Source organism: Piliocolobus tephrosceles, chromosome X (genome assembly GCF_002776525.5).
Source record: "Piliocolobus tephrosceles isolate RC106 chromosome X, ASM277652v3, whole genome shotgun sequence".
Taxonomy (NCBI): domain Eukaryota; kingdom Metazoa; phylum Chordata; class Mammalia; order Primates; family Cercopithecidae; genus Piliocolobus; species Piliocolobus tephrosceles.
This window is the reverse complement of record NC_045455.1, coordinates 36,813,922-36,886,010: the sequence shown is the minus strand read 5'-3', so window position 1 is coordinate 36,886,010 and position 72,089 is coordinate 36,813,922. Positions and strand designations below refer to the sequence as shown.

The 72,089-nt window shown below is 38.2% G+C and overlaps 1 protein-coding gene across 1 annotated transcript; it reads left to right on the top strand.

Moving 5' to 3' along the window:
• Window positions 1-42,755: 42,755 nt before the first annotated feature.
• Window positions 42,756-46,145, top strand: LOC111521837 (NACHT, LRR and PYD domains-containing protein 2-like). Its single transcript, XM_023185462.2, has one exon. The coding sequence runs from the start codon at window positions 42,799-42,801 to the stop codon at window positions 45,913-45,915; it is 3,117 nt and encodes a 1,038-aa protein (XP_023041230.1). The 5' UTR covers window positions 42,756-42,798; the 3' UTR covers window positions 45,916-46,145.
• Window positions 46,146-72,089: the final 25,944 nt, after the last annotated feature.

Sequence of the window (72,089 nt, the reverse complement as noted above, 5' to 3'; positions counted from 1 at the left end):
TGGTAGCCAAACAAGATAGTTTTAAGGTCTCGCTTTTGAGGAGTTTCTGGTCTAGTGTGGGCTACAGCAGATAAATAAACAAGCAGACAAATAACATAGTTTCAGAGAGTGATAAGCACTAGGGAAAAAGCAGAATAAAGGCATAGATAATAATGAAGGAGGAGGTTCATTTTTTACAGAGACAAACAGGTGACATTTGAGTTTGACCTGTGTAAGATGGAGAAGGTGTGTGGAATTCTGGGCAGACAAGAGCAAGTGTAACAGCCTCAAATAGGAATGAGCATGTCATTTTTAAGAAATGTCAGGAAGACCAGGAAAGAGGAGGAGATTGTTATGGCAAAGGTGGAAGGGATGGGCAGGGTCAAATCATGGGGGCCTGTGTAGGCCAGAGTCCTAATGGAAATGTCAAGCCTTTGAAGGTTTATAGCAAAGAAGTAATGCAAGCTGATTTGTGCTTTATAAAGCTCACTTTGTCTGATGTGTAGAGAATTGCCTCTAATAGGTATGAGTGATAGTCAAGTGTATAAGGCTAGTGGTGGTGATCCTGGTGAGGGAAGATGGTGGTATGAATAAGCTGCTGGGATAGAAGACGTGAGTAACAGCCCCAAACAGAAGGCATTTCAGCTGTGTTTAATGGTTTCAGTAGGAGAGTAGAGGTCAGAGGATTAGATTTATCTGAAGGTGGAAGGAAATTGTTTTTTTTTTTTTATTTTTATTTTTTATTATACTTTAAGTTCTAGGGTACATGTGCATAACGTGCAGGTTTGTTACATATGTATACTTGTGCCATGTTGGTGTGCTGCACCCATCAACTCGCCAGCACCCATCAATTCATCGTTTATATCATGTATAACTCCCCAATGCAATCCCTCCCCCCTCCATACCATCTCACACCAGTTAGAACGGCAATCATTAAAAAATCAGGAAACAACAGGTGCTGGAGAGGATGTGGAGAAATAGGAACACTTTTACACTGTTGGTGGGATTGTAAACTAGTTCAACCATTATGGAAAACAGTATGGCAATTCCTCAAGGATCTAGAACTAGATGTACCATATGACCCAGCCATCCCACTACTGGGTATATACCCAAAGGATTATAAATTATTCTACTACAAAGACACATGCACACGTATGTTTATTGCAGCACTATTCACAATAGCAAAGACTTGGAATCAACCCAAATGTCCATCTGTGACAGACTGGGAAATTGTTTTAAGGACAGATATAAGGAAGAAAATGGATTGAGAGATTTGTGAGTGCCCAGGAAGAAAGATTGAAATGAAAGACCAGTGTTCAGGATGGGAACAAAACAAAAGTTAAACCAGAATGGACTGATCAATTAGGAACAATTGATGGGAATAAAATTCATAGAATTCAAAGAATTGATGCAGATGAATAGCAAGCACAATAATAGCAAAGGACAGTAGATTACAGGAAGAGAATGGAATATTGTGATTGGCTTTTGCGGTGCAGCAATCCTGAGTTGCTCATTCCAATCTGTTATTTGTAAGCATCCATCCTCACTCTGTGAGTTGCACAGTAGCTGATGTAGAAAGAATGACCAGCTAGATGCCCATGGGTTCTCATTTTGTGCCTCCTCACTTGTCAGGCTTCCCTCCTCACTCCTCAGTTTTATACTCCTGATCTGATTTAGTTCAGTTGGTTAACTCATCATCGATTTGTGTTTCCAATCTAAACACCATCAGTTTGATGGCTGGTTAATTTCCTTCTAAGGAACCCAAGTCTCCTTATTAACTATTGCTTTCTTCTTTTCTCTATGACTCTCTGAATAAACTTGAGGATAGTATCTCCATGTTTTCATCCAACCTCTGTACCTCTCATCCTTAGGTTTTCCCCAATGGGCCTACCTCATCCTCTCCAACAGGACTCACAGCTGGATAACCACAGGGTGTAGGGTGTGGCTACAGTGGTGGGTTGTAGACGTGGGTTGAAATTGAAAGCCACTAGAGGACAAGAAGACAAGAAAGTATTGAGCTAGAAGATTGGATGAAATTGATTTTCAGGTTAGCACTACATAAAAGTGGCTCCCCCAACATTGCTTCTCAATCCTACAATCTTTCACTGGAATGTTAACTTTCTTTCTTATCAAGATACTTTTTGTACATTTCTCTTTTTGAGATTTCAACTCTTCCTCTTTTGATTCTCAGCTAATAATTCACATATTATGTCACAGGGAAAAATAGAAAATCAGAGAGAACTAGCTCATCTTACCACCAGCAAATCTACCAACTGACCTTTATCTTTGGGCACAAACTCTATCCTCTTTACTTTTAAATGTTTCTCAATCTTCATTCCCCCTGATTATTGCCCTTTTTCTAACTTTCCTCCACAACCAAACTTAACAGTCCACACCCATCTCCACTTTTCCACTCCCCGTTCACCCGTCATCCCACTGCAGTTTCTGGCCCTATGCTCCACTAAATATGCTCTCAGCCTCAAATAGTTTCCTCAGAGCCATGTCCAGTAAATAATTTTCAGGCTTTAAATTTCACTTGGGGCTTCTCCTAGTACCCCAAAACTTATTCCTTCTTGGAACCTGTGGTGCAGCCATGGTGAAGTACGTCCCTTACACTCTGTCTCTCCCACTATGACTAAAGTCTTTATTTGAAGTACAAAAAGCAACTACTTGAGGACTCTGAAAAATAAACAAAAGCAGGTAGATTGGGGAAGGATGTCAAGACATTTAAAAATGATCTATGTGTAAGTTAATTTCCCTTTTATTTTCTCTTTTTTCTATCATGGACTTGAGCCAAGACAGGCTTCCAGTGAATCTGACATGACATCACTATGGGCATCTAACATGTTGAGATAATTCTGTCTTTCTCTCTAGAAGGCTAAGATATAGGCCTCTGAGCAAGAGAACATGAGGGGAATCACCATTTATTTTTTTCTCTTGTGGCTTGATAAGAGTGGAAATGACACTTCCAGTGGTGACTATATCGTGGGCAGTGCTATAAAGCTTAAACTCCAGTAGAAACATACCCTTTTGGCTTGATGAATAGGTTATAGGGAACTCTTCAATCAGGAGAGTATTAGGATGAGTCCCATTTTCTTTCTGTCTTTATTCTTGCCTGAGATGGCCACAATCATTGGAGTTATTCAGTATGCAAAGGCAGCAAGGAATTTAACCCCAAGCTAAAATCCATATTTTTGGCCTGAAGATCAGGGAAAGAGGTCCCTTCCAACGGAAAAGTGTGGGGGAAAACCTGGAGATGAGAGATTTAGAGAAAGGAGTCCCCTAATTCTGCAAATAAACAAGTTTAGCTTCTGGGCTTACTCTTGAAATGTACTTATGCACGATAGATCCAAAAGTGCACAGCAAAAGTTTTGATAGTGGAACCTCAGTTTTAAAATATCACTCAGGTCTTATACTAACCCCTGAGTGGTACATGCTCACACTAGACCCCAAATGGCATATCAAAGGCTTTGCCAATTGAACTGACATTGGAATAATCATTTCCATAAAGTGAGACAGAAATTGCCATCTGAACCTAACTTGGTGATTGCCAAACAAACCACCACAAAAAAAAAAAAATGTACATTTTCCTGAGGATTTTAATATAACCTAGAATGTAAAGAACATATTTAAAATGCCTAGGTTATAATACAAAAGTATTCAATTTATAAAGTACTCAAAAAATGTGACAAATTCCAAAGGGAAAGATTATCAATAAGTGCCAATCTTGAGATAATCCAGATGTTAGAATTATCAAGACTTTAAAGCAGCTATTATAAGTACGTTCCATCAGATAAAGGCAAACACTCATGAATAGAAATATGAAAGTTCTCAATAGAGAAATAGAAATCATAAGTAAAAAGTATTGCAACTATCTGAAATAAATCTTATAACTTATTTTTTTAATTCTAACAATTTGCTTTCTACTGTGCAGGTCCTCTCACGTTTTCAATCTGAATCTGATAGATCCTTCTCTGTCTTCCTCACTGTTTTTTCTTCTTCCACCAAGATCTCATTTTTGTCACTGATTTCTTCTCATTTTACTGTATATTTTCATATGTAAGCTTACACACAACTTATCTACTCCTACTATCTTTTCTCTATACCTACCATTCATTCTTTGTACGATGGCTTTTATGCTTTTTGCTTTCAACAATCCACAGAAGTTGCTCTAATTCAGTTAGTCAGTGAAACTCCTTGTGGCTAAATGCAATGCACAATTTTTAGTTCATATTATCAATATTCTTTTCTGAATGTGTTTCTGGTGGCCACAGTACTGGGTAGAGTTAGACGTTCAATACATTTATTATTTAAATTAGTGAATGGCTACTCCCTTAGCTCCCACATAAACAAAATTTTTCTTTTTAAGAAATGAAAATCCTTTTGGCCATTTTTCTAGGTTTCCCTTATGGGTTCCTCTTGCTTTCCCCACCTATTTTTTGTTGGTGTTCACCAGAGTTTTATAATCAGCCTACTGGTCTTCCTTTTCAACAGAAACACCTGAATATTACTAACTCTCCTAATTTGGCTTAAAGGCTATATACTATTGACATTTAAATTATTTATCTGTAGGTCGAAAAATTTTCAAATCCTCATTTCCACTTAAAAGTCTTAACAGCACTAACACCCCTAAACTTGATTCTCTTTTTGCATTATAAAATGCACCCTTGGTGGTACTATCATGCTCCTGAGACCCTAGGAAAAAACTTGATAAAATCATCCCTCTTTCTTACCCTGGCCCTATCTTGTCACATAGATTTGCTGGTTTTACTTCCTAAGTATTTCTCAATTCACAGTTTCTGTCTGTTGCACTCTTACTGTTTAATTCAATCTTAATCCATTTCTGACCTACAAAATTGCAATATACTCCTACTATCAGCTTCCTTTCTTTTCCCCCTACAATTCCAAACAGTTCCTATGTAGAGTTCTTAGAAATAGAAATATGATTACTGTTCTTTTCTTAAAACTTATAATTACTGCTACTCTCTGTGAAATAATTCCCAGCTCTGTGTTATTTCCTCTCTGGCAGTCCTTCCAGGCTCCTTTCTTGCCACTCCCTGCCTCACATTTTAAACTCTAACAGTAGTAAACTACTTACAATTAGCCAAATAACCCTGTGGTTATGATTTCATAAACATTTGTTTTATATCTGTTGTCTGTAATAGCCTTCCCCCATCCTGCCTCTGCAAATAATAATTATAATAGTTGATACTTATTGAGCACTTACTATGTCTAGCAATAGCTTTGTCTTGATAGGGACCCTTTCATTTAATCCTCAGAACCACGTTGAGATAGGTATTGTAGAACTACTATAATCACCATTTTAGAGATTAGAAAACCAAGGAACAGAAAGGTTTAAGTGACTTACAAAAGAAAACAATAAGCCCAAAACCTACATCCATAAATTATAACTCCAGAAACTGCAAATTACTGTACTTCATAGTATCCAGAGATCTACTATCCAACTTTCCACACTCAGCTCAGAAATCACCTTTAAGAAAACATCCTTGAATAATAAACACAATCACCCTTCTAAGCTCAGTTTGAGGTCTCTCTACTGATCTCCCAGAGGATTCTGCACATCTTATAATAGAGGCCACCTTGCAGTATCATTACCTGATTGATATCTGTTGTACTTCCACTAAATGTAATTCCTCAGTGGCATGGGTTATGTTTTATCTAACTTTGTATCCAAAGCACCTTGCAAAGTATTTCATACAGTGGTCACTCAATAAATAGTTGTTCAACTAAATGTAAATAGCTCTTAGCCCAGACCTCTGTGCTTTTAGACATCTACTGGACACCACTGTTTAAATCCTCCCATCAGTACTTACGGACTTGGATAACATTAAATTCCTGTATTTTCCTTTCTGTTGCTCAAGATTGTCCTTGACTCTGCCATTCCTTTCTTGACTAATGTACTAATGTCTGTCTGATTAACCAAATCAGGAGTCTGGGAATCATCAAAGATTTGTGTCTGGTTTCCAGTAACTAATTGATCATCAAGTGCTTTAAGTTCTATACTCTCTATATCTCTTAAGTCTTTCATCTTTCCCATAATCCCATTGCTTCTGGTGCTTCCCTCCATCTCAGAAATTATTTTGAGACATTGCCCCTCCTTATATGCATATCATTACCTCTTTCCTCATCACTGGCCTGCAAGATTCTTAAGAAAAAGGATAATCTTTCCATCTTTGTACTTCTCCGTCATGCATATGTCCTCTTGAGTCATGAGTAGAGACACGAGTCAAGCAGCTCATCTCATTGGCTGGTAGCTATTAACTTATACTCTGCAATAACCTAAAGAGAAAATCTCTCTCTCGAAGGGTTATGCCTATAATAACCCCCAGAATTATTCATAAATATTGCAGGTATACTCTCTTTCCAAGTGTATTGTAAGATTGCACTTCCTTGCCCATTTCAAAGTTAGGTGGGCATGACTTGATTCAGTCAATGAAATAGAAAGGATTAGATGATCTCTGGACAGAAGCTTTAAAAAATATTTCGTAATTTGACACATCCCCTTCTTCTTGCTGCAGTGATTAAGGAAGGATGTGTGAATGAAAAATTTGTCACATAAAATGTGAGAAATAAACTTTTGTTATATTAAGGCACTGATGTCTTAGGATTATTTGTTACTGCAACATAACTTAGCCTATCCTAACCAGTATAATGTCCTTGGGTACTGGTATTATTTCTCTTCTAGAAGAGTGATGTTCAGGGCAAATCGTGCTGCATGTCCCTTTCTTGTCCCACAGACATTTTTATCTAAATGAATTCGGATTAAAATTAGCATCAAGGGAAGCCTTGAAATGGAATTCAAAGTCCCAATTTGGCAATATTCAACCTAAGAATTATGTGTGGAATGAAAAGGGTAATCGTATTTGCTTTGAAGGATAATTATGAGCTAATTGTGTGCGAGAATAATGTAACCACTTTTATTCATACCTCTTCTTTTCTCTCTGCTGAGTATGTAGCATACAGGCTGACCCAGTCAAGGATAATATACCTTCTGGAATACTGGTAGAGTGATCAAAATAATACATGCCACAGATATTTTATTGGGGTTTCATAAGTAGGACATTAAGTGAAAAGTTTATCCCCCAAATAACACGGGAAACATGATAGCATTATAATCATGCTTACTATGCATTTAGAGTTTGCAGTGAACCACTGATTATATATAGTCTATATCCTGGGAGAAAACTATCTAGGTATTTTTTATATATATGTGTGTGTGTGTATATATGTGTGTGTGTGTATGTATACACTTATGTATTGTGTGTGTGTGTATATATATCTACACACATGTATTTTTGACCATCAGTTCCTCCTTGCTAGAAGAAGTAGGAAGCTGAGTCTAAATCACCCTTCATTAACCACAATGCTCACCCTCTGCAAGGAATCAAATGTCAGATAATCCCAGAGATTTAAGGCATTTCTAAAAGTCATTATGAGCCCACTTGTCATTTTCTAAATTTCCTCTGTTCAGTGTCCTGGAGCTTCTTGTTCTTTTATATTTTCTAATATTAGTATTCTCTGTCATATCAACACTGTCCATTTCTTGTTTTTTTTTTTTTTTTTTTTTTTTTTTTTGGTCTACTATTCCTTAATTCCTGTTTTTACTTAGATGATTGAACTATTTTTCTCCCCTAAGAAAACTGCCATCTGCCATTGATCAGAAAACAGTTGGCTTTTGGCTTCAGTTCACATGAACTGAAAGCAAACCAAACTTTCCCTCAGAAAGCAAACCAAACTTTGTAGGGTCCTTTATGTTTGGGAATCACAGAACACACCAGCTCTAGGGACACCTCCGTCATTAGGCGTCTCTTTATTCCCTGGGACAAAACTACCTCCTTACATTAGACAGTACTTTGTTCTGTTTTCTATAATAATACCACACTGCTGTACCGTGACCTGCCTTCTTAAAGGTCTTTCTCCTACACGAGACATGAAACTCCCTAAGGGCAGAAAATGTGTTTTTTCCATCTTTCCACCTCTGGTTGTTCACTCTTGTACATTATTTTTAGAATAGAGCCCGTTAAGTCACACTCAACATTATAGAACAGAAGTCTCAAATTGCAGTCTTTGGGACCAGCAGGCATATTCTGTTCAACTCAAAAAATTGCCCAGCACAGGGCTTTAATATTTTCAAATAATTGCCAACTTTAAGAATTGACAGATTTATCATTTTTCAAAATCCAGAATCCCAGCTCAATATTTAACAAACAAACAGAACAACAATTAGGAGATTAGGCAACACCGAGTTCACGTTTCAACATGGAAGCAGCTACTGAAGTTCAGTGATGGCCGCTATCTTTGAAATGTACACCATGGGTCCAGTTCTCCTTAGTTCACCACAGTTTGCCACAAATGTCATGTACAGCTCATAAGCCATCAGAATAGCACCTAAACATTATAGCCCCTTGAGAACAATTTTCAGGTGAGCGGTTTCAGAATGGCAGACTAAATATGAGGAATGAATGTTGACATACCTGGACCCTCTGACCAGGGAAGCCCTGAACTGGCTTCTTCTGGCCTCCAGAGTGAGGTAGCTTTGGTAATGGCTGCTTCAAACCAGAGCATACTTTGCACACTTTCTGCTACTCTGAAAACTCTACTCAGAGTTCAGCTTAACTGTAAGGATTTAAATAACAAGAGAGCAAAGTAGTAACCTAGTCACTTTTTAATGCAGATGCCTTGGGAAGTCCAGGATCTTGGTAAATTTTGGGGTATGACTCTGGAAAATTACTTACAAAGCCTTCAGTATCAGTCTGCCTCTGTGTCTTTTTCTCTTTTGTTCCTAACTCTTCTCTTTTCCCTCCTATGTTTCATAATTAAATGTATTTCTGCCCTATTCATGCAAATGATCTCCAGTAATTTTCTCATCATCCTAATATTCAATTTTATTCTTTTTATTTTTATCTTTTTTTTTTAATCTCTGCATATTTCTTGTGTCTTAAGTGTGTGGAGTTAGAAAAAGTAAGACCACAACAACAACAAAAAAAAATCAATGACTTTTTAAAGTATGGAGGTAAAAGAAATTTCTTATAGAATTTTCAAAAAATAAAGTAACAGAAAATCAAAATGATTCTGTCCTCTCTCTAGCTTTTCTTTGTGATTATATGTTTCATAACGGAAATCACGTTGCACATGGTTCTATTAACCTTATGATCATTTTTCAAAATTATTTGAAAACATTATTTTTAATGTTTTCATAGATGGAAATATGATATTCCACCTATTAATGTATTTATTCCATGTATAAACATTGAAATTACATCTAGCTTATTTTTCATTTTATAAAAAAGTCTTTGCCCCAAAATGTAAGTAATTCTCTGGAGTTTGTTTCTCAAAGTGAAATTACTGGCTCAAAAATTAAGAATATTAAAAATACGTCCGACAACATGTATTGCCAAACAGCTTTTAGAAAGTCCATTTCTGACCTGGGGCGGTGGCTCACACCTGTAATCCCAACACTTTGGGAGGCCCAGGCAGGAGGATCATCTGAGGTCAGGAGTTCAAGACCAGTCAGGCCAACGTGGTGAAACCCCATTTCTACTAAAAATACAAAAAACAAAACAAAAAAAATTAGCCAGGCATGATGGTGCACACCTGTAGTCCCAGCTACTCAGGAGGCTGAGCCAAAAGAATCACTTGAACCTAGGAGGCAGAGGTTGCAGTGAGCCAAGATCACTCCACTGCACTCCAGCCTGGGAGACAGAGCAAGACTCCATCTCAAAACAAAAAACAACCACCACCACAAAAATGAAAGTCTATTTCTGTTGCATTCTTATCTGCTGAACATTAGAATACAGGGCTGTCTCACGTACATTATGAAATTGAAAAATCTTTAATAACCGTAATAGAAAAAATCATTTTAACTTGTATTTATTTGATTACTACTAATTTTTATATCTTTATTGTCCATTGTATTAACTGTTTTTTTTCTTAATTGTTAATAGTTGTTGCCTACTTTTCTATTGGCACACTGAGGATTTTCTAACTAGCCTCAAATATTCCTTATTCATTTAGGATGGTGGTTCTGTGTCTGTTACATTCACTACAAATATTTCTCCCAATTTGACAATGATCTTTTTATTTTTTATGACTCTTTTACATACAAGAGTTAATTTTTTTCACTTAAAATATCCATTTTCCTTTCTTTCCTTTTGTGCTTAAAAGTGCTTTATATAATTGAGATCAATTAAATAGTTACTGTATTTTCTCAGCTTGTTTTGGTTTCAGGTTTTACATTTAAATCACCAATTTATTTTATACTTATTGTGGCTCATAGTGCCAGTTGAGTATTAACTAAAATGATTTCATCTGTAAAAGGAAAGGCTAATTGAAAGTAAAATCAGGAGGGACCTCAAACAGTAGAGGGAGTATCACACCAGTGAAGTTGCATCTCCTCACCTGCAAATCAAAAGATATGACTACCTGACAGTGGGGAAGAAATAAAACTTCATGTAATGCTTCATATAATAGTGAGTGACATAAAAGGACACCGAGGTCTTTCCAAACAATTGTTTTTAAACACCATTTGGTATTTGATACTTTCTTATTACTAAAGGAAGTTATACTAGGTCTGTTGAAAGATTATATATTCAATTTGCTGATTTTTCTTGTAATCTTCTTCCACTGCTCCTGTTTTATTAGTCTGTTTTATAACAAGTAAAAGAAGTCCCCTGAAGACCAGCCTGGCCAACATGGCACAACCCCATCTCTACTAAAAATACAAAAATTAGCTGGGCCTGGTGGTGCACACCTGTAATCCCAGCTACTCAGGAGCCTGAGGCAGGAGAATCTCTTGAACCTGGGAGGCGGAGGTTGCAGTGAGCCAAGATCCCACCACTGCACTCCAGCCTGAATGACAGAGCGAGACATTTTTGTGTCAAAAAACAAACAAAAAAACACCTGAATCCTTTTTATTTTTTGAAGTGTTCTTAATTATTGGTTTTACTCTTTTGAATGAATTTAATACTTGTATTAATTTATCTCCCTCCACTCCAAATCCCACTGGGATCTTTGTTGTAATTTCATTAAATCTAAAAATTAAATTGTAAAGATATGTCATCCTTATCATATTGATTTACCCATAAGGAAAGAAAAATAATGGCTAAGTTTTGTGAGGGCTTGCCGTATGCCATGTGCCAGTACCAGGTATTTTCACTACCAAACTCATATTATCTCCATGACAGTTTTCAGAAGAAAGTACACACTTACAAATGAGGGCACTCAAGCACAATGTGGAAAGCAATCCTTAAAAAAATCACTAGCCTAACTAATTGTGTGTTTGTTTTTCTTTGGTACACATTATCACAGCCTACTCTCTCTCTACCTCTGTCCCACTTTCTTACCCTCACATTTTTTTCTATTTCCCATTCCTTTCCAAATTCTCCTTTTTTTATGAGACAGTCTCACTTTGTCACCCAGGTTGGAGTGCAGTGGTGCGATCTCAGTTCACTGCAACCTCTGGCTCCAGGGTTCAAGCAATTCTCCTGCCTCAGTCTCCTGAATAGCTGGGATTACAGGTACAGGCCACCACACCCAGCTAACTTTTGTATTTTTTAGAAGAGACGGGGTTTCACCATGTTGGCCAGGCTGGTCTTGAACTCCGGACCTCAAGTGATCCTGCCACCTTGGCCTCCCAAAGTGCTGGGATTACAGGTGTGAGCTGCTGCACCTGGCCCCAAATTCTCCTTTCTGTATCTACTTTGTCTTCCTCATTTTTCGCCTACATAATTGATTATATTATACTACTAAGAAGTTTAAATTTAATTGATTTGAATTATTATGCTTTATTAAGGAAACAGCATAAGGCCTCTCCTGACTTTTGTTGCAGGCCAGCCTTCTTTATCACACCCTCAACAACATCTCCACAAAGGGAAATCTACAACTTCTGATGTAGACTCTGGAGCTAAATAGAAAATCAGAATCTGTAAGACACAGGGAAGAGGGAGCAGAAGGAAAGTTTCAGGATGAATTTTTACCACCTATATTTAACTTCATGGAACCTGAGACCTTATTTGTTCACTTTAACATTATTTAGTACCTACTGTATACTGGTATGAGACTCCTGAGGCTTTATTGTTTATCTGTTAGACTTACTATGATGTTATTCAGTTGGAGAGGAGGAAAACCTCCTGGTTCCTAAAACACCCAGACTATGTCAGGGAGGAGTGGAGCACTGTCTCCACTTGGCCCCTACGGAAGTAAATCGTCTTCACTTCACCATTTATCCTTGAGCAGAAGAGGGCTGTAGTTGATTCACATGAGAGGATGACAATTCAATCTCAATTAGCCTAGATTCATAGATTCTTGAAATATTTCCAGGTTGAAGTAGCTATTCTCAGCCCTCCATAGGCTGGACTGTCTTCCCCAGAGGACTTCTTAGAATTCACTTCTGGTCCACATAGACCAATACCAGATCTAAGCCTAACTGGGAGTACCTGAAGCCTCAGCACACCCCAGTGTAACATGCAGGCGCTTGGCCATATGGTGTCCCCTGAGCTTGCTGTTCTCTGATTTATGCCAGAATGGGCATATGCTGGGATATTTCAGGACCCTGAGGGGAGAGTCAAAATGTCACAGAGCCAGTATGAGGTTAAGCTTCCATTTCTCTGGTTTATGGCATAAGTAGAAATGGAACCGGAGGGGACAGGAAATGCCATTATTGATTCTAAAGCCTAGAAGGTTGAGGTTAGGGCATATAAGATAAAACGTTTAGGTTCTCTGAGGTATGACCTATTTATACCTGTAAAATAGCCTTTAAAAAGGTCCAACAATGAAAAACATCGTATATTTGTAAATTTTACCCACTTGGCTTCACTTAAGCCTACTTTCTTCCTATTCTGAAAAGAGAAATATCTAGAATCTGGTTTTTAGGTGGTGCCTTTGTTTTTTTTTTTTTTTTTTAAAGGAGGATTTAGTAGGGAAGGATGCTCATAGGCATGAGGATGCTTATTAAATAAAGGATGCTTATTAAAGCCATCACTTTAATAAGGATTTGTGCTTATTAAAAAGTAAATGTAGACTTTTCTCTGTGTTGCTATTTGAACTCCCCATGACTAAGTGATGGTTTAGTTCAATCAGTGTTAGATGCTGCCTGTATGTAGGGGCTAAGTATGCTTCCCAGTTGGAGAGGGTTGCCCTCCCAATAAGCTTTCTGACAGGCATATTGAACTAAGGACAGAGGATATCATGTCATGGCAGGAAGGCTGCCAGGTGGCAGAGGCAGAAGGAGGGAATGCGTAGAAGACCAAATGAAAGGAACGATTTACAGGGAAATACCCCATTTGTGGAGCAATGTGAGCATGGAGGCATGGAGGGATACTATGGAAGGGAGCTGCCCAAATATTGGAAAACAGGAGGTCCGTTTTCAATCTAGACCTTCCACCTAAATGACCCAGAAAGAAATGATAAATACAATAATTCACATCAGGGAAATTGGTTTTATTCACAATTGAAGGGTAACTAAGTTTAAAGAGTTTACTTGGTGGCCATGAGAAGTGTACTTTTTGAGTATAAAAATGATGCCAATTGCGAGCACTCACAGGTTGTGATGAAATGTTGCCAGCTTGTCTACACATTGTTCACTTTTGTCATTGAGGTCTCTCATGAATCTTCATATAGCCAGTTTCATAAAAGACAAAGGAATGCTCTCTTTTCTCTTAAAGAAAGAAAAATACTAGTGAATTCATGGTCTTTTCTTTATAATGGAACCTGCACTATAAATCTAATGTGTAACACATCAGAAATTTATAATGTCCTTTTGAATTATATGCATGCACACCACTCAATACTAGTAATTCATTTTGTTAAGTTTGACCAGAGTTAACTACTATTTGAATGAAACTCTATTAATGAATGAATATAAAATTATGGTCGTCTTCTCATGATGCAAGTGGTTACAAATAAGACATAAGAAAGATGCAAATCATGAGGCTTCATTTAGGTTTCATTAACCAAATGCTTCTAACAGGAAGATAAATACAGAGCTGTATTCAAGTCCCCTGAAGCTTAACCAAAACAATATTAATTGTATAGGTGAGGAGGGGAGAGGGGATAAAAAGAAAATAGAAACAAGCAAAGAGTTCTCAGTTTTCAGGCTTAGGAAGAGGTTTGTTTCTATGTAGTTGAGGAAAGACACAAATGCATAAATGCATGTATGTAGTGCAACCAGCAGTTACCTTCACAAATAAATCTGCTTGGATTCAAGAGTAGAGCTGACAGACCTCCGTCAATGTTAAGACCATGCCACCTTCTGGTTGCCATGTGTATGACAGGTGCTCATACTGTTTCCAGACTAGCATTTCTGTTTTATGCAAAACTTTTATTGAAGGGAAACAGCAGATCCGTTCCTGGTGCTGTTCACTTTCTCCCCTGGCGACTGTATTGGAATGAGAACACGATCCATAAATGTACTCCAGTGACTGCTGTGCTTGAAAATCTGAGTTTGCTTTTTAAGCTTGATCAACTGTAATGGTATATGATAGTCCAGACACAAGCTCAGACAGCACTGCAGTTGTGAAAACAGGAGATTTGGTTGCCTGTCTTTTCCCTGGTTGCCACTTTCTGAATTTCTTAGAGCCAGAGAAATGGAGCTCCAGCAACCGAAACAAGGCCTCTGTCAGTCAAAGAAATCAGATGGGGGAATATAGTGTTGTGTCTGCAAAGCTGCAAAATAACAAATACACGTGTAAGCTAATTTCTGTGCAACTGTTAATATGCAATTGTGGCCAAAAGATGATTTGAGGAATTATGTTCTGCTTAAACTCCTCCACAGTCTCAGTTGGAGCAATTATGGGATCATGGCTTTTGGAGCCCTGGCTAGATGCTAACATACCTTTGTCACGAAGCTGACTATCCTAGCTGAAGGACTTCTAGAGGACCATGGCCACTCATTTCATAAATGTACCTGCTATAAGTGCATTGCTTAGGGGTTTGTGTCTTAAAATTAGCCCTGGAAACCTTAAAATCCTGTAACATTTTAAATGTGTCTAGAGAGGCAAATAGATTTACAGAGACAGAGTAATCTGAATTGAGTAATTGTTCTTTACACTTTATCAATGTAGCTTGCTAAGGTTCTTGGGTAGGGTAGGTGGCCCTCTCCCACACTACCTTATCCGTCTTCCCCATGCCATCTGATGCCCACATGCCCACCCTCTGTACCCACACATACACTCTCAGCCCTGAAAACAAACAGAAAACCAAGAATACTTTTACCCACAGAAAGAAGTGGTACTTTACTGTAATGATCGACATGATTTCTTCGACTTTCTATTTCACCTTGCCTATGATGATCGAAACTCAAATGTTTTGCAAATTCAGGCATTTCTGAATCTACAAATAGTGATCAAGAATGAAATAATCAGAAAAAAAATCAAAATGCAGGTTTGCTTTCAAACACGAAATTCAGCTGCTGTTACTGTCCTACATTATCATCCTAAATTGATATTGGGATTGGCTTTATGTAAAATTTGATTATGAGGAATAAAATCTTCAAAGATAAGTTTTTAAGACTATTCCAATTTTTGATTACTTATCCTTCTTCATTGAAGGGTACACATGGCTGCTTTGCAGTGTTTACAAAACTAAAAGAACAACAAGATCAAAGTGTGAGGTTGGTAGGGATGTGAATATAAGATGCAAAGAAAACCACTTGAAAATGGATTAAAAATCGGTGAAATTTGTCCGGGTATGGTGGTTCACACCTGTAATCCCAGCACTTTGGGAGGCCAAGGCAAGCGGATCACCTGAAGACAGGAGTTTGAGACCAGCCTGGCCAACATGGTGAAACCCCATCTCTACTAAAAATACAAACATTATCTGGGCATGGTGGCAGGCTCCTGTAATCCTAGCTACTTGGGAGGCTGAGGCAGGAGAATTGCTTGAACCTGGAAGGCAGAGATTGCAGTGAGCTGAGATCATGCCACTGCACTACAGCCTGGGTGACACAGTCACGCTCTGTCTCAAAATAAAATGAAATAAATGAAATTTAGGAGCCAGCCTGAGGGGCCCTCACTGGACAAGTCTGGGACTGTTTGGAATCAAAATAAATAATAACAGTAAAAGTTTGTAACCCACTGGATAGGGTAAAACTCCATGAGTTCATGTTAATATAAACACATAAATGAATGAGAAGGAAGAGAGTTTTCTAACAATAGGAAGGCAGTATTTGTAATAAATGTGAAAGAAATTATGAAATTAGAAAAATCACCATTTGGCAGCCTTAATAATAATAATTGATTCAGGAAAGTATCATTAATGGACTACAACCCGTGGATAAAAGTTTGAGAAGAATTATTGATATCATATCATAGTATTTCTCCACTTTTAAAGACTTGAAAGTAGAGGAGGGTGGTAAATCTCCCTTTAACCAAGTGCTCAAAGTTAACATCAACAACAAATGCACAAATCCAGTTTATGCCTCCTGAGAGAAAGCACTGAGAATTAAGTATTGCTTCTGTGTTATTCCTACCAAAAGCCCAAATCCTAAATCTAACTTCATGAAGAAACATTCAACCAACCCTATAATTGACTTATACTAATAAAATGTCACTGTCATGAGCCACAAAGAAATAGTAAATACTGTTCTAGATTTTAAAAGACTGAAGACCCAATGGTTGAGTGTAGCACGTGACCTTGTGTTTTCTTTCTTAGAAAAGACATCAAGTCAATTAGCAAAATCTGAATAAAGATTGGTTCTTTAGGTAATTGTATTGTCTCAATGTTAGTCTCTTGACTTTATTTATTGTATTGTGGTTACATAAGAGAATTTTTTGCTTTTAAGAATTACAAACTGAAGTATTTAAAGGGAATGCATTTTCATCCCTACAATTCTTACATTATTTAGTAAAAAAAATGATAAATGTTAATGTTAGGATATAAGTATTATTTGTATTATTTTTGCAACTTTTCTACAAGTCTAACATTTGCAAAAAGTAAAAGAAAATAATCAGTAAAAACAGGATGACACTGCCACATCTTTTGGCTTATAATGAGTAAATGTTACTTTGCCAAATAACAGGTAACTAATTTTTTATTTAAAAAGCAAGTTGTTTTAGTCTTATGCAGACTCGACTTGAAGCATTGAAGACAGAATTTGGAAATCATGTCTCTTCAGAGTACCCTCTTTGCATAGCCAGCTGTACATCAGTTCCTTTCCTGTTTGAGTCTCACATTTTCTCTTTTCTTTCCCACACTTTCTTCTTTTATTCAAAAATCTTTTTATTGTGCCCCATTTGCAACCAGACCCTGTGAATTTCTGGGAATTCAAAGATAAGTCAGACTCAGCTCCCAGGTGAAAACACACATAGCTAATTCTAGAGAGTATGTATGTTTCATAGGTGTAACAAAGGTAGAAAAACCAAGGGGGAACATTGTAAGGGATGACATTAAGGAGGAGTCTTGGCAAGGGAACAAGAGTATATCATGCAGGCAGAAGTTGGTGGGGAGCAGTGGGGAGATGGAAAACACTGAGGGGTAGCAGGTGGGCAGTTTATGGAGGGCTCTCCCAGTGACCCACTATTGCTGGAGCACTGGGTCCGTGGCCAGGGATGCAGCTGCACAGGAGGTAGACTCTATGTCAGAAACTGTTTGCCCAACTACAGAATTTGAATTCTATTGCTTGGTGATGGGAAACCATGAGGGTTTTAAACAAGACTGTGATGTGCTTAGATTTATTAGAAGGTTCTATGCTGCTCAGTCTCCCTGTCTAGTTGTTTTATTTATCTACTGTTTCCTCACTAAATGACCATTTTAGGTCAGATGCTGCACAAGTTTGATGTACATATGACCAAAAATATATGGTTTCCATCTTTATAGAATATCTTCATCCTGGAGTCTCTGTGACTTTTTTGGTTTGTTTCCCAGTTGTTTCTACCACACAAAATTGGGCCACATTTAAAGACCACTGTAAGCTGTAGTTGGTCTGCCCTTTTATTTATTTGTGCTTCTTAACCTCTCCCTAGAAATCCTAAACCTGCTGTCTTTATTAAGCTAGAGGAAGAACGTACTTGATATAAACTACCGTGTAGTATAAGGCAAACTTTGCCTTTCCCTAGCCAACCCTAAAGTAGCCAATTTAAACCATCCTCAAAGCTTTATGCTCAATTCTAGCAAGTATTGAAATTATAGAATTCCCTAAAATTCATCTTTTTAATTCATTTACTTAATAATATTCCTATCACCTTAACATTTATAAGATAAAATAATTGTATCTTTTGTATAATTCTGAAATGTGGCTAACCATTATTTTCAATTATTTTTTCACAATATAGTATAACCATTTATATTTCCTGCTTAGTATACTAATTAGGTTAGTAGCCTCTGGTTCTAAGTTCTGTAGTATTTTATTTTATAATGTTTGACAGCTATCTTGTATGGAATATAATTTTCACAGTATAAATGTACATATTAGCATTATTTTTAAGGTTTTGTTTTTATTATAAGTCAGCAAGGAGGAAATACTCATACTCAGGTGCAGTCATAGACCACATAATGATGTTTTGGCCAACGAAGGACTATCTGATAGTAGTACCATAAGATTATAACAGAGCAGGAGAATTCCTATCACTTAGTGACAGAAATATGAGTTGTCATAATGTTGTAGTGCAATGCATTACCTTTTCTGTGTTTAGATATGTTTAAATTCATACATACAGTATTCAGTACAGTAACATGCTGTATAGGTTTGTAGCCCAGGAGCAATAGGCTATACCCTATAGCTTGGGGTGTAGGAAGCTATACCATTTAGGTTTGTTTAAGTCCACTCTATGATATTAGAACAATGAAATCACCTAACAATGCATTTCTCATGACATATCGCGTCATTAAGCGACACATAACTATAGTTTTGATTTTCTCAAAAAACATTATTTCACTCAACCAAAGCACCTACTATGCATAAAACATTTGGTTAGGAGCTCTCAGAGGACACTGAAGAAAGAGAATTAGACAGAGGGAGGTAAGAACAAAGGTGGCTTCCCTAGGAAAATATATTTGGTAATTAGAGAACTAATACAGGCTTCTCTAATAGATATTTCCATAAGTTTTGGACTGGAATTTGAATCTTCATGCTGATGTAAGTTCGGCCAAGTTACTTAACCACTGTGAAGCTCCATTCTTTGTGTATGAAATGGAGATCATAATAATACATCATTGCCTCTTGATCTTCTTCTGTTCACTCCTAGGCTCAGAAAACAACAAAGATTTTAAAAGCTGAAGAAAAGGGTATACACTGTCCTTGCTGCAGCTCTGGCTTCTTGTGAGTGTGGCAGTCCATGGATTTTTCCTTCCCCTTTAATCCAAAACCCAGAAGCTTCTGGTCTTCTTGAAATATCATTTAGAATTGTAGATATTCTAGAAATCACTTTAAAATAGTTTCTGCTGACATATCAGATGTCTGCCCCAATTGTCCGTGCATAAAATAATGACATTTATGTTATGACTAGTATTCCGTTAAATTTTTAAATAAGCAATTGGTTTTAAAATCCAAGTTTCGGCTACATCACTTTCATCAGAGATGCTTTACTAGCAAATAAAAAAACTTTAAATTGTGCCTATTTGGATTTTTTTCTCCTCTCCTGTTACCTCGTCTCATGTAAATACTATTGAGCGGAAGGTTGACTAAAGATTTGTCACCAGGAGGAAAAAGTTGGTGAAGGAACAGCACTGCCTCATGTGCTGGCTCCATGTTGGCAGATGGTGGGAACAGGACACCATCTTTCTTGCCATGGTTGCAAGTCATTCCCGAGGCAATGAAGAGAGAGGGTCCTGTTGAGCCCTCTTCAGGGAAAACACAAAGTATCCTGGCATTTTGTGCATATCATATTGGTATTTATGGTACCCTGACATAGTATGCATGGCCTGCTACTGTATTATAGGTGAAATGGTGTGAGCCACTTTTGGACTGGTGCTACTCTTCCCATTCCAGTTAACTTGGCCATGGTCATTAACTACTTGTGGATATGGGCCTCTAAGTTAGAGAAGAAAAGTCTGATCTCTAATTCAGGGTTTACTCAGTCACAGAAAAGAAATTGGTTACAGTGGTCCAACCTCGAGTCAGACAACCAGCACGTGGTGTAGCCTCAGGATGCTGGCCCCTCTACTCCTCTCCTTTCTTGCTGCGGGACCTTGGGACAGTTACCTAGCCTCCATGAGTTTTGGCTTCCACATTTGTCAGTTGGGAATGACAAAACTTACTTTGTATAGTGGTGAGTTTTAGGAATAATCTTTTACTGAGGACCTGACAAATGTTGGCTCTTTAATAAATGCCACTTATAATCTTAAATAGTTTTAAGGTTATATCAAATAGAACTATTTCTAGTCATGTATTTTAGCAATTTGGTTTTAAGCCATATAATAAATTAATGACTTTTTTCAATTTTAAATATAAGCAGCACTATTGAGTCCATTAACATTTTAGAAAAATTTATTTTCAAGATAATTTCTTCACTGGCCTATAACAATAAAGTGGAAACTAATGCTTTTTGGCGGGGGGTGGGGGGGTGGGGGGGGCTGTAAAGTCATTCCTGAGGCAATGAAGACAGAGGGTCCTGTTGAGCTCTCTTCATGGAAAACATAATACCTGCCAGAGCAGGTATTATGAAACATCAAAATGGTCAGAAAAAATTAGCAAGTGAATTTTAAAGTCTGTTTTTTTTCCTCAAAGATTTTTCTTTTCCCCAAAAGAAATATATATTTTGCATGTCTAGAGATATAATTTCTTTCTGTACAGACATTTTAGGGATATATCATGTTAGGGGTATTCTGGTAATAGCAAATGACTGAGCCTCAGCTCCTACACTGGACAAGTTTTTAGATGAAATTCTTCTATATTATATCATATCATGTCATATTTATATTATATTTTAGTATGATGAGTTCCAGCGGAGTGTAGCCACACCTGAAGGCAGAAGGATGAATTTAATGATCCCTTGATTTCTATTCCAATTGAATGGTTCTGTAACGGAGAATAAGAATCAAGATGCCATCATTTTTGGAGGCCATTCCTTGCTCTAACAGGACAGAGTATCATGTGCTGATGGGAAAGGATAACTAGAATAAAACAATTGTCAAGCACTTTCATTTTTGCAAATGGTTAGCGGTGCAAATACTTCCATTTTTCAATGGATTGTTACCCCTTAATGATAATGAAAAATTTATCATTCTTTGTAGGCTACTTTTTTCCACTATTCAAATTATAATCATTAATTCTCATTCATTTAAATAAAAGAAACACAGGCAGGTAACCTAGAAAAGCGACTCTTGAATTTGCTTTCCTTCCCTGGTGGAAATAGGGGTTTGGGCTGTCAGGTAGACTGAATCTAAGGGGCTTAAACAAACGAGGATTTGGGAAGCCACCTCCAAAGGCAGGCTCTGAAACAGAGATTCAGGCCTTTTACATTCTGCCAAAACTAGAGTCGTTCTCAAGCTGTTTAACTTGTGATTATTTTCTCTTGTTGCCTTTTCTTTGAAAATTAATTGTGGATGTGAAACGGCCACGTTTAAATAATTCATAAAAAATAAATCCAGAGGAAAGTGGCAAAGGTATAGAGAAACCCGGTGAAGTACAAAGCAGGGGTCGAGTCAGTTGTAGTTCTCTGAGAGGTTTTCGTACTCTGGAGTGCTTAATTAGGCCTGTCTGCCTGTTTGGCCCTAGGTTGGTTTTGTTCTTTCAAGAGAGCTGTTGACCTACTACTACATTAAAACACACTGAGCAGTAGCTTCTCATGGTTCATGAAAACATTTGTAAATACTGTTATTTTGGCACTGGAAAAAAAAAAATCAGCACCTTCTGACTGAGGGAAATTCATACATTGATAATTTTAGTTTTTAATGTTACGGAATAGCCTTTTAGCTCTACCAATTATGCAAACCAGTTAGACAACAATATTGTTTAATGTAAGCAACTAAATGCCCGGAAGATCCTTAACTATAAAAACAAGAGCTACTGCAAGTTTTGGAGATTCTTCCAATCAGACAATTAATTTAAGTAACTCAGCGAAGGCTTTATAAGGTTTATAGCTCCTGGAACTATTGGTATGCTTACAGAAGCATTTTAAATGTTACATCCTTAAAACTTCTAGATCAATTAGTTTGTGATAGAAGGCAGTCTTTAGGTCTAAAATTACTTTTTTTGTGCTGATATAGGATTTCAGTAATAAGCTTTTTTTTTTTTTTTTTTTTTTATAAAAAGGAACTAATTAGTAAGTCATACCCTAGAGAAAGTACGTGAGACTGGTTAGACTTTCACTATCATGCTGCTTGAGAACTTTTACTATGCTCTTCATAGGCCCGCCTCAAATGTAAGTGAGTAGCTAGAATGGTAAGGGCAAAGTGTTTCAATGGCGCTTTGAGGAGATGAGTTAGGTTTCCATCTACTATTAAGTTTGCTGAACACCCCAAGATTTTAAAACCAAAGCTGTTCAAATATGCATTGCTTAAAGTATTCAGTATGCCCACTTTAATTTCCCATAAAAAAATCCCACGGTGTTTCCTCTTTCACATAGTACCAAATATGTTTTCATCTAATATTCTGTTATTGAAAAGAGGTCTTCAAAAAGTTCAAAAAAATCCATCTGGCTACTTGAATGCTATCATGTCTTTTCTTGTTTCCCCGAGTCTCTGACGAGGAGATGTTTGTCATTTAATTGCTACCGAGGATCACAGATGATGGTTTATAGGTTTAGGCAAATTGTGGGCAGCACTTTGTTAACAAACAGAAGAACACACTGGTACTTCATAATTATCCTATAGAGCTCAATTGGCCCTTAACGGCACCTGCCCGAACAGCATCAGGGAGCCTTGTTTCAACACAAAACCTCCTTCTTGTTAATTAACCTGTGTGCACTTGTTACAAATAAAAGCTATTTGTTTCCCGTTAATATATTTGCTGCTACTTTAAATATTCATTTATTATTATGCTTGTTAAGTGAAGGGTGGAGGAAAATAGTTTGGATTGCTTCCATCAGAGTGCACTGAGCTTTAAGAGATCAACAAATAGACGTATATTAGTGAATTGTGTTGCTATGTGCTTAGTAGACCCCCAAATTTGCTTAAGAAAAATGAGTATCTCTCAACCATGAAAGCAATACAAGGGGCAATTGAAAACTAAGGCATCCACGACAGTAATCAGTGAATTTTCATTAAAGGAGAATTTTCCACGCAATTCATGTGAAGCTTGGTTTCATTTCTCAGTCTGCCTCATGGCTGTTTTATATGCAAGGGCATAAAGGACTGGATACGTGCAAGTAGATATGTCTTGATTTTCCCTTTGGTTGGTTTCAACTGAATGAAAATAAATCATTTGCTTGTTCTTTGTGACACTTTGAGCAAAAGTAACTTGAACATTATAAAGAAATTAAGGTATAGATACCATAATATGTCGAGATATGCTAAACGAAAAAGCAGTAGAAACAACAAATATGTATTTAGCATATTTTATATAAAACCTGGAATTAAGGTAGTGATTCTTGTAGAGATTAACAAAATTATCACTCAAAATTCTACATCCTTAAATTTTACATTCTTACATTCTTCTTTTACATTCTTAAAGTTCTGGCAGTCTAAAATTGGTCTTACATATTTGTTTTTCTTATTCAAAACTCACTTCGGAAACTTTTCTAAAATACATTTTCTCAAGGTGAGAAATAGCCTACTTTACAAATTATTTTCAAAGATAAAAATTTATTTTATACTAATGTCAGCAAGGACTTTTCATTTGTATTTGAATAAAATATTAAAGAGATGTAGCTTTAAACTTTTTCCTTCAGAATATTTTTCTATTTTCATTGCATCAACAATCATGTGTATGTGTCTTCAATTAGGTTTGCTTAACTGTATACAGAGAATTCAAAATACATGTAAATATTGATGGGAGGACAATCCCACCACCACCAATCAATTACTTTGATTCTTCTGTTTTAAAATTGGTCCAATAATGCATTTTAGAGTAGGTCAATACTGCCTGCTACATAGAGTAATATGTGTAATTTGTTTCTATTCATCATGATCACATAGTTAAGAACAATATGCTTAAAATCTCAACTTGTCACTGTGAAGAATGATATGTAAAACTGACAAAAGAATTTCTAAAATTGCTATATGGGCATAAGATTTGTAAAAGATACATGTTCTTGCCTCCTGGTTTGCCATGGACATGTAATACCTGGGATGTATTATTCATTTGTATTAATTTGTTGGAACAGCACACCTGCACTCTATGTTCTGTATTTACCAACACAAAAGAGACTGTCTCTGTGCCTAGGCTGAAAAATTTCTCACTGTCCCCTGCAGCACCATTCAGAAAAAAAGTTATTAGAGAAGAAGAGAATGGTTTTCATTCACGCCTCACCATATCACTTTTCTTTTGAATATGAATTCTTCATAAGCAGCACCAGAAAATATTTATTGAGTATCTGTATGTGAAAAGTATTGTGGAGCTATTATGAGAAAAACTAATAACACCCAATATCATTATACTATTTTAAATTCAACTATCACCCCTCAGGGACGGTTAGCATAGAGGGGCCCAAGGGGAAAACATGGAGGTACATCCTCCTGCCAATGTCCTCTGTGAACTTTGCCCATTAAAACATTTAAATGCAGCCGGGCGCGGTGGCTCAAGCCTGTAATCCCAGCACTTTGGGAGGCTGAGACGGGCGGATCACGAGGTCAGGAGATCGAGACCATCCTGGCTAACACGGTGAAACCCCGTCTCTACTAAAAACTACAAAAAACTAGCCAGGCGAGGTGGCGACGCCTGTAGTCCCAGCTACTGGGAGGCTGAGGCAGGAGAATGGCGGGGAACCCAGGAGGCGGAGCTTGCAGTGAGCTGAGATCCGGCCACAGCACTCCAGCCTGGGTGACAGAGCGAGACTCCGCCTCAGGAAAAAAAAAAAAAACATCTAAATGCATTATGCAACATCCTCAAAAAAAAAAAACAAAAAACAAAAAACAAAAAACAAAAAAACACTGCCTTGGTAATCAGGAACCCTCTCTCTGTTTCCCTTGTGAAAGTAACACATATCTTCGTGCCACAGTTTATCCTTTTATTGTTTTTTTTTTTTTTTTTTTTTTTTATACTTTAAGTTCTAGGGTACATGTGCATAACGTGCAGGTTTGTTACATATGTATACATGTGCCATGTTGGTGTGCTGCACCCATCAACTCGTCAGCACCCATCAATTCATCATTTATATCAGGTATAACTCCCCAATGCAATCCCTCCCCCCTGCCCCCTCCCCATGATAGGCCCCATTGTGTGATGTTCCCCTTCCCGAGTCCAAGTGAGTTCATTGTTCAGTTCCCACCTATGAGTGAGAACATGCGGTGTTTGGTTTTCTGTTCTTGTGATAGTTTGCTAAGAATGATGGTTTCCAGCTGCATCCATGTCCCTACAAAGGACGCAAACTCATCCTTTTTTACGGCTGCATAGTGCATATGTGCCACATTTTCTTAATCCAGTCTGTCACTGATGGACATTTGGGTTGATTCCAAGTCTTTGCTATTGTGAATAGTGCCGCAATAAACATACGTGTGCATGTGTCTTTGTAGTAGCATAATTTATAATCCTTTGGGTATATACCCAGTAGTGGGATGGCTGGGTCATACGGTACATCTAGTTCTAGATCCTTGAGGAATTGCCATACTGTTTTCCATAATGGTTGAACTAGTTTACAATCCCACCAACAGTGTAAAAGTGTTCCTGTTTCTCCACATCCTCTCCAATACCTGTTGTTTCCTGATTTTTTAATGATTGCCATTCTAACTGGTGTGAGATGGTATCTCATTGTGGTTTTGATTTGCATTTCTCTGATGGCGAGTGATGATGAGCATTTTTTCATGTGTCTGTTGGCTATATGAATGTCTTCTTTTGAGAAATGTCTGTTCATAGCCTTTCCCCACTTTTTGATGGGGTTGTTTGTTTTTTTCTTGTATATTTGTTTGAGTTCTTTGTAGATTCTGGAAATTAGCCCTTTGTCAGATGAGTAGATTGCAAAAATTTTCTCCCATTCTGTAGGTTGCCTGTTCACTCTGATGGTAGTTTCTTTTGCTGTGCAGAAGCTCTTTAGTTTAATTAGATCCCATTTGTCAATTTTGGCTTTTGCTGCTGTTGCTTTTGGTGTTTTCTTACTTAGTATAACTGGAAAGCCAAGGGAAAAAAAAAAACTCAACAGATTATTTCACTTGAGTACTGGTATATATTGAACTCACATAGGGATGTTTTAATCCTTTTAGAGCAGGAGGGCTATATTTAGCACTATAATTAGTATAAAATTATTCACTTTCATACTAATTATTCACCCATAATTAATTATTCACCCTCATATTAAGTGGGTATTCTTATATCCTTAGAGGTTGCTTTAGTAGCAGAAAAGAACTTTAAAATTCATAGTAATCTATCATTTATCTTAACTCCTATATTACCTGTTATCCATGTCGTTCTGATTAACAACAAATATGCTGCAAAAGATTGCATTTATTTATATAATACTTTGAATTACTACAAAAGATTGCATTTATTTATATAATAAATGCTGTAAATATATATAATTTACGCATATGTTCTGTCAGCCATTAATAGAAATAAACTATATAAATCTAGCACTCACATATAAACCGAGCAATCACATAGTATTATTAATAAAAATTATAACACTAAGTCCCTGTGCCTTTTAGTAATAGTCTTGCTACTAATCTGAGCCCATTTAGGTATTTGCATTTACTAAGTTCTTCTGGGTAGATACACAAAGCTTCTAATAGTTAGAGGTAGGTGCAAGCTAAAATTTTTCTCCCTCAACATTGCTATCTGATGATTTGTTACAAAGGAAGCAATAATTAATCTTGCAACACGTCTCAATATCTATCAGTAAGCAGGAACAAACACACACACAATCTGTTCTGTGAAAACCTCATTATAGAACTTACTATACAAATAAATATGTGCCTACCAATTCAAGCAGTACATACTGTATCTTTTGCTGTGGAACAGTTGTGGTAATGGAGAAAACAACCACAAAAGAAGTTAAACTTGAACCCGAGTCCCAAGGAAAGTCAGCAAAGACATTCTAAGCAGGGAGGAACCAACAAAAGTCCAGAGGTGAAAACAGTTTAGGCACACTCACTGTTTGTGGAATTGGACTTTTCCTTCTTCAAGCCATCAAAGTTGGAACAACATTTTGAACATAAGGAATATTATCATCAAATTATAGGTGTCTTAGCAGCCATACCACCAAAATTAACTTATTCTAATAGGCCACACAGGCATAAATATTGTAGATTTTCTATCTTATATGGGCAACTTGACTTTCAGTTCAAATATTTTATAACCTATTTCCTTAAACATGAAGGGCTATGAAAGCACCACCTATAATCCTGTTAGCAGCTCAGTGTGTTACCGCCACTAATAATGCTGAGGAGGCAAGTCTTTTCCCCATTTTTATTCATTCATTTATGCATGTGTAATCAGCAATCAGGGTTAAACATGTATGAGGTATCCTGCTTTGTGCTAAACCATGAGCAGCTCCAATGAGTTGAGGGGAATGGTACTTGGTATCCCTTATCACCTAGTGACTATGATGATAGTTAATGGACTAAGGTAATCATCCAAGGCTATGACTAGTGAGTGGTAGATGATAGTAACAAGGAAACAGCAGGGTACATTCACTGACCAAATAACTACCCCCTCCTGAGCCCCTTACCCTGCAAAGATTGTTAAATGTTTTCCCATTGGTAATATGAAAAACTAAGACTTCCTTTAAGGATGGCCAGAGTGCTGGCTCATTTTGACAATTTCTAAGAGGTAGGTCTACCTAGGACTCTCAAACTAAATTTAAAATAGAATTCTGATGTACAAAGTAGAAGGTCAGCGAGGTGACTCTATCTTCATATAGTATTTGTACTTATTTTGTAAGGGCATCAGGAGAATCAGCAGGATTGCCACCTGTCCTTCTGTCTGCACTATAAGAAAGCCAAGCTTCTGATTTTGAGGTACACTACTAGGCTGATTATATGCCCAGATTTGACCAAAACAGTCCCAGTTTTTGTCAGTTGCCCAGGTGTGTAATCATTAATAGCACCTTACTTTCTTCTTAAAAGTGCCCCACTGACACAATAAATTATACAGTCACATTAATACTAGCTGACTTCACCCTTGGATAAGCTATCTAATCTTATCAACTATTTTGGAAAGAAGACTTCTGATAGGTTAAAATGCTTCTAACTGAGGAGAACTGCTATAAGTGTTTCTGGAGCTAATTATATGATACTAAACACAGTTTGATTGGCAGAGCTATTAATAAATCAGGGAAATGAATTACCATAGCCCAGTGGTCAAGAGCACAGACTCTGGGGCCAGGCTGTCAGGTTCACATTCCAGTGCTGCCACTTTCTGCTCTTTGTGACCTTGTCCTCCCTAGTCTCACTTTCCTCATCTGTAAAGTGGGAATGATAAGAGTACCTATGTCATACTGTACCAGTACATTTTCAGACTGCTGATAAAGACATACCCAAAACTGAGCAACTTACAAAAGAAGAGGTTTAATTGGACTTGCAGTTCCTTGTGGCTGGGGAAGCCTCACAATCATTGCAGAAGGCAAGGAAGAGCAAGTCATGTCTTACATGGATGGCAGCAGGCAAAGAGAGAGAATTTGTGCAGGGGAACTCCTCTTTTTAAAACCATTGGATCTCATGAGACTTATTCCATAAAAACAGCATGGGAAAGACTTGCCCCCATGACTCAATTACCTCACACCAGGTCCCTCCCACAACATGTGGGAATTCAAGATGAGATTTGGGTGGGGACACAGCCAAACCATATCATTCTGCCCCTGACCCCTCCCAAATCTCACATCCTTACATTTCAAAACAAATCATGCCTTCCCAACAGTCCCCCAAAGTCTTAACTCATTTCAACATTAACACAAAAGTAAATAGTCCAAGGTCTCATCTGAGACAAGGCAAGTCCCTTCCACCTATGATCCTGTAAAATCAACAGCAGGTTAGTTACTTCCTAGATAACAGTGGGAGTACAGGCATTGGGTAAATTCAGACATTCCAAACGGGAGAAATTGGCCAAAACAAAGGGGCTACAGGCCCCATGCAAGTCCAAAGTCCAGCAGAGCAGTGAAATCTTAAAGTTCCAAAATGATCTCCTTTGACTCCAGGTCTCATATCCAGGTCATGCTGATGCAAGAGGTGGGTTCCCATGGTCTTGGGCAGCTCCACCCCTGTGGCTTTGCAGGGTTCAGCCTACCTTCTGGCTGCTTTCATGGGTTAGCATTGAGTATCTGCAACTTTTCCAGGCACACAATGCAAGCTGTCAGTGGATATGCCATTCTGGCGTCTGGAAGACTGTGGCCCTTTTCTCACAACTCCACTAGCCAATGCCCCAGTAAGGACTCTGTGTTAGGGGCTCTGAGCCCACATTTCCCTTCTGTAGTGCCCTAGCAGAGGCTCTCCATGAGAGTCCTGCCCCTGCAACATACTTCTTCCTGGACATCCAGGTGTTTCCATACATCTTCTGAAATCTAGGCAGAGGTTCCCAAACCTCAATTCTTGACTTGTGCGCACTTGCAGACTCAACACCATGTGGAAGTTGCCAAGCCTTGAGGCTTGCACCCCTTGAAGCCACAGCCTGGGCTCTACATTGGTCCCTTTCAGCCACAACCGGAGCAGCTGGGATGCAGGGCACCAAGTCCCGAGGACCCTGTACCCAGACCATGAAACCACTTTTTCCTCCTAGGCCTTGGGCCTGTGATGGGAGGGGTTGCCACAAAGACCTCTGACATGCCCTAGAGGCATTTTCCCTGTTGTCTTGGGGATCAACATTTGACTCCTCATTACTTATGTAAATATCTGCTGCTGTCTTGAATTCTCCTCAGAAAAAGGGATTTTCTTTTCTATCACATTTTCAGGCTTCAAATTTTCCAAATATTTATGCTATTTTCCTTATAAAATTGAATACTTTTAACAGCATCCGAGTCACCTCTTGAATGCTTTGCTGCTTAGAAATTTCTTTCACCAGATACCCTAAATCATCTCTCTCACATTCAAAGTTCCACAAACCTCCAGGGCAGGGGCAAAATGCCACCAATCTCTTTGCTAAAACATAACAAGAGTCACCTTTGCTCCAGTTCACAACAAGTTCCTCATCTCCATCTGGGACCACCTTAGCCAGGACCTTACTGTTCATATCACTATCAGCATTTTTGTCAAAGCCCTTTAACAAGTCTCTAGTAAGTTCCAAACTTTCCCACAGTTTTCTGTCTTCGTCTGAGCCCTCCAAACTGTTCTAGCCTCTGCCTGTTACCCAGTTCAAAAGTTGCTTCCACATTCTCGGGTATCTTTTCAGCAATGCCCCACTCTCAGTACTAATTTACTGTATTACTCTGTTTTCATGCTCCTGATGAAGACATACTGGGCAATTTACAAGAGGAAGAGGTTTAATTGGACTTAAAGTTCCACATGGCTGGGGAAGCCTCACAATCATGGTGGAAGGCAAGGAAGAGCCAGTCATGTCTTACATGGATGGCAGCAGGCAAAGGAAGAGAGCTTGCACAGGGGAACTCCTCCTTTTAAAACCATCAGATCTTGTGAGACTTATTCACTATCACAAGAACAGCATGAGAAAGACTTGCCCCATGATTCAATTACTTCCCACTGGGTCCATCCCACAACACATGGGAATTCAAGATGAACCGTGGGTGGGGACACAGCTAAACCATATCACATACCCTCAATAGGGTTTCAATGAGGATTACATGAATTAATATGTGTAAAGTGCCTAGAACAGTGCCTGATATACTGTCAATCATATAATGAGGTTCTTCTCACTACATTATCAATTAAAAAGATAGACATGCATAAATTAACAGTCCTACTATAGATGCAGCCTTCATTGAGCAATGTCAAACATAACTTCAATAGACTACAGCCAATTTAATAGTCTACAAAACAAATGACAGGTTGCTATAAGCTATAATTAAGATATTTGAGATCTGTATCATAATTAAAGGTTTTGTTTACAGTAACACTTTGAGCTTATGTGAAGTGAAACTTTCTTTTTTTCTTAATCTCGCTGACCAATACCAAAATGTTATTGTGCTCCATTTTATTATTCTCAAGATAAAAAGGATTCTAGCATCTTAATGTCACATAGCATATTAACATTTTTGATCTTCTAATATTCTAAACCCTCACTTATGTCTCACCAGCTCTGCATAAAAGGTTCCATATATATTTTTGATTTGGATGTGCCACTAAACCAGATTTATTATACACTTGAGAGAAAATACATGTATAACTTGAAAAAGAATCACTGATGAATAATAGGATACATTAAATAGATAATATTTGACTGTTGGTTGTTGAACTGGGGATTAAGATATCAGACAGTTCCCCAAAGTAAATACCTTGATTGACTGATCACAATGGAATTTATAAATTAAATACAAAAGACTATGTTAATGTGATATAAATGGGAACATGAGAAAATATCAAAGTTGAAGTTTTTGTTGGAAAATGAATTTGAAATGATCTCTTATGCATATGCAACTTTTTAATACATACTCTCTGAGGTACATTTACACTCACATTTAGAAGTCTAATTAGTAATAAAAAGGGAAGAGTTTGTACTGATAGCACCCTGCTCTTAGGGTCCTTATTACAGATTCTGAAAACAAATTCATTAATATCTTAATCTACATTATATCATTTTCAATACTCAAATACTTCAGCCCAGAAGATGTAAACTTTATTTATCTACATTTAACCTGTAAGGCTGAAGCCTAGGGACCTTGTTTCTTTCAAAAATCAGGCTTTTGACATTTTTCTCCTGCAAAACAAAAGATTTAAAAAAGAAGTAGCCAACATGCTTTAAAATATGTCCCTTTTTCTGATATGTGCTGTTTCTTGAGAAGGCTAAGAGGTATTTAGGTAGAGAACCATCAAAAACATCACTCCTAGTGCTTCTCTTTTAGGCTATTACTGGTAGAATCCCTCTTAACCCTTGAGGCAACTCAACAATTGAGTTAAGGAGATTTTTGTGCATCGGTTTTGCCTGTCATATGGTTGACTTAACTTCAGAATGTACTTTGCAGCTGAAGGTTCATTTCCCTCAATTTGTTAAGTGGCTAATTATAAAGGTTCACAAAAGAATTGACACAAGGGAAAGAGAGGAGCCTGACTTCTATCAGCTGCCCCAAGAGACCTGTACAAGTGTCATCTGTAAAAACAGAGCACAAATTAAACAATGGCCATAATAAGCTGCCAGGAGCAGGAGTGTATTGAAAGGGGAATTTTTATGTAGATGCAAAGCAGGTATTAAATGGTTGGGACTTTTATTTTTTTCACATTGACAGCTAAGGTCTAATGTAAGTAGTTGTATTTAAGCTTCTGCTGCAAAACTAAAATTTTAAACCCAAGTTGACCAAAACAAGCAAAATAAGAAGACAACCCTTTATTTTGTATCTGCAGCCAACATATACATATTTTTCTCTCTACAATATACTGGAAATACTTTTTAAATCCAAGAAAAACCTGGCCATAATTTCTGAATAAGCAGATATTTTAAATAAAGTTATAAAAATAGTGACCAGAGATATGGTTATGAGATGAAACATCTATTTTGCATCAGATCAGAAACAAATATTTTCCATCAGATAACTCTTTACAGGCAGTACCACGAATTCTAAATATATGCATTTTTAACATTTGAAAAAGCATAAACAACAAAGAAAACTCTCTTTACTTGGAGCTAAGATAGCTAATGAAACGAAATGAAAATTGCTGCATTGTTTCTACCTTTCATCAAAACATATCTGTGCATAGTATTTGCATCATTATGTAAGACATTTGCAAATATGTATAATGGTTTTGCCTATGGGGAAAGTCTCCTACTCTAATGTATTCCTGAAAGATGAATGAACAATTCTTTAGGTATGATAAAAAGATTCAGAGGGTTGGATAGAGCAGTGATATTAAAACTACAAGCTCATCATTTAAGTTTTTTTTTTTTTTTTTTTTAATGTCAGTTGCTAACACTGCAGGTCTGTATTTTACTTAAATTTTTTTCTCTGCAAACTCACCACCTCTTTTCCAATTTTTTTTTCTGATTCAAGATACGCAACATCCTGTGTGCCAGAGCTGCCTGCTTTGATACGTCAGCAGGGATCTTGTGAAGTTAAAAGTATTTGGTTTCAGATCTCAGATCTGAATTTTTGCCTGAACTCTGAGTTTTCAGTTGTTTTGAAACAATGGCTGAAATTTGGCTATCAGCAGATATCCAATCCACCACATTGTTTATTCATTGAATTTAGTAATCAGAGCAAGACCTGATTTTTAGAGCGTATTACCCACTGATATTGAAATTACAAAAATGTGAAGAGAGATCTATTATCAGATTTTTTTAAGATAGGAAGTAGATGGAGGGTAGTGGATTTAACCCACGGGGTAACAGACTTACCAGAGTGGAAGTAGAGTAGGGTAGAGCAGACTAGAAGTAGAACATACCTGCTGGCACTGGTGGGGCAGCAACACAGATGAGCTACATTGTCCAATAAACCCCTAAGAGGTTCTGCACTTGGAAACATCAGGTATCTGATGGGTACAAAGCCAAGAAGACATGCTTGGGCTAAAATTGTATGTATGGTCATTGAATCTCCCAAGGAGACTGGAATTTTATTTTTTGGGAGAAATTGGGCAGAGTGTTCCCAGATTCAGATACAACAGAAACAAAGGCGGTCAGGATTGGGGTGTGGAGCTGATAACAGAATAATTCCTTTAAGAGAAAGCAAGCTCATAGAACACTCCCACCAACCAGCAGGAAGCTGAAGGAGTCTTCTGTGGAGGAACTGGTCTTTTAGAGATCTTCCAGTGAAAGGGTCATCTTGCTTCCTGTTGAGCCCAGAGTCAAGCCCTTCCGTGTACAAGTCCCATCCACACATTTGGAGCCTCCAATCTGCTTTTAATGCCTCATTCATAAACCTTAACAAGCAACAAGGGATCATAGGGCACTGGGTTGAATCTTCCATTGTGAAAATATTATAAAATAGTAATACAAGAAAAGAATCCAGAAGAATCAAAAATATCTTTGGAGAGTCAAGAACAGATATTGTGTTCATAAAACAAGAACAGGGTGCTGTGAAAATAAACTATCAGAGAACTACAAAGAGCTATTATAAATTAAGAAAAAGAAAGGCAAAAATGACAATTTGACAGAAAGGTCAATAAAGGTAAGAAAAGATCTTCAAAGTATATCAAAAAAAAGCACAAAGAAATGGAAAGTGTACAAATTTTAAAAATTAGTCAACTGAGAAGACACAACATTTTATTAATAGAAGGTCTAGAAAGAATAAGGGAAATAGAGCAAATGAAATTATCTAAGAAATAACAGAGCAAAAACATTCAGAACTGAAAGACATTTGTCTCCTGGTTATAAGAATATTTCAAGTACCCAGCCCAATTAATAAAAAAGAGAGACCAAACCAATGCACTACCAAGGCACATTATCATGAATTTTCAGAACATTGAGGATAAACACAATATCTTAAATACATCAAGAAAGAAAGAAAGGAAAGAAAAAAATGGGATAAGAAAAGAACCTAAGACAAAACAATAGATTGCATATAGAGAATAAAGAATTAGAATGGCATTGAATTTCCCAAAAGCAACACTGGAAACTAGAAGAGGAAAAATTGCTTTCAAAATTCTAAGGCAAAATGACCATAAACCCTAAATTTTATATTATTAGTATTCTCAATTGAGTCTGAGAGTAGAATAAATATATATTTAAACACATTAGGACTCCAAAAATGTTACCTAAAATCACATTTTTTTTGGAACCCATGGCAGGTTATATAATCCAGAAAAAGTAGGAAATAAATCGAGAGAATATAAATATAGAATATAAATACTCTAATGTTAGAGTGAAAAGATGTCCCGGTTTATTTGAACAGTCTTGGTTTAGCACTAGTGTTTGGACATAATTGTTAGTAGCACTCCTTTTATTCTTGATCTCCTGACCTCGTGATCCGCCCGTCTCGGCCTCCCAAAGTGCTGGGATTACAGGCTTGAGCCACCGCGCCCGGCCTATTCTCAAAAGTGTCCTACTTATTTCTAAAAGGTGTATACTAATCTCACATTTTATGATGTTCAAGATTCTTAATCAGATTTCCTCATTTTGGTTCAATGTGAAAAAACATGATGAAACCAATGACTCAATTTATATAAATTCTGGGAAATGAATTAGAAAATATACATGATTATCTTGTAACTACAAGATAATTATGCTGGGAGTAAACCTTTCATTAGCAGATGCAAGTTTCCTTTGAGTAAAGTTTGTAACAAAATAAGACAAAAGTATATAAAAATACGTTTTCAACATTCATAAACTTTATTCAGATAGTCTACTCATTTTTACTTCTCATATAGGTCAACAGAAAATGCTTATCCAAAGATTCCTCTCATGATACATAATATGAGGGTGATCATAAGATGCTAATATGTCAATCCCAATTATGTAACTTTTAAGTTCTTTGGGTTTATTGCCAGTTGCCTTTGCAGTAGCTAAAATATTGATCCCTTTATTTGGAGTCTAAAAAGGAAAATGTCTAAAGCATGTATTTCTTTATAAAGATAGCCTAAACATAAAAATTAGCTCATTTAGAGATCTGAGGCATGCACCCATCCCAGCCACTGTGTTAAGTGCTTTCCGTACACCCAGGGAGATAGATGGTTCCATTCATGAACTCCAGAAGGTCTGGTTGACAGTGATTCAAATTATGATTATGCCTCTTATTAGCTGCGTGACCTCTGGGAAATTTACAAAACCCTCTATGCTTTAGTTTCTCTATCTACAATTTCTCACAATTTAGTGTTTTACATTTTTTTTTTTTGCCAATCTCTGTTTTGATATATGAATATTTCCCAAATATGGTTGTATTACTAAGCCTTTACTGGAGTCATATTGATAGATTCGTCTTCTTTCCCCCAACATTGAAAGAAACTATGCTGCATAGTTTAAAACATTAGTGCATGTTGTAACATGATCACAACCGAGCAGTAATTAATATACAATGAAAGATACTGTGATTGTCGCCACACTTGCCTACCCCTGCCTCCCTTACAGGGTGAACAAGCAGTTAACTTGATGACCTCGCCAGGCTGCTGAGAGAAGCCATGGATTCCAAATATTTTCCTGTTGATAGAGTTAAATATAGCAACCAAAAAGCCAAGAACCTAGAAAATGTGAGGAGGAGAAATAACTCACCTGGCACACTATGATTACAGTTGGTATGTGTTGGTTTTGAAACCATCACATGAGGTTATGTGGTCAAACAGCAAACTGAGTTACATAACCAGATGATGAGTTTATGTTGGCAAAGTTTCTTTAAAAAGATGAAAGAACTAACTTCCTAAATACTTATCACCATCTTTTAAATGGGTAGCTATGTGATAATTTAAGCATAATTTTGATGACATCATGTCTTTTAAGATTTTAGGATAAAATATATGGTTTGTTGTTTTCTGGGCTTTTCTTTTTTTAATTCTTATTTTATTTTCATGCAGCAAGTGATGATTAAAGAATTCAAGTTTTCTGGTGAATGAAACAGCCAGACCACTTTTCATGACAAAGTTGGTAATTAGAAGGCCAATTTAATGGTGAATCAGGCAGAAATATTCAAACCATGACAAATGACTTTAATAATGCAGCTTGCAATGCTTGAACAGAAATAAATTTCACTTCCTCAAACTCTCGCCTTTTTCTGCCTGCCTGGAAGATAGAACTGTCCAGGAGGTATTTTGTCCCCTTCATTCAGTAAAGCTTTTACTAGATTTTAAGCGACCAAATAGCTTGCAAATGCAAAACATCATTCAACTTCATATGATTTTTTTTTTCCTGAAGGTAGACCGTGTTCAGAATTCTGAGTAAGTCAAGATTTATTTTTCTTCTGTTCTGCTTAGCCTTGCAATAGTGTTTTATTGTTGCCACTCTCTGACTTGAGGTATTAAAGGGAGCTACATTGGCCTCAAAATTGAAAGCTAATTTTGGTGTTTGTCATAAGTTTGTTAAGACCACATGCATTCCACAGTTTGAAAAATTTCATTATTCTGTCCATGCTGGGGCTTCGTAATTGGATAGTAAGGATGTTCAAAGACTAATTTAGTGAATTGCACAATATTTTAAATGGAATTATGCAGGTTTATGGGTCCTTGGGGGATTCAGCTAGGAGCCTCTCGAGAAAATCTGTTTATCAGTAAATGATATTAGCAGCTTTCACCTAGCTTTTGTCTTCATTAAATTGCTGCTCTCCCAATTGAGGGTCACATCTGAGGCCTGCTTTGATAATTTGTCATTATTGTCTTGTTTATTGGAGCATAAAGTTGATACAGCCTGGGCTGTGCTGTTTATACACCATGTGCAAAGAAGTTTTTATTAACAATTCCACCAGTGCTAAATCAAAGTGGAATTTTTTAGGGTTCAAGAAAGGGAATCATTTGTAGCATTCTAATCTCCTCTAAAACTCTCTGAGTCCATGCCATGCCTCCTTCTCTAATATGTACAACACATAATGGCATTGCTAGAGCCAGTTCTCCGGAGGCATTTTTTAAAAACCCATTTTTGTCTCTAAAAATAAGGTTAAATTTTGAAATTATTTTCATAGTATTGGCCTGTCATATAAAACCGAATTCATGCGATAGACTTTCCTTAAAGTATAACATTTACAAAGAATTATCATTAACTATTTATCTTAAGAGACTTGGGGGTATAGTTGAGATATTAAAATTGTTAAGAAACATACTATTTATTGCAGTGCAGTCAAGCTTACTTTTCATTGCACTTACATGTTTTAAGTGGTAAAGGGGAATTCTTTAAAAGTGTGTTCATGACATATTTGAAAGTATCACTGAGTATGTTTAAAATCATACCCACATAAATGCACAGTTTGTTTCTGACTATGCTTTACATGTGGATTTCCATGATATGTTCTTTCCCAGTGATGATGTGGGGCCTAGAACTGGGAAACAGGGCAAGTAGACTCTATTTTCAAAAAAGTCTCCGGCTCAATTTGCACATCTGGGCAGTTTGCGCGTGTCATGACTGCCTCTGTTTCCTAGTAGAACCATCTGGTGGACACTCATCTTCCATTTGCATATGAGCTGAGGTCCATTCATCTCATTGATAGGTTCAGACAAATCTGCCTTTCACCTCCATCTTTCGTGTCTTCACCCTCCATCCTCAGTCCCTTATCCACACCCACCCCCGTATGAAGCAATAATGTTTATTTCTCTAAGAGGGACTGGGCGTAGCAGTAAGGAGAACACAATTTCAGCAGTCGACGCACACCGTGCTTTCATGATACAAGTTAGGAGGAAAGAATGCTGATTCCCAGCAACACCAGTGGGGAATTCCTTGGAGTCCACCTGGGCTAGCTGCCATTCTGCAGGGATTTTATTTTCACAGCCAGTATTCCCACTTTCTGAACTGCTCTTAGCCCTACGCTCCCTGAGAGGGGGGTTAAGAAGAGCCAGTACTCACTTGCAGACCTAACTGTATCCTACACAGTGTCCATAGCAGTGGAGAAGATGCCAGAAAGGAAAAGACTAACCCTTCAAGTATAAGGACAAGCAGAAATAGTAAGTTTCAACCTCTCAAGGGCTCAGAATAATGGCTTAGGCTTTCCTTATGGTGGCTCACACCTGTAATCCCAACACTGTGGGAGTCCGAGGTGAGCGGATCACCTGTGGTCGGGAGTTCGAGACCAGTTTGGCTAACATGGTGAAACCCCATCTCTACTAAAAATACAAAAATTAGCCAGGCATGGTGGCAAGTGACTGTAATCCCAGCTACTTGGGAGGCTAAGGCAGGAGAATCACTTGAACCCTGGAGGCGGAGGTTGCAGTGAGCTGAGACTGTGCCATTGCACTCTCCAGCCTGGGCAAGAAGAGCAAAACTCCGTCTCAAAAGAAAAAAGAAAAGAAAAGAAAGAAAGAAAAGTAAGAAAAGTAAAGCAAAGTTCTCACACAGGCCAGAAACCCAACCAACCTCATTTTTATATACTATTACCTAGCACATCCTTTCAAAGATTTATGGTTATTATCGCCGTCTACTCACCCACATAATCACTAGCCTTTCACTTTAAAATGGTCAAAAATTGTCTCATGGATTGCAGATCATTAATGTAAATTAGACTATTTCTATATTTGATTTCTTAATTTTTAAAAGGAAAAGAACAGCTCACTCTCACACACATACACACACACACACTCTCTTTTTTTTACTTGAAAATTTTAAATGGCTCTCCAGACACCTCTTTCAATAACTCTTACCCTCCAAAGCTGGGCTGCCTTTTAATTTCACTTTAAAATAGCTACATTGGGACCATAATATGATTAGAACTAATGAATATTGTGGAGAGAAGCAAAAAATTTTATTTAAAATCTTTAAAAAGTATAAATACTTCATGTGAGTAAGAACCTGCGGTTTATCCCAGCCCAGTCAAGGACTCAATTTTGATTCTGAGGATAAATCACTGAGCTCATCAGACCTCATTTTCTTCTGCTCAAAAGGATCATGGCTCCAGAGGTTTCTTCACAGAATGGTAGAAGGCAATCATATTAAAATAAGTTGCCATCTCTAACTAATAATTATAAGAATGATAAGAATTTTTTAGGTGTTAAAGCAGTCAAAACTACTCACATATTGGATCTAATAAAATTGTGCTTGTTTTCTTTGTAGACACCAAGAACATTAGCAGAATGGCATCAAAGAGAAATTATTTAAAAATTACCAACATATAATGAACATTCTAAATTTACCTAGTAAGGTTTTTATTTTTTATTTATTTTTTCTTTCAGAAAAATTCTTTATTCTTGACTAGTTTCTTCTTCTTAAACTGATATCCCAAGCTTAATCTAGACCATCTGGAACTTGGGTGGTAGTCTCTAAATCTAAGATAGCTTTATCAGAAAGAGTTGTCAAAAAGCTGTACTTCTTAAGGAAGTTGCCTTTGGAAATAACTGTTGTTCTTGAAACATCGTTCACCTCTCCCTAAGACCTTTGCAAGCCTTAGCAAGCCCTGCTGCAGTGGAGATCTTTCTTTTTCAGGCTTGGGCACTACTCCCTGCTCCTCTATTATGAGGCAAGAGACAACTTCTCCATGCTTCCTCTCATCACCCATATTCTAAACATTTTGGGGCGATTTCTTCATGAAACATGTTAAGATCATTAGGTCAGGTATTTTGAGTAGAGATAGCAAGAACTGTCTTCTGAAAATCAGAAGGATTAGTACCTTCTACAGAGTTTTGAGAGGCACCATCACAAAGAAGCCTGAACATAACTATTAATCTAGATGTCAGGGACCTGAAGACAAATTGTGATTCTGCAACCTTGGGCAATCATCCCCACAACCTGGCTTCATTGCCCTCTGTCATGGAATGACGAGGTATTGGCTTTGGTTTATTGGCTATTCGCCATGATGACCCATGAGTCACCTCAGTTGTTCAAAGAGAAGGATAGCTGAGATTTCCCTCGTGATTTAAACAAGGCAGGGGTGCTCAGCTCTGCAACAGTTCAGCGACTGAGTATGGAGATTCCAGTGCAACCGCTGGAAGCCTCCAGCTTTGTAGGAACACTGACCTAAAGAGAGAACTACAAATTGGCTTGTCAGCAGAAAAAACTAAGCTACATTCATTTTTCTTCTTCTAGCTTCGGCATTCTGATTTTCTGCTTAGTCTTGAGATTGTTTAATTCTGCTATAGAATTTTAAAAGCTAGGCATTTCTGTGGCAGTTCTTATATTTGGTGAGAAATGATGAATACACAAAATGCTTCTAGCTTTAAAAACATTGGATGTTTTGAAGTGGCAGATTATATAGATAGACTCTTAAATTTGGGGCAAAGAAGATCTACAATTCATTCATTGCCTTGAATGAAGTTCTAGTCATTCATTTTTTTTTTTTTTTTGGTTGGAGATTTATTTGCATTCTTGTTCGTGTGAAGATATTAGATACAGTTGTTACAAATCCATTGATGCTATGTTTCAGGAGCTGGAAGCAGGAGCAGGAAAATCAGGGAAAGTCTAGGAAGAGACAATGAGACGATGTGGAAAGAAAGGGGTCAAGGCTTAGAGCTGATACAGTAATTGTTAATAGAGGTTTCAAAAATAAATAAAATTATAAATATTTAAATAAACAAAATAGGTTCTATTGTTCTATTAAGCATTTTAATTACATGGCTTTTCAAGTTATTCAGGTTAATCTACAAATGATAAAGAAGTACAATTTATAGGCATGTTTCCTATACCAAGATAAACCACTTTAATGAGAATTCTGATTGGTAATGGATGTATCTGGTTCCAGAGGGAAAGGGAGTCTCGTTAAGCGTGCCCCAGAGAGAAGAGATCTGTGCTCTCCTGCAGGGTAACACGCCATCTAAGCAGGATGGATGCCTTCGTGGCCACATTTCTTCCATAGTGAACTGCCCTTCCAAGGCAAGTCACAATTCCCAAAGCTGCTTTGTCACAGGAGAATAAAACTTCTAAGACCTTCATGCTCCTCACAATTTCACAATGTGGGAGCATCTCTTAATCTCTCATCACCCTTGAAAACTGACCAGGCAACCTGCAAGAGGGCAGGTGGAGGCAGTTATCCTCTGTTCTCCCTTGAATTTCTGTACGCTAGTCTGAGAGTTTTTCAAAACTATTCATAGTGTCAGTTCACATTGAATTTTTATTTTTCTATATTGCTGCCATCTGTATTACGGTTCTCTTTTATAGTAGGTTCAAATGGTAGGTATTGCAGATCATTTTTAAGGACTGCTTTTATTTGAAATTGAGCAATTTAAATGTTTGGCCAAGTATGCTCCATCGAACATCACTCCCACAAAATTCCCCTAGATTAAAGTAAATAGCTGGACAAATAAGGTTGGTAAATGCCACCTATTTTCTATCTCTTTTGGTTAGCCACAATGCACATTAGTAATTAAAGCTCTGAGAAAAGCACTTATTTTATTGTTTAAATAAATTTAAACAATTTATTAAACTTATTAGTAAGTTTAAATGATAACTTATCATTTTTGGAGTAGCATCTATTTTCTTGCTGTGTAACCAGTTTTGTGAGACATACCCTTTGGCAAATCCCATCTGAGGTACTCCATAAATGAAAGAAACTAACATTTGAGATAGTACAGTACAGTAAACAAGGACCAAGAACAATTTGTGGAGACAATAGATATGGCCACCCATTTTTTAACCCCACTTAACGTCCTACCTACCACCTGCCCAGAATTGGCCAACAGAAAATTGGTATCCCTAACATTACTGCCTAGAAATGTTGGGACAAGATTAGCAACAACAGTTAAACATAAGTGTGTTTTGCAGCAAAACAAAATTCCCCCAAGCTACCTAATCCTTAAATCACACAGTAGAATTTATGATATCATCATTCTCAATACCCAAATTGCTATAACTCAAATTATTATTCATATTTTTAAAGCCATTGAAAGTTGTTTCAGAGGCTGTCAAGTTGATTCGTCATGTAAGTGTGTTCCAAATTGATGTGACTCTTAGGGTTCATACTTCATGCTTTAGTTTCTTACAAGAACAAAATTATAAAAATGCAACCTTCAAATCAATGAGGTGACATATTTTTTAAAAAATCAAGTTCTTCTAGCCAAGGAGACTCATCTGGTGACTGTTTTATAACAGTGACACCCTCTATGCACCACACACACACCCAGCAAGATGGGAGAAGTTAGTGCCGCCGGGGAGTAGGGCCAGGTGTTGGGAGAACTCCCACGTGGGACAAGATGGTGTCTTCGACCCAGGTGAACTTCAACCTGCAGGCTCTCCTGGAGCAGCTCAGCCAGGATGAGCTGAGCAAGTTCAAGTCTCTGCTCAGGACAGTCTCCCTGGGAAACGAGGCCCAAAAGATCCCCCAGAAGGAGGTAGACGAGGCGGATGGGAAGCAACTGGCGGAAATCCTCATCAGCCACTGTCACAGCTACTGGACGGAGCTGGCGACCATCCAGGTCTTTGAAAAGATGCACCGAATGGATCTGTCTGAGAGAGCAAAGGACGAACTCAGAGAAGCTGCTTTGAAATCATTGAATAAAAACAAGCCTTTATCATTAGAGTGTACAGAAACAGAGGAAGATGTCCCCGTCCTGACTGAAGTCTTCAAAGTCAAAGGAGAAAAGTCAGATAACGAGAATAGGTACAGGCTTGTATTGAAGACGAAGTTCCGGGAGATGTGGCAGAGCTGGCCTGGAGACAGCAAAGAGTTCCGTGTTATGGCTGAAAGATACAGGATGCTGATCCCATTCAGCAACCCCAGGATGCTTCCCGGGCCCTTCTCACACACGGTGGTGCTGCACAGTCCTGCAGGCCTTGGGAAAACCACGCTGGCCAATAAACTAATGCTGGACTGGACAGAGGACAACCTCAGCCAGAAATTCAAATATGCATTCTACCTCAGCTGCAGGGAGCTCAACCGCCTGGGCCCGTGCAGTTTTGCAGAGATGGTCTTCAGGGACTGGCCTGAATTGCAGGATGACATTCCACGCATCCTAGGCCAAGCACAGAAAATCTTGTTTGTGATTGACGGTTTTGATGAGCTGGGAGCCCCACCTGGGGCGCTGATCCAGGACCTCTGCGGGGACTGGGAGCAGCAGAAGCCGGTGCCGGTCCTCCTGGGCAGTTTGCTGAAGAGGAAGATGTTACCCAAGGCTGCCCTGCTGGTCACCACGCGGCCCAGGGCCCTGAGGGACCTCCGGTTCCTGGCAGAGCAGCCGATCTACATAAGGGTAGAGGGGTTCCTGGAGGAGGACAGGAGGGCCTATTTCCTGAGACACTTTGGAGACGAGGACCAAGCCATACGTGCCTTTGAGCTGATGAGGAGCAACGCGGCCCTTTTCCAGCTGGGCTCGGCGCCCGCGGTGTGCTGGATCGTGTGCACGACTCTGAAGCTGCAGCTGGAGAAGGGGGAGGACCCGGCCCCCACCTGCCTCACCAGCACGGGGCTGTTCCTGCGCTTCCTCTGCAGCCAGTTCCCGCAGGGCGCACAGCTCTGGGGCGCGCTGCGGGCGCTGAGCCTCCTGGCCGCGCAGGGTTTGTGGGCGCAGATGTCCGTGCTCCACAGAGAAGACCTGGAAAGCGTTGGGGTGCAGGAGTCCGACCTCCGCCCATTCCTGGACAGAGACATCCTCCGCCAGGACAGTGTCTCCAAAGGCTGCTACTCCTTCGTCCACCTCAGCTTCCAGCAGTTTCTCACTGCGCTGTTCTACGCCCTGGAGGAGGAGGAGGAGGAGGAGGACAGGGACGGCCGTGCCTGGGACATTGGCGACGTGCAGAAGATGCTTACCAGAGAAGAAAGACTCAAGAACCCCGACCTGATCCAGGCAGGACGCTTCTTCTTCGGCCTGGCTAATGAGAAGAGAGCCAAGGAGTTGGAGGCCACCTTTGGCTGCCAGATGTCACCGGAGATCAAACAGGAATTGCTGCGATGCGACGTAAGTCGTAAGAATGGCACGGTGGCAGACCTGAAGGAACTCCTGTGCTGTCTGTACGAGTCTCAGGAGGACGAGCTGGTGAAGGAGGTGATGGCTCAGTTCAAAGAAATAGCCCTGCACTTAAATGCAGTAGACATCGTGCCATCCTCATTCTGCGTCAAGCACTGTCGAAACTTGCAGAAAATGTCACTGCAGGTGATAAAGGAAACGCTCCCGGAGAATGTCGCTGCGTCTGAATCCAACGCTGAGGCTGAGAGATTCCAGGATGATCAGGACATGCTCCCTTTCTGGACGGACCTTTGTTCCATATTTGGCTCAAATAAGGATCTGATGGGTCTAGAAATCAATAATAGCTTTCTGAGTGCCTCCCTAGTAAAGATCCTGTGTGAACAGATAGCCTCTGACAACTGTCATCTCCAGAGAGTGGTGTTCAAAAACATTTCCCCAGCTGATGCTCATCGAAACCTCTGCCTAGCTCTTCGAGGTCACAAGACTGTAACGCATCTGACCCTCCAAGGCAATGACCAGAAGGATATGCTTCCTGCATTGTGTGAGGTCTTGAGACACCCAGAGTGTAACCTGCAATATCTCGGGCTGGTGTCTTGTTCTGCTACCACTCAGCAGTGGGCTGATCTCTCCTTGGCCCTTGAAGCCAACCAGTCCCTGATGTGCGTAAACCTCTCCGACAATGAGCTCCTGGATGAGGGTGCCAAGTTGCTGTACACAACTTTGAGGCACCCAAAGTGCTTCCTGCAGAGGTTGTCGTTGGAAAACTGTCACCTGACAGAAGCCAATTGCAAGGACCTTGCTGCTGTTTTGGTGGTCAGCCGGGAGCTGACACACCTGTGCTTGGCCAAGAACTCCCTCAAGGATACAGGGGTGAAGTTTCTGTGTGAGGGCCTGAGCTACCCCGAGTGTAAACTGCAGGCCTTGGTGCTGTGGAACTGCGACATCACGAGCGATGGCTGCTGCAGTCTCGCAAAGCTCCTCCAAGAAAAATCAAGCCTGTCGTGTTTGGATCTTGGACTGAATCACATAGGAGTTACCGGAATGAAGGTCCTGTGCGAGGCTTTGAGCAAACCACTGTGCAACTTGAGATGTCTGTGGCTGTGGGGATGTTCCATCCCTCCCTTCAGTTGTGAAGACCTCTGCTCTGCCCTCAGCTGCAACCAGAGCCTCATCACTCTGGACCTGGGCCAGAATCCCTTGGGGTCTAGTGGAGTGAAGATGCTGTTTAAAACCTTGACACGTCCCAATAGCACCCTCCAGACACTCAGGTTGAAAATAGATGACTTTAATGATGAACTCCATAAGCTGCTGGAAGAAATAGAAGAAAACAACCCACAACTGATTATTGATACGGAGAAACATGATCCCTTGAAAAAAAGACCTTCCTCTCATGACTTCATGATCTGAATTCCCCCGAGTCACTCATTCTCCATGAAGTTGTTGATCTTCCAGGTGTTGGTGAACTGCCTGTGGCTCCTCTTCTCCCCCGCCCCCACTCCTCAGGGATAATGAGTTCACTGCTAGGCTAGATGTTTCAGCCATGGTTCTGCCTCTGTTTTACACGTGCACACGTCCTTAACTTTGTTACATATGAAATATCTGTATCACGGGTACATTGAGAGAAATAAAGGTGAGAGCATTCAAAAAAAAAAAAAAAAAAAAAAGATGGGAGAAGTTGACAGAAAATGTAGATATTTTTAGCCCTGTATTACAGCTGAAGACCTAACCACGCAATGATGTTATATTCTGTGAGACTGAATTTTCTTTCTTTTTCAAAGCTACCTTGCTTAGTGAAATTGGACAATTTATCATACAATGGCCTGCAGCAAGTTTAGTATATGCAAGTGATTAGTTTGTCTCTTCCCCAAGCAGCTTTGATGCAGTTGCATGAGAGTGGCAGCGGAAAGGGAAGGTCACTTATAACATAAACTCTCTGGGGAACTGCTAATGGGCTATTGACCCTCCTCACTTTAGGTCGATGTGTCATATTTGATTCTGGTTTCTTGAGATGCAATTTCCAAGTGGTGACGTTTCAAAGTCTACATGAGATGGGTTGTTCTATCAAGTTTTAAGTGTGGTATTATTCACACCGTGAATGGCAGATGCCAGTTTATTGGACTGGAGATAATTTTACCATTTCCAGCTAGCCCCAAGGCAACAGGAAATACACTATTGACAACATTGGTTAAGTTAATAACCAAGTGTAAATTATATCTTCACCCTTGTACTTAACACCCTTACACGCTTCCCATTTAGTCTGTTTTCATGAGGTCTAGAAAACCAAGTCAACATTTTTGATATGTCACTTGGGTCTATTATTTAAAACAAATTTAATAGTACTCTTTCCTGCCAACTAATAACTTTTATTGCGTTTCCATCAAAAAGTCTGTTAAGGATGTAAAACTGTTGCAGATAAAATGCTAGGTTCAGACAGTAATCCCTGAAGGTGCAGATAATCCAAAATGCCAAATGGAACAATTAGCCATACTGTTTAAATTAAAGTGTAATATTTTTTTACCCCTGGTAGATTTATCTTTATAATTACACATTTCAAGAACAAATATTAGGGTGCAGTGGCTCACACCTGTAATCCCAGCACTTTGGGAGGCCAAGGTGGGTGGATTACTTGAGCCCAAGAATTTGAAACCAGTCAATATGGCAAAACCCCATCTCTACATTTTTTAAAATTCAACAAAAGAACAAGTATTAAATTTGGTAAGCATTTGTGAAGCACACTCACATCAAGGTAATATCCCTATAGCTCATTTCTAACAGTGGAGGAGAAACCAAAGAACACTCTGGTGGGGAGGTTGGAGGAAGCCATTGTGGTAACAAAATGCTTTCCTGGCTCAACTGTACACTGACAATTAAGAAATTGTTTTACGGAGAATCTTTCAGAGGTGTAATGGTTGAGATGGTAGAAAAGAAAGAGAGGAAGAAACAGTAGGGAAGAGGACAAAGTAGGTAAAAGGAAAAGTCTCAATGGCTCAACAAATGTGGAATTACACCTTGTTCCTCACACTGTGTTGCATACAGCAGAGATCACAAAAGAAGCAGATTTTTCTTGTGCTCCCAATGTGTACCATAGAGCTGTGGATGCATGCCCTGCAAGCACAAGGACATGACTTGGGGAAACCACAATAAGAGTTGAAAATCAAAAGTTTCCTCAAATTTTCACAACCTCAGGCCATGGTAGTAGATTTAGAAAGTGAGTATATAGCAATCTCTCCATGCCTTGCTGCAGTAAACTTATTTTGAAATCATTAATTTAGAAAGATGTCTTAGCTTTCCAAGACCCACTAAATTAATGAACCAGGCCAATTTATGGTCTTCCACGTGTTGCTGCAAAGAAAATTCTCCCTGCAGGTAAACCGCCTATCTAGAGTCAGAGATAACAGCAGCAATTTTATGAGCAGGATCATTAATTATGACCTATGAAATTTTAATAGGTGCTTTCTTCGGATCTTTTGTAGAAGCTCAGATGAAAGTGGCTCCAAACCGTTGACACAAACTTCCTTAGTTATCAGGAAGTCTGGTGAGCTTTCAAAGATTTGAAATCTCTATGTATTCTTTTATTTCCTTTGCTGATATTTTGTTAAAGGCAGAATTATATATAAATACATATATATAATCAGCTCACATAGAATTTTATTTATTTAATTCTGGTGATTGTACCAGACCTCATCTGTTTCATACATTTGTATTTCTAAGAGAAGATACTTTTTAAAATTATAATTAAGAGAAGGCATGATACAGTTGAAAGATAAATGAACATGAAATGACCTACATTTATTCCAGGCCTGTCATATAACAAAAGCAAGCCCTTAGGCAACTGACTTAAGTGGTCTGGACCTCAGTGTCTTATTTGTGCAAGACACTGGTGTCTAATGCATTCTCATTTGTGTGAGACACTGGTATGGCATAAGAGCTAACTGGAAAACAGGGCAACATGTTTGCTAACACGTCTTTCAGATCTAAAATCTTGTGGATTCCAGGAAGACAGAGATAATAACAGTACCTACCTCATAAGTTTGTGAAGACAGATAAGATAATCCTTGAAAAGCAACTCAAAGGATAACTAGGACACAGTACACATTCTATAGGTGTTCATTCTTCTCTTATCATCTTTGTTATTTCTGCTGCATAGGAAAAACTAGGCACTTACACAGAAAACCTGGTTCAAAATTCTCTAATAAAATGGAATAAATAAAATTAAAGATCAGTTACCTGGTGCATTGGGAGCTTCTAATGTCATGTCGTAACGCGACTAGATAGTGTATGTGTTACAGGTGTATAAGACCTTGCTCCTGTTATTCCAGAATTTATACTTTTTTTTTGTCTGTGTGCATTGAGAATGGAAGCTCTTCAAGTAAACAGAAATAGAGAAAAACAACAAAAAAAGCAAAAACCAACCAACAAACAAAAAACCTAGGTATTCTTAAATGCCTCTCTCAGAATCCTGCCAAAATTGACTGACAGGACACGAGGACTTAAGGGAGAAATTGAAATCATGGGACTGGCCTGGCCTGGCCAGTTTTCTACACGACTAGTCTGGTCAGATGAACAGTTAAGTCGAATGGGCTTCTATATATTGACAGAAGTAATCAGGAATTATTTTATTGTTCATTTAATTCTTGAGTCCAGCTTGGAACATATCTTACTATTTAGGAAAATTTTCGTATGTCCTCAACCCTGTAAAAATGACAAATTACTATCGAAATTATTTAGCCATCTGGTTAAAATTATTTTTTATTTTCTTTAAATGAATGGCCTACCAATCAGGCATTGTTTTCCAGCTACCCGTTTCACATCTCAGCAGTGTGCCAAATCGATAACTAGTGTACTTTGTCAGACTGGGATTTCCAGTCTGGCTCAAAAGCTACCCTGTATGGGTGCTGTGATGTTCAATCTCTGTCTTCTCTACACACCACTGGCACCATGGATGACCTTCATCTGTAGTCTAGGTCCCTTGAGTTCACATTCATCCTGACCCTGTCAGAAGGTCAGCAGCAGTTCAGCCCATAGTGGCAGGAAAGGGGCCCTGCTGCCATTGACTTCATCTCCACTATTTCTTTCTCTGCTCGCCTCTCTTTTGCACTAGACAGCAGACAAGATTACAGCCTTGATTTCCCTCCAGGACTCCAGTTGCAGCTGGAATTGAAACTCGGTTCTAATCTCTGAGCTGCTTGAATGAATTTCCATATCCTGGCCAGTGGCTGGGTCCTGGCTGTGAAGGAACTGACCAGCCACCTGCCAGGCTTTGATATCACCTGCTCCCTGGATAATAACTGCAGATCTGCATGTCTAGATTTACTCAGATACAGGGCAAGCAAGCTCAAGAACACCACACCCCTTTGCATCTTGTACGCAAAGACCAGTCTCTGAAACCAGTTTTATTTCTCCAGGCCCTTTTCTTACATTGTCCAGCATCTTCCTCACCAACCAGCAGGGTTACTGATGTCTCCACTGGCTAATCAGTCAGATAACTAAGACTATTCCCCTGTGAACCTTTCGCTTCTTCTCCACACCATCTAAATCACCACCAGCAGATATGAGGATATCACTAGAATTCCCATTCTGTATTAGTCCGTTCTCATGGTGTTGTAAAGAACTGCCCAAGACTGGGTAATTTATAAAGGAAAGAAGTTTAATTGACTCACAGTTCTGCATGGTTGGGGATGCCTCAGGAAACTTAAAACCATGGCAGACAGGGAAGTAAATATGTCCTTCTTCATATGATGGCAGGGAGAAGTACAGAGCGAAGCAGGGAAAAACCTCTTATAAAACCATCAAATCTTGTGAAAACTCACGCACTATCTTGAGAATCATGAGAACAGCATGGGGGACCTATGCCTATGATCTAATCACCTCTCATGAGGTTCCTTCCCCAACACATGGGGATTATAATTCAAGTTACGATTCAAGACGAGATTTTGAGTAGGGACACAGCCAAACCATATTACTTTCCTTTCTGCAACAGTAACATAAAATGTCAAGAACTCATTGTTTTATACTTATTACCTCTATGCCCATTTCTGTTTATGGGCATAGCCACCCCTTGGTCTTACTACATTCCTACCTCTCATGATGCTTTTGTGACCCTGCTCTATATCCCTCACAGCCTCTTGGAAATGCACTCCAGGGAAAATGAAATGTCAAGTAGGTGGCAAGTATGTGGCATTTCACTGATTTCTTGGATGAATTGAATCAATGAATATTCAGGGATGGTATTTTATAGCTGTCTATATTTTCATGTAAAGGAAAGCTCTTTGACTTGCTTACCTTGCAGGCTATTGAGTGGACCAAATAAGATTAAGTACATAAAACCACTTGTCAACTCTCAAGTGCCATACAAACATAGTTACTCAATATGGTTGAATAATGTTCATTCATTACTAATTTTAGTTTCTAATATGACATTGGATTTATTTATTCTGCTTATGTAGTGGGTACACATTTCTCAGAATTTAGATATGCAAAAAAAAGAAAATGTAATTTTATTTTTCTACTATTCAACCTAATCTCTACATTAAGCCTCATTTTACCTAGTAGCAGAGAACTTAATTTTTGTCAAACCGGTGCTTTCTGACATTCCAGGATTTCCCCTTCACCATTCTCCCCAGAGTTAATTCAAGTTCTGGGAAACTTGTATCACAGCTAGGCTACCGGGAGCGAGGGCAGGAGAGAGACTTCTGGTTTTTGGCTCACATTGCTCTTTGGTTTAGCCACTCACTGCTGATGTCTGAGTTTTCATCAGCCTCCAGCTGATAGTGCACCCTGCTTTCCTCACCCTAGGCCCACAGGCTGTCTCTTTGGTACCCTTTCCTCTTTTGGAGTGATGAGATATTTTGGGATGCTCTCACATACCACTCCTAAGACCACCAGAGATTTGAGAAACTGATCATCTGTACTGAAAAACACCATACCACTTTTTCTACCATCCTCCTACTCCATAATACTGGCGCAAACTGGCTAAATCTTAGTATTTCTGATTCAGCTTCTTCTCTACAGCCCAAGAAATTCTTTAAGCAAGACTAAGAGAGGAAAAGATTCCTATAGAAAGCTCATTCAGCATTTTTCACAAGCCTTTTGGATGGCTAATTGGAGCTTTGGCTCTCATACTCCAATGCCCAAACTTCTGAACCTAAACTCTCTTCCAAAACTAATATCCTCAGTTAAGATTTAAAAAACTCTAATATTTAGAGTTTATATTTTGTTCCTACTTTTCTCAATGCAGTTTCTATGTCTGCTTCAGATGCTGCCTGCAATGAGAGAAAAAGGTTCTTAGTTAAAAAGAAATAGTCTACATCTTGATTGTGAGGATTACATAGGTACATGTATCCTCAAATCTCATTGAACTCCATACTTAACATATGTACATTTTCTTATATTTAAGTTACATGTCACTCAAGTTGATTTAAAATATTCAGCCTCAAGTTGATTTAAAATATTCAGCCAAATTCATGCATGCATGCACACACATACACACAGTCACACATAAGATGCCCTTAAAATATTATTCCTGTTACACTTATCTGATCAACTTTTCCTTCTTTCCTAATCAGCAAATGCTAGCGACTGCATGTCATTGGAATAGGCTTTTTACAACTTGAACATTTTTTTTTCTTATGGCATTCCTTTAATCTTGATTTGTTTTTTCACTTTACAACCACATCAAATTTACTCCTCATTCTGCATTTTTTTTCTTTCCATAATTTTGATTATATTAGTTTATATTACTTTCTTTCTGTTCTGGGTATAAAATATATGTTGTTATAGTTTATTCCATAGACATTTGTATTGAGCTAGGTAAATGACAGTGTACTCTGGAAACTATTGAAATATTCCAAATGTAATAATTAAGATCCTTGGACCAAAGAAAAATGCAATTAGACAGCTATATCTCTCTGTCTAACCCCCATGTAGGCATCAGATATTAAATTTTCTATGGCAGTGGCTGTCTTTCCATGTTGGTGCCTCTTTTTCCCAATCAAATTTTATTTTGCTCTTGTTTTGTTTGTGTTATTTTTAACTTTTATTTTAGATTTGGAGATGCACATGCAGATTTGTTACCTGGGTATGTTTGATCCTTTCACCCAGGTACTGAGCATAGTACCCAACAGTTAGTTTTTCAACCCTTGCCCGCTTCCTCCTTCCCTATCTAGTAGTCTCCAGTTTCTGTTGTTACGATCTTTATGTCCATGAGTACCCAATGTTTAGCTTCCGCTTATAAGGGAGAATATTCCTGCATTAATTCACTTAGGATAATGTCCTTCAGTTGCATCTAAGTTGCTTCAAAGAACATGATGTCATTCTCTTTCATGGCCAGGTGATATTCCATGATGTATATGTACCACATTTTCTTTATCCAGTCCACTGTTGATGGGCACCTGGATTGATTCCCTGTCTTTCCTATTGTGAAGAGTGCTGCAATGAATATCCATTTCTTTTGGATATATACCCAGTAATGGGATTTCTGAGTCAAATAGCAACTCTGCTTTTAGCTCTTTAAGGAATCACCACAGAGCTTTCCACAGTGGCTGAATCAATTTGCATTCCACACAACGATATATAAGCATTTCCTTTTCTCCACAGCCTCTCTAGCATCTGTTGTTTTTTCACTTTCTAATAATCACCACTTTGACTGATGTGAGATGGTATCTAACTGTGGTTTTGATTTGCATTTCTCTGATGATTAGTGATGTGGAGCATTTTTTCATATGTTTGCTGGCCACTTGTGTGTCTTCTTTTGAAAAATAAGTTTATGTTCTTGTTCATGTCTTTTGCCCATTTCTTAATTATTTATTAAGAAAATAAATTTATTTATTTATTTGCTTGTTCAGTTGTTTAAGTTCCTTACAGATTCTGGATATTAAACCTTTGTAAACTGCATAATGTCCTAATATTTTCTCCCATTCTGTAGGTTGTCAGTTTACTCTGTTGATAGTTTCTGTTGCCTTACAGAAGTTATTTAGTTTAGTTAGGTCCTAATTGTCAATTTTTGTTTGTGTTGCAATTGCTTTTGAGAACTTAGTCATAAACTTTTTTCCCAGGGCTGACATCCAGAATGATGTTTCCTAAGTTTACTTCTAGGATTCTTATAGTTTGAGGTCTTACATTTAAATCTTTAATCCATCTTGAGTTAATCTTTGCATATAGTGAAAGCTAGGGAGTCCAGTTTTATTCTTCTGCATATGGTTACCCAGCTATGCCAGCACCATTTATTGAATAGGAAGCCCTTTCCCCATTGCTCATTTTTGTCAACTTTGTCAAAGATCAGATGGCTGTAGGTGTGCAACTTTATTTCTGGGTTCTCTATTCTATTCCATTGGTCTATGTCTCTGTTTTGGTACCAGTATCATGCTATTTTGGCTACTGGATCTTTATAGTATGGTTTAAAATCAGGTAATGTAACACCTTCAGCTTTGTTCTTTTGTTTAGAATTACTTTGACTATTTAGGCTCTTTTCTGGTTCCATATGAATATTAAAACAGCTTTTTCTCGTTCTGTGAAGAATGATGTTGGTAGCCTGATAGGAATAGTGTTAAAGCTGCAGATTGCTTTGGGCAGTATGGCCATTTTAACGCTATTGATTCTTCCAATCCATGAGTATAAAATGTTTTTCCATTTGTGTCATTTCTGATTTCTTTCAGCAGGGCTTTATAGTTTTCCTTGTAGAGATCTTTCATCTTCTTGATTAGATGTATTCCTAGGTACTTTTTGTGGCTATCGTAAGTGGGATTATTTTCTTGATTTGGCTCTCAGATTGAATGTTATAAGTGTATAGAAATGCAGCTGATTTTTTGTACATTGATTTTGGATCCTGAAACTTTACTGAAGTTGTTTATCATTTCCAGGAGCCTTCTGGCAGTCTTTAAGGTTTTCTGGGTATAGAATCATATCATCCATGATATGAGAGATAATTTGACTTTTTCTTTTCCTATTTGGATGCTTTTGATTTCTTTCTCCTGCCCGATGAGACTTGCTAGCACCTCCAGTACTATGTTGCATAGGAGTGGTGAGAGTAGGCATTCTTATCTTGTTCTAATTCTCAGTGGGAATGCTTCCAGTTTTTGTCCATTCAGTATGATGTTGACAGTGGGTTTGTCATAGATGGCTCTTACTATTTTGAGGTATGTTTCTTCAGTTCCTAGTTTATTCAGGGTTTCTAAACATGAAGGATTGTTGGATTTTATCAAAAGTTTTTGCACATTTGTTGAGATGATCATATGGTTTTTGTTTGTAATTCTGTTTATGTGGTGAACCACATTTATTAAGTTGTTTATGTTGAAGTAACCTTGAGTCTCAGAAATGAAGTCTATTTGATTGTGGTGAATTAACTTTTTGATGCACTGCTGGATTCAGTTAACTAGCATTTCTTTGAGGATCTCTGTATCTATGCTCATCACAGGTATTGACCTGTAGTTTTCTTTTCTGTTGTGTCTTTGGCAGGTTTCGGTATCAGGGTGATGTTGGCTTCCCAGAATGACTTAGGGAGGAGCCCCTCATCCTCAATTTTTTGGAATGTAGAATACCAGCTCTTCTTCATACATCTGGTAGAATCATCTGTGAATCCATCTGGTCTGGGGCTTTATTTTGGTTGATTAGTTTTCAATTATTCATTGATTTTTGGAACTCAATATTGGTCTGTTCAGGGTTTTGATTTCTTCCTGACTTAATATTTGGAAGTTGTGTGTTTCCGGGAATTTATCCATTTCCTCTAGATTTTCTAGTTTGTGTGCATAGAGATGTTCCTAATAGTATGAGGATCTTTCTCCTGGGCTGGATGCTTCCTGTCCTTGAACATTGGACTCCAAGTTCTTCAGTCTGGGGATTCACACTGGATCTCCTTGCTCCTCACTTTCTGATAGCCTTTTATGGAATCTTGTGATCATGTAAGTGAATACTTAATAAACTCCCCTTTGTATTAGTCATGTCCCTCTAGAGAACCATGACTAATACAGTGTGCAAATGAGAAGCATGTATATACCCTAGTTGATGGGTGGAGTGTATACTTGTATACCTAGTATACTTGTCTACTAGGTCCAGTTGGTTAAGTGTTAAGCTTAAGTCCAGAATTTTTTTGTTAGTTTTCCACCTCAATAATCTACTAATGCTGACAGTGGGGTGTTGAAGCCCCCTACTAATATTATGTGGATGTTTAAGTCTTTTTCATATGTTAGACAAATTCATTTCATGAATCTGGGTGTTCTAATGTTGGGTGGGTATATATTTCGAATATTTAAGTCTTCTTGTTGAATTAAACCCTTATTATGTAATGTTCTTTTTTGTCCTTTTTCTTACTGTTATTGGTTTAAAGTCTGTTTTAGCCTATGTAAGAATAGTGACCTCTGCTCTTTTTTTTTTCTGTTTGCATGGTAGCTATTTCTTCAACCTCTTACTTTGAGCCTACAAGCATCATTACATGTGGGATGAGTCTCTTGATAACAGCAAACAGATGGGTCTTGCCTCTATCCAACTTGCACACTGTGTCTTTTAAGTGGGGCATTTAGATCATTTATATTCAAGATTAATATTGATATGTGAGGTTTTGATCCTATCATGAAGTTGTTAGCTGGTTGCTTTGTTGTTTTTATTGTGTGGTTGTTTAATAGGGTCTGTGGGCTATGTACTTACATATGTTTTTGTAGCAGCAGGTATTATTCTTTCATTTCATGTTTAGAACATTCATTAGCATCTCTTGTAAACCTAGTCTAGTGGTAACAAATTCCCCTAGCACTTGCTTGTCAGGAAAAGATTTTATTTCAGAAACTTAGTTTGGTGGGATGTGAAATTCTTGGTTAGAATTTATTTTATTTAAGAATGCTGAAAATAGGATCCCAGTTTCTCTTGACTTATAAGGTTTCTGATGAGAAGTCCACTTCTGGCAAGCTGGGCTGCCCTATACATGTGATGTAATAATTTTCTCTAGTTGCATTTAAAATACTTTATTTGGCATTGACCTTTGACAGTCTATTGACTATATGCCTTAGCATTATTGACTTTTTTATAGTATATCACAGTAGTTCTCTAGATTTCTTATATCTGGTTGTCTATGTCTATAGCAAGATTAGCACAATTTTCTTGAATTATTCCCTCAAATATGTTTTCCATGTTGTTTACTTTTTTCTTTCTCCCTCAGTAATGTCAATAATTTTAGGCTTGGTCACTCTCCACAATGCCATATTTCTCAAAGACTTTTTTCATTTTTTATAATCTTTTTAAAAATTTCTGTTAGTTGGAAAGATCAGTTTTCAAACTCTGAAACTCTTTATTCTGCTTGGTCCAATCTATTTATAGACCTTTCAATTGTATTTTAAAACTTTTTAAGTGAGTTTTTCAATTCCAGAATCTCTAATTGATTTCCTTTTAAGATGTTTATCTTTTCCTTTATTTTCCGGATTGATTGTTAACCTTGTTTTGGATCTTATTGAGCTTTCTTGCAATCCATGCTTTGATATTCTTTATCCATCCTTTGAGTTTCCATTTTGCTTAGTGACCATTGCTGGAGAGCTAGTATGATCCTCTTGTGGTGTCACTACATTCAGATTTTTTAGGGTGACAAAATTCTTGAGTTGGTTCCTTCTCATCTGAAACAATAGCACTTCCAATGTTTGTAATTTTTGTGTATGTAGGGTTTTCCCCTTTTTTCCCCCATAATATTGTTTTTTTCTTTCCTTTTTCCTCCCCATTGCTCCTTAGGGGTGAGACTATAGAGAATGTTAGGTAGGGTCTTTTGGTTTTGCTTCCTATAGCCCTATGTACCTTTGTCTTCAGGTTTTATATTGGGCTGTGCAGTTTGTTTTGCAAGCCAGTAGATGGCAGTTACAGGTAAGAACCAGCTGTGTACAATGTGGCTGGGTATATGCTTGATCCCTGTTTAGTGGGAGAGGTTCTCTGTTGCCTCAGGAAGTGGGCTGATTGTGGCATGCATAGTGGTCTGAGCTTCCTGTTCAGGTCAGGGTGAGTGGGGGCCACAATGAGCAGGGCCAGACCAGGCAGGTCCACCTACAGGTCACCCAATGACAAGCACATGCACCAGTACTGAGGGAGAATACAATGGGTGGCCACCAAGTGTCCAGAGGTGTGCCTTGGCATGGAACTGGGATAGCAGCTCCATGGTTTCCTAGCTCCATGCCTAGGCACACCTCTGGTCACTTGGTGGCCATCCATTGTATTCTGCCCTAAGTTCTATATATGGGGATGAGGGTGGACTAAACTAAACCAGGAGATTGGGTGTTCCTGATGCCTGGAGGTCTCCCTAGGTATGTAGCAGAGCGGGCCCCCTTACAGTAAGATCTCTGTACAGGCAGGATGGGGTGACTCAGGCTGCTGAACTGGGCAAACAGGTGCTCTGAATACCTGAAAATCTGCCTGGGCATGGAATGAGGAGGTCCTCACTGCACCACAATCTATGTCAGAAAGGGTAGAGTGGCTCAGGCTGCTGAACCAGGTGAATGGGTGTTCTGAATGCCTGGAGATCTGTCTGGGTGTGGAGTGGATAGAGCCCTGCTGCTCCATGACCTATGTTCAGGAAGGATGGGGAAAGCTCAAGGCTGCTGGTTCAGGCAAGCATGTGCACCAAATGCCCACATATCTGCCTGGGGATGGAGCAGAGATGGCCTTTCTGCACCATGAACTCAGGATAGCATGCTGGAGCACCCAGCCATGGCACATGCAGACCAGTTCTTAGTACCAAGTTGGTTCTGGCTACAAGTCTTGCCATCCAGGAGAAACTGCAGCTGTAGCAGCTCTCCTCCTGCCCTAGGCTTACAATAGAGGAGAGCACAACTCCAGTGCCTACTGCTGAGGCACTTTCCACATTTCTGGCTGTGGAGGCCTCTACCCCACTGCAACCTCTGGCCCAAGAGATGCTCCAATCTCTGACCCGGGACTAACGTGTCTGTGCAGCCACATTGCTGGGTCCCCAAAGAATGGCTGATTTTGTATGCACCTGGATTAAAAATGGCATCCTCTTCTAGGTGCTGTGTATGTGAAAATGCCTGTAGCTTTTTCCAGTGTCTTTCCCTCTCAGAGCCTCCAAGCCTCTCCCCAAGTTAGCTCCAGAGCTTGGGATAAACAAAGTGCTCTTTTTTGGCTTGAGTTGCTTGAATTCCAGGTGGAAAGGTGAGTCACAGGGGGAGGCACTCTGCCTCTCTCAGGTACTGGGGCTTCACTCACTTTTTTCAGACAGATACTGTCACAGAGGTTGTTTGCTGGCATCCATCCTCCTGCTAGGATTTGGGGTATCTTTCATGGTTCCAGTGTATTGCCATTTTTCTTCTTGCATTAGAACTCACAAAGTTGATCTTTATGTATTATGTTGCTATTTCCAAGTGGCTGAGGCATGCTAAAAGAATCTAATCCACCATTAAGGGTCCATCCAATCTCATGTGTGATCCATCATCATCTTCCCCAACTGAAATTAATAACCCACATTCCTGCAAGAGTTGTTCACAAAACACATTAAAAAATAATTTTTGTCCTCAAGTAACTGCTAAGAACATGAAATATAAATTGAGTTCTATATTTCTGGTTTGTCAAAGATGAAGTATTGAGTATCTATTTGTGCTCACCATCGAAATGATGAATTTTTAGGTCCTGCTGTATTTTTAATTCCACAGTTTTGAGTTGAGAAAAAGTGGACCAAAGTGTCATCACAGAAAAGTATTATATTTCCTTCTCACATAAAATTTTGTGAGTTCTCAATGCATCAATATTATACATACAAAGGCATAAATATTTCTTCAGATTCAAATCATTAGAAAGTCATATTATTAATATAACTTCTCTGTTGCTACATCCTTTTTAATGACACTGGTTACCAGTAAGTGTCAATCATTCTCCAGAATGTTTGAGTGGATCCAGGGATCTGGAAGTAATTGATAACACCAGAAAGATGTAAGGAGGCAAATTGCCAAAGCTGACTTTTAAAATAATGACAATTCACTGTTGGTGAGAGAGTAAATGAGTTCAACCATTGTGGAAAGCACTGTGGCAATTCCTCAAAGAGCTAAAAACAGAACTACCATTCAACCCAGCAATTCCATTACTGAGTATATACACAAACGAATATAAATTATATAATATAATATAATATAGAATATAAATATTCTGTAAATATTATCAAGACACATGCATGCATATGTTCATTGCAGCACAATTCACAACAGCAAAGACAAGGAATCAACCTAAATATCCATCAGCAGTTGACTGGATAAAGAAAATGTGGTATATATACACAATGGAATACTATGCAGCCATAAAGAAAGAACAAAATCTTTATTTGCAGGAACATGGATGGAGCTGGAGGCCATTATTCTTAGCAAACTAATGCAAGAATAGAAAACTAAATACCACATGTTCTCACTTATAAGTGGGAGCTAAAGGATGAGAACACATGGACACAGAAAGAAACAACAGACACTGAGGCCTACCTGAGAGTGGAGGGTGGGAGGAGGGAGAAGATGAGGAAAAAATAACTAATAGGCACTAGGTTTAACACCTGGGTGATAAAATAATCTACACAACAAATCTTCATGACACAAGTTTACCTATATAACAAACCTGTACATGTAACACTGAACTTAAAAGTTTTAAAAAAATGGTGACATTGGCCAGGAGTGGTGGCTCATCCCAGCATTTTGAGAGACCAGGGTGGGAGGATCACTTGAGGTCAGGAGTTCAAAACCAACTCAGACAACATAGTGAGACCCCACCTCTACAAAATGAAAATAATAATTTTTAGAAATAAAGGAGTAAATAAAGGGTAACACATACATGTAAAATTGATATCATTATCAGCAAAATCATTTACTAAACAGCCAGTTGAGCATGATGTTTGGCTTCTATCAACCAGGAGAAACCTTGTCAATAAATAACTTCTCACCTGATCATCCTTGGTGATCAAAATCCACCAGTGGTTCCAGAGGGATATCTGAATTTGATGAAGTATATCTGGGCTCCTGGCATTATTTGTCATTGACTCGTGCAATACTAAATATTTTGTTTTGCCATTTTCAAGGTGAAATTATACTTAAGAGTCTGGAGCTGAAAAATCAACAGATTCCTTTGACCTTCACTTACCACCTGGAAAAAAATTACTTTCAAAATACAGATATATTTGTTGCTTTATATCTATCAGGCCACTGAGCCTAAGCCAAGCCATCGCATCCCCTGTGACTTGCACATATACGCCCAGATGGCCTGAAGTAACTGAAGAATCACAAAAGTGCAAATGCCCTGTCTCGCCTTAACCTATGACATTCCACTAGAAAAGAAGTGAAAATGTCCAGTCCTTGTCTTAAGTGATGATATTATCTTGTGAAACTCCTTTTCCTGGCTCATCCTGGCTCAAAAAGCTCCCCCACTGAGCAACTTGTGACCCCCACTCCTGCCCGCCAGAGAACAACCCCTTTTTGACTGTAATTTTCCTTTACCTACCCAAATCCTATAAAACGGCCCCACCCTTATCTCCCTTCACTGACTCTTTTCAGACTCAGCCCACCTGCACCCAGGTGAAATAAACATCCATGTTGCTCACACAAAGCCTGTTTGGTGGTCTCTTCACATGGACGCGCATGACAATATCATTATGGATTATAATGCATATTATTGCTACTACTGTTTTAATATAATATTAAGATCCTAAGTCAATTAGAATTAAGTAAATCAAAGACATCATATGATCAGTATGTGCTTTCATCATTATATATTGTTTTATAAAAATGTTGTAAAGAACAAGAACCCGACCTATGGGTGGTGAGGGTGGTGGTCAGCAGAGCTGCAGCCAAAATCTATTTTCCCACACAGAGTAAGAATTTATCTCTGTTTCTAGAAAATTCCCAAACTATTTTTTATATAGCTTTGAAATTGTCTCAAGTCAAAGTTGAAAGACTAATAGGCTTAATTGTAGGTTAGCCTTATAACCAGTCTAAATATTCTACATTATAGAGATAAAATATTATGATTGATTTCCCTTTATATTTGTAAAACTACAGATGAACTAAAGAGTCATCATATCATAGAGCATAATTTTGCCTTTTATGATACATTACATTAGATGCCCAACTCCTCAGAGAAAGTTAAATTAAGTCAATCTCTTAAAAAAAAAAGGGATGGATCCTACAGATTGCTTCCAGTCTTAAATTATTAAGATTATTGAGAATTTTTCAAAATAAAAAAACCTCCAGCTCATTTCAACTAATTTCAAATCATAGAATATAAACAAAATAGTGCTTTGCTCGATTCAAATATATGCAGAATTATTAGATGGGGTTTCCTTTATAGGATCCATTATTATAGTTGAATTTTAAATTCATTTTCTCTGTGTAGGATTTCATTATGAGGTACACATTCTGATTTCTTTCATTCTTTGGAGCTTTGTAATGCCCAAGGCTTTTTTCAAGTAGATCTTTTTTGAAACAAACAAAATATATTTCAACTATAACTTCAGCTCGAAATAAAAACCTTAGGGTTTTGCTAGGCAAATAAATTCTCAAAATGTAAATCCTGAAAGAAAAAAGAATTGAAACTTGACCCGTTTAACTATGAGATCTCAACATCACTTTTAAGCCTTATTGAAACATTGAGAGATTCTGTGGCATCCCCCAAAAAACTAAAAGAGAAATTGATTAGGTTATGCATGAAAACACACTCCCAAATAGTTCATTGCAAAGTGATGCATATTGAAAAAGATCGTTTAACATCCCCACACACTAATGGGTCTGATGGGCTCTGAATTAGCTGGCACCTCTCACGAAAAAGATCTAGGCGTCATTATGAACAACTCAGAAAGATGTCTGCTCAATGGGCTACATTGGGCCAAAAAGCAAATAGGCTGCTTGGATGAATTAATAAAGGCAGAGATAATGTGGAAATACTATAATGGCCTTGCATAAACCTTGATGAGTGAGGTTAGTTTCAATACCTCCTGCCTAAATTTCGACAAATAAATCAGCTTCTCTTATCATGGATCAGTTGACTCATTTCCAAAGCAACTCTCTGGGTACTGTTTTCCTGAATCAGGGAGGCAGTAGCCAGGTGCCTTCTAACATCAGAACCATCACTCTTACCACATCTGTTTGGCTGCTGATGCTTTTGGATGGGATCTGCTCACCTTTTTTCTTCTGACTCGGCTTAGGCAACCTGCCGGCCTATTTGTAGAATGAAAATTGGGAAGAGAAAATGGGATGGCACACAGAAGTCTAACACCCCAGGAGCAACATCTTTATAAACATTTCGTGGATTTATAATTCTGTCTTGTAGATGGGTTCAAAAAGTTTCAAATACATTCAAGTTTTCCCCAATTTAACAAAAAAAAAACATGAGTATGTTCATATAATGGACATTGTAAAGCAATGAGTATAGGCAAACCACAACTACAGGCAACAACAGAAATGAATCTCACAAACAATGTTGAGCAAAAGAAGTCAGCCAAAAATGAGAACTTAGTGTATAAGTCCATTTATATAAAGTTCAAGTACAGGCAAAATTCATCTATTGCATAAGAAGCCAGGATATAATTACCAATGGGGGATTGGTGATTGAAAGGAAGATTAAGGGAGGGAGAGGTACCAGGTTGTTCATATTCTTCAGTCACTGAGTGCTGGTTTGGTGGGTTTATGCATTTTATAAGAATTCATTGAACTGTTCTCTTACAGTTTATGCACTTTTCTATGTGTGTCAACTATAATTAAAATATAATGTTTTCTCAAAAACACCGTGTTTCCCATTGCAAATTATAATAAACTAAGTTCATCCAAGTCACACTTTTCCTCCAATAGCTTCTGCCTCAAAATAAGGAGGAAAAAAAAAATGTACCTAAGGTAAGCATAATCAGCATTATGCAACCCACTTTCTGTGTAAGAAAATTTACATTTCTTTGAAAAAGCCTAAAATAATTTAAGAGAAGACACATTTAATCTCATGTACTTTAGATCCATTTGGGCTTCTTGGACCAATTCTTGCAAGAGTCACACATATCTACAATGGCTGTATTACATGGATGTCTGTGTGTGTGTGTGTGTATGTGGGTGTTTAGTTTTATGTTATCTGTTATTAATGATTCTTTCCAGCAGTTCAGTTAAGAAACTAATTTCCACAGAAAATGTTGAAATCAGATGCACTGAAGTTGTTCCCAGTTACCAAATGAGCTGCTATCAAATTCTCCCACCAGCTTGTGTGTCATGCTTAAACATTTTTAATCAAAGCTGGTTAACATCTAACATCTCCTATGATATAGAAACTTAAAGCTTAAAAAAGCCAGAGTCCTAGAAAAGCTAAATGATCTAACTGAGTCGTTTGGACTTTTAGCATTCAAATCGAGATTAGTCCCAATCTCTAAACTGTCAAACTAATGTTTAGTTCAGTAGACCAGTACTACTCAAATTGTTTGTTACTGGTACAGAGATTGAGAATACATGATTAAAATCTTTTATAACAATTTGGCATTGCTATGACGGCCAAGAGCAAGATTTTGTATTTTACCAAAATATTAGTCTATAATAGATTAAGGTTTAAAAATGAACAGATTAATAAAGAAAATGCCCTCCTCCATGGATTCTTTGAATGCCGGGGTACTAGGCTATGTGGAATCATAGCCTCTGGAAGAGTAATTTAGCATTTCAGTCAGGATCTCCTGCACTTTCAATTTTAGCCTCTGAAGCTCCAGGTAAGAGAGGAAATAAGCAAATCGACATGAAATCAAAACACACCCACATGGGAAATGCTGAGACTCACCTCTCCACACTTTGACATATTAATATGTTTCAACTTTCTATTTCCCTCTGGTGGCTCTTGGTTCATAAAACTGAGGAGGGCCTGAGAGACTAAACACCAGCAAAAGGCAAGATCAACTAAGTGCCTTGCCTTTCTCTTAAGTTGGTAGATAAAAACCTTGAATTCTTTTTGGTATTCTTGTTTCATCTGAGGTTTGTTTCTGATTTTTTTTTTTCTTTGTAAGATTATCTGCCATATTTGGGTATTGTCGGTAAAGAACTGCGATTTTTAAAAACTGTAATGTGGAGATATACATACATCTCTCTATGCATATCAATTACTTAAGATTAACAATCATAAGCATCAGGTATGCAAAGAGAGGGAAGTGGGTAGAATATCACAGCAATCTAAGAAATAAAATAAGGAAAATTTTTGTTGATAGTTTGTACTTCTTTCACTTTGAAGGAGGGATACTTTGCTCTCTACCCTATCAGATGTCAAATCATTAACATCTACTTTTTGGATGAATGTTTACCAAAATGTGAATTCAGAATTGGTCTAACTGTGGTCCTCTAGAGCCTATCAATAAAGGAAATGCAAAACAGCATTGATTTCACTGCTGCCAAAGTGCCCGGCTTCGATCTATGACCATATTGACCCCATTCCCAGAACAAAATGTAACAAAATTTATACAACAGCAGCATCAAGTTGCTTCAGTTATGCCATCTGTGATCATCAAAGAGTAGCTGAATTTTCAGACTGTGCCAAAACAGTGGTTGAAAATACTGCAATTCCTGTCAAAACAATGCTGTGGGAGAACAGTACAGATGCATTTGAAAACTTTGATTTCCTCTTGGGTAATAATGTCATATGCCTCCTCTCAACAGAGTTACAGTAAGGAGATTTTAAGAGTTCCTGGATGGGGGGGGATGTGTTGTTGAAGCCAATTATATAATTCTTAAGACTCCATATTCCATGTTTATATTTAGTGACACCAAAAGGTGTTTATAATGTGTTGTTAATAAGAGACAAGTTATAACTTTATAATGTGATTCCATTTTGCTACATGTGCATTGGGGGAAAATACCTAAAAGATAAATATTCAAAAATTTAATAGCAGTGTCCTCTGATAGTATTATTCAGTTAGACCTCCTCTAAAACACTTAGAATTGTGCTAGAATGGTATAATGCAGTGGTCCCCAACCTTTTTGGCACCAGGGACCGGTTTTGTGGAAGACAATTCTTCCACAGACTGGGATCGGTGGATGGTGTCAGGATAATTCAAGTGCATTACATTTATTGTGCACTTTATTTCTATTATTATTACACTGTAATATATAATAAAATATTAATAATTATACAATTCACTATATAGAATTGTAGAGTCATTATAGAATCAGTGAAAGTCCTGAGCTTGTTTTCCTGCAACCAGATGGTCCCATCTGGAGGTGATGGGAGACAGCAACAGATCATCAGGCATTAGATTCTCGTAAGGAGCACGAGACCTAGATCCCTGACATGCTCAGTTTGCAATAGGGTTCGTGCTCTCCTGAGACTGTAAGGCTGCTGCTGATTTGACAGGAGTAGGAGCTCAGGCGGTAATGCTCACTGCCTGATCACTCAGCTCTCGCTGTGCAGCCTGGTTCCTAACAGGCCACAGACCACTACCAGTCTATGATCCAGAGTTTGGGGATCCCTGCTATAATGGAGGTCACAGAAAAAATGGAGCCTTGCTTCCCTTTCTTTCCCTGGTTATAGAATCTTCACAAGTGCTAGTAGAAGCAAGTATAGGATTCAGTAACCAAATTTCTGAAAGAATACAAAATGTAGAAAGGGTATGTGAAATTGTGTAGAATTGTCTCAAAAGTATATAAAAACTTCTATTCTTAAAAATGTTTCTTTTAAAAAGAAGAAGAAAGGAGAGCTTGAAAGAGTGTTGCTGGTCAGCTGGTTTGATTTCTGTCCCTAACACTTATGAGCAGGTTGCTTAACATCTCTGAGTCCCAGTTTTCTCTTCTGTAAAATGAAGATAATAGTAACTACCTCATAGAGACTTTAAGTAAAAGCAGACTCTGTACTAAAAGAGTTTATCACATTGCCTTACACATATTAAATCCTCAGTAAATAGTCTCCATAAAAATAATTGCTATTCTGCCGGGCGCGGGGGCTCACGCCTGTAATCCCAGCACTTTGGGAGGCCAAGGTGGGCAGATCACGAGGTCAGGAGATAGAGACCACCCTGGCTAACACGGTGAAATCCCCTCTCTACTAAAAATACAAAAAAATTAGCCGGGCGTGGTGGCGGGCGCCTGTATTCCCAGCTACTCCGGAGGCTGAGGCAGGAGAATGGCGTGAACCCGGGAGGCGGAGCTTGCAGTGAGCCGAGATCGCGCCGCTGCACTCCAGCCTGGGTGACAGAGGGAGACTCCATCCCCCCCACCCCCCCAGAAAAAAAACAAAAACAAATAATTGCTATTCTTAGAGAAGAGTTTTGCTTCTGTCCCCTCCAGACTCCTGTCATGGCCAACAATGCACCCATTCCTCTGCTGCTTCCTTTTGGCCCTCTTCCCATTTGGGGCCATATGACAAGTTGTATCCCTGCACCATTGTATTTGTGCATAGAGAGGAAGCCCTTTCTCTCCTTTTACCAACATTTCCTTTGGGAAAAATTGAAGGCAATATATTATCCATATAACCAAATGTCATTGAGTCTAGTACACTCAGAGGAAAGAGAACACAATATCAAATATTTAAAAAAATTAAATATAATAATGATGTTAATTAGGGATGGTAGAATAGTCTACATAATCTGCTCTGAACATTTCTGAATAGGAGCTCCTCCGAAAAATCAGAGGATCTTAAAAAAGGAACTCTGTATAGAGCAAATAAGCATGTTTGCAAATTATACGTAACCCATTTTGGACAAGCACATTTCTTAGGTTTTTTATGGTAGTTCCTGAAGAAATTTGAGGTGGGTGAGAGGATTCCATTCCTACCTCTGCACAATACAGCTTTGCCAATGAAAACTACTTCAAGCCCAATTCTTTCACACATTCAGCATTCATTAGCAAGTAACCCTCAACACACTTCATACAATCTGTTCAGTGAACTCAGTGTCCTTTTAGGCAATTCTGAGATGTAACCCATATTTTAGAAGCAGATTTTTTATTACCCTTATAGTTGGTACCAGGCCACTAAGCTTCTTAAACCAATAGCTGAGCTCAGGGCCATTTGGGGCTTCATTTCCTGTGCCTAAAGGCACTGGCTACCAACAACACTGGATTCTTAATCCTCATTCATGCAAGGAGAAGGAAAAGGGGGTAGGATTTTAAAAAAATATTTTGGCCAATTCACATGTTTTGTATACTTTAACATCACAGTGAGAACTCATCTCTGATATTAAACATACTAAATAGCAAGCCACCAATTTCACCAATAATAACCCATTTTTGACATTACTGTGTTAACTAACATCACCTAACATGTTAGTTGAAATATGGATAGTTTGCTATACATCTTGGGGTAGCCATCTCTGGAGTGTGGCCCGTCTGATAAAACGTTAGCCCACCATCTTTGGAGAATGGGTTCTTTATAAAAACAACTGATTGTTTCTGGAACTAAACATTAAACCAGTTGGCACATACAGAATACTAATACTCTACTTTCTCTACACTGAAGTATTATATTAAAAACGTGGTAATGAAATATGCATTTGATTTAATTAAAAATGAGTAGCTCTTGAGCACCTACATGTGTGAGCCCTGCTAAACACTTGGGGAGGATAAAAAGGATAAACAAGCACTTTGGTATCTAGCCCTTCATTACACCAGCTTCAGTACCCTTGATTTATCAATCTAGAGATAGATATGGTTGAATCATTCATCAGTTGTTTCCAGCCTCTTGTTAAATGGTCTTCACATCCAAATTCATTTTCAAGAATCTGATTTGTCACTTGACCAGAATTCTCACTTTCTTGAGACCAATAGATAAAGCCTGTTTATAAATTTATTGTTTAACTAATATTGCCTTACCTGTTTCCTGGGGGGAAAAATCAGCTATCTTTCCTCTCAGTCCAAGAAGACTATAGGAACTGAGGCCTGTCCTAAAGAATAAAAATACTATCTGTAAATTATGCCCCAGCCAAGATCAATTTTCCAGTTGAAATGAGTTTGAACAATCTCAGCAAAGTAGCAGGATTGTGATCTACATTGTATCTTTCCCTCTATGGGAGAATTTCACAGTTTTGTACAGGTCTCCTCCTCCTCTTGCTTTCATCCTTTGTGAACATTTTAAAACTAACACTCAACGGAATGTGGCCTCTTTATTTCACACAATGTGAACACAAGGGGCTACAGTGTGAAGTAATGAGACTTTTGGGTTCTTGGTAGTAGATACAACTGTATCTACATATTTACTACTTGTTGACCACTTACAATGAGCCAGATGTTTTGCTAAATACTTTACAAGTATGTCATGTAATCCTCACATCCTTTCAGGGGGCTTTTATAATCTCTCTTTTACAAATAAGATACTGAGGTATTAGAAATTTAAGCCACTTACCAAAGTTACACAGTCAGTGAATGATGGGAGTGAATTCTAACTCAGGTCTCAGTCTCACAGCCAGTCCTCTAACTACTTCATTCTACCCTTAATCAGTCCTCTTCCCACATGGCACTGGGCCAGACACAGTCCTCTTGGCCACACTGCAACTACCTATTTACAATTTAAGTCAATCCCAAGGCTGGAACATGCACTTCATAGTCAGGTCCAGGTTTGTGATTTAGTAAATTTTGAGTGAGGAAAATGACATTCCCTAAAAACATTATTTTTAAAAGTTCTGTTTTGTTGGTTTTATTTCCATGATCACTTCAACAGTTTATCGGGTAGAAATTTCCATTTCTGTGTGTCATCGAATAAACAAACAATGAACTGAAGTATTCCACCAGGTAATCCTGCTTGCAGAGTAGGCATCTTTGTGGCCCCCTTCCATAGTAGTCTTTGAAGAAAGTATAGACACCCTTCGTAGAGAAGCCAAAGTCTAATCTCTGCTACTTGCTTGTCATTCCTGCACTAGTGGAGGCAACTCCAGTGAGAAAGAAAGGGTATATTCGGAGAAAAGAAAAGAAGAAGAAGAAAAAAAAAAAAAAAAAACAGAGAAATGGAGAAAAAAGAAAGGTGGTTTTGTGGTCTTTTTAGAATTCCAAACAAGTATGTCATGGCATCTCAGACAAAATGCAACAATATGTCTTGCAACTCAGGGCTAACCCCAGGCAAAAACGTAAGCTAGGGAAGCTCTATCCTTGGACTCTTAAGTCCTTTGTTCTAGTTCTGGTTTTATTCTCCCCAGATCTCTCCCTTTTAAAGCTCAAGTAGTACCTCCCTATTAAAGCTTATTCTTAAAAAGAAAAAGATATCTAATGGGCAATATTTTTAAAAAATACTAATGTCCAGTGTTGGAAAAAGCAGAAAGACATCTATTTTCTCACAAAATTTTGGTAAATTTTTATATTAACATATTCCTTGTGGTCAGAAACTGGTAACAGTTTATCAACTGCATGTAAAATATGTATACCTGTAACTTAAAATATTCCACTTCTAGAACTTTATCCTAAGAAGTATTAACTTATGCAAAATTTACAAGCTATAAATGTGATATCACAGAATTTCACAAAAAAAACAAGCTAAATAAACAAGAATATAAAGTTGATGAAAACAAATTATGGCACATTATACTAAAATATTAAACAGCTACTATAATTATATTAGAAAAATACCTTATTTCCAAAAATATTTGATAAAACATTAAAAACCATATAGAAAAGTAAAATATTATATGCATAAAATACAAATTAAAGAGTTTAAGTTCCCCTAGAATTTAAACATTAACTATCTTTAAGTAGTAGGAATTCGGGTGACTTATGTGTGTTTCTTTTTCCTGTTTATCTGTACTTTGTAGTTTTTAAACTGAACATGAACTACCACTGTAATAAGAAAAAAAGGCATTAATATTTTATTTTAAGAAGAAAAATCAGATACCCTAAGTTGTGCATTTAAATGGTTCTATTACTTTGGTTTCTGTATGTGAAATAATTTTTTTTTTTTTTTAATCTAGGAAAGAAACTGTTAGCATTAGAGACTGCGTGCAAAAGGATTTTCTCTAACAGACATGCTTTCAAGGAAATAAAATAGGAGCTGCTGAGAGGCTCAGTCAGGCCCCGTGGAAGGCTAAGACTTGCCACATGTGCCTCCTTGTGTCTGGGAGTCCCTGCAAAGAGATTTATATCTGCAACTCCAAAACCCAGAGTGCTGTAATCTTTCCAGTTTGCACTCAGTAATACATGGCATATGTTTTTCTTACCTGGAGATGATAGACTATTACGATGAGATGATGAGGTGGTAAAGGAGCTTTCAAAGGAAAAAAAGCAAATCACCTTAGAGTGTGCTGAAATTCCTCAGATAGGTGCTCATAGTCATGCCAACCAGATTCCCCAGATGCACTGTGTCCATCAGCACAGAGGGTCTCAGCCTAGGGCAATTCCACCTCGTTTTCAAAACCCAATTCAAATATCTCCTCCTTCCTAGTCACTCCCCTGCAGCCCTCTCCCATGCCACTCACTACTCCAAGAAGTCAGAATCAGAATTAATGTCTCCCTTCTGTGATAAAGTATTGCCAATACAGAACATATCATAATGCCTTATGAGAGGTGCCTTTACAGTTTATTTTTCCCTGTCCCACTATCCAATCTATTCCTACCATTGGGAGCTTTAAACAGAGAAAGGGCAGGTAGAAGAGGGCTGTGACACTAATTATTTAATCCCTACTATTTATCAGGCACCATCTTTAATAAATGCTTTTACTTATACCACCTTATGTTACTATCCCAATAATCTCAAATGTGTGCAGTATTATTTTCACTTTATAGTGGAAGAAATTGGACTCCCAGAGAGGTTATACAATTTTATCAAAGTAGCACAGCTGTTGCAATGAACTGAATTTTATCTTCCCAAAGTTCATGTGTTGAAGCCCTGTACCCCCAGTGTAATGGTATTTGGAGATGGAACTTTTAGGAAGAATTCAGGTTTAGATAAGGTCATGAGGGTGGTACTTCATGATGGGATCCATGCCCCTATAAGAGGAAACACCAGCATTCTGGCTCTTTCTCTTTCTCTCCCCACTGCATGAGGACACGTGGAGAAGGCAGCTAGAAAGAGTCCTCACCAGAACCCAACTACACCAGCACCCTGATCTCAGACTGCCAGCCACTGGAAGTGTGAGAAAATAAATTTCTCTTGTTGATAAGCCACCCAGTCTGTGACAAGTTTTTTTTATGGCAGCCCAAACAGACAAATGCAGCCTGTTGACCAATCACTTACAGCCTGACTTTTATCCCCCGTAATACTGTGATGTCTTGCAATGTGAACTGTTCATCAGTTGTCTTTATAACTCCAGTTTGTAGCAGAGTAACTGGAATACAGTAGACAGAAATCTAACAGATTGGCATTGAGTGTTGGATGAGTGAATAATTAAATGATTGAAGAAATATTGAAAGATAAACACTTCAAACTGAATTTTACGATTCAGACATACTCAAGTTTACAGATTTTTAATTTGCGGCAAATCATTTCTGATATCCATCTATACCTATATCCATCTAGCAAATCTGTGCAACTTTCCAAGTTGCAGAAAATTTACCTGTGTGATCTGGATGGTGTATAGAATATTACGCATTGCTCAAGATGAGTTTTTCCTTGAGAATCAGTTGGGAACGTTGGAAAGACACATTAACCTTTAGAGGTCACTGCTTTTATAAAAGAAATCATGCTTTTAGAATGTAGACATAGGAGAGATGGGTCATACAAAG

Coding starts and splice junctions, on each gene's coding strand:
- LOC111521837 (XM_023185462.2), top strand. CDS start 42,799: ATGGTGTCTTCGACCCAGGTGAACTTCAACCTGCAGGCTCTCCTGGAG.